General features: G+C 33.5%; 1 protein-coding gene across 1 annotated transcript; it reads left to right on the top strand.

Moving 5' to 3' along the window:
• Positions 1–12399: 12399 nt before the first annotated feature.
• LOC21402329 (ferredoxin-dependent glutamate synthase, chloroplastic) lies at positions 12400–49866 on the top strand. The gene is made up of 33 exons (XM_024173576.1): positions 12400–12836; positions 14871–15183; positions 15749–16191; positions 16284–16415; positions 16947–17045; positions 17418–17488; positions 17834–17930; positions 18512–18604; positions 18901–19046; positions 31801–31960; positions 32248–32358; positions 32511–32726; positions 33382–33539; positions 33650–33779; positions 34872–34930; positions 35100–35205; positions 36373–36469; positions 36760–36875; positions 37011–37208; positions 37345–37455; positions 37749–37988; positions 38080–38178; positions 44121–44216; positions 44319–44516; positions 44607–44681; positions 45826–45954; positions 46050–46148; positions 47520–47662; positions 47748–47841; positions 48159–48397; positions 48488–48566; positions 49030–49113; positions 49358–49866. Exons 1-33 carry the CDS (start codon positions 12573–12575, stop codon positions 49523–49525), a joined length of 4863 nt encoding a protein of 1620 aa, XP_024029344.1. The 5' UTR covers positions 12400–12572; the 3' UTR covers positions 49526–49866.
• The last annotated feature ends 22223 nt before the right edge of the window (positions 49867–72089 follow it).

Genomic DNA, 72089 nt, shown 5'->3' with positions numbered 1-72089 from the left:
GGCTTTCTTGAGTTTAGCACCACAAACGAAAAGCCATTATATTAGTCAAAAATGTATTAATCAAAAAATAAGAGTAAAAATCTTAAAACAATCTATTTGAATGGTGAGTTCACTAATTTTGTCTTTCTCAATCCTATCCAAAACTATCAAATTTTGATGATTTGATTCTTAGATTCTATCAGTTTAGGCCTTTAAAGCTAATAAGCGATACGATCATTTTTTTCTTCTTTACTAGAATTTAGAAATTAAAATAAACAATAAAACATGAAATTTAATTTGTTATGACCCAATCAATTATGAAAAACTAGTTTCAATATAACTCTAAAAGGAAAAGGAAAGAAATACCCCTTACAATCAACTATCAAATTTGGATGATTTGATTCATAGATTCTATCAATTTAAGCCTTTAAAGTTAATAAGCAATACGATCATTTTTTTCTTCTTTACTAGAATTTAGAAATTAAAATAAACAATAAAACATGAAATTCAATTTGTTATAACCCAATCAATTATGACAAACTAGTTTCAATAAAACTCTAAAAGGAAAAGGAAAGAAATACCCCTTAGAATCCATAGGTTTAGATTTGTACCTCTTACTTTTGATTAATACATTTTTTAGTCAAATAATTATAGTCGTAAATAGGGTATTAATCAAAAGATTATGGAGTAAAATCTCAGACCCATGCACTTTAAGGGCCAGTTCAACAATTTTCTCAACTCTAAAAATGAGTCCTTCATTATTCATCAATATTACTTTAAAGTTTAAAATAATTCAACATTCACACCTTAAATAAAAATATTATAACATAAAGTGATTTAACAAATTCCAGTTTATTACAACCTTAGCAATCTTGACAAAATAGCTTAAATAACATATAAAAACTTAACAAAGAGAATATATAAATATATATAATTTATACTCAATTCGGATCCACATATAGAAAAATGCTCAATCTATAAACCAATTCAAAAACTCCAGATTGAGATTTTCTCAATCCATTACTAATTTAAAACCCCTTTCAATCTAATTGAATCCGGCAGATTGAATTGGATTGAACGATTTTATCGGATTTATGGATTTTGTGAACACCCGTAGTAAGGTGTTTGATAGGAGGGAAAAAAGAAAAGAAGAGAAATGTAGAGAGAGAAAAAGATTCATAAGTCTCACCATTTTTTTTATCTCTCCACAAATGGGGAGATTTTTAGAGAGAAAATTTATCATATTTGCATTAATATTTTAATTACCTGTTTGTCCTTGGTTTTAAATAAAAACTATACTAAACAATTGCAAATAGTTAAATACCCATTTCTTTCTTCCCATTTTACCAATCGAGATAAAGAAAAACAAACTTCCTTTCCCTCGTTCACATTTTCTTTCCTTGTGTGTTTTCTCCCCCTTCCTTTTCCTTCCTTCTTAGCAAACGGAGCATTAAAGCACAACATAGTAAGCACGTAGATTTAAGTACATTTTTATTTCATTTATTGCTTTCTCTAAGAAATGAATAATTCAAAGGGTTATCTATACTACTAGTCTTTGAGAATATACACTTCTCTCATTTTTGCTGATGACATTTAGTTTTAGATGTCTAAGTATTCTTAGCTTTTTAAAAAATGTAGACTTGGCCATTTATTAATAAATTGTATATTTTCAAATTAAATGTAGCACGAAAATAACTCGTTAAGATGGTAAGAGAGACAAAACAGTAGAAAAGACAAGAAATTTGAAAAAAAAAAATCTAAAATGAAAAATAGATATAGAATAAAAAAAACAAACGAAAAATAGATATAGAATTAAAAAAACAAATTGTCTCACCCAATTGAAATAAGTTTTTTTAGATCTGCTTAAATTTTTTATACCATTTTCTCTCATTTAAAACTCTTACAAGTCATTTTTGTGCTATATTTTATGTGAAAATAGATAACTTAATAACAGAAGTGTCAGAGCTGTATATTTTAGAAATTTTAGGAGTAGTTAAGCGTCTAAAACTATGTCCAGACTTAAAAGTGAGACAAATGCATATATCCTCATAGACTTGCAGTGTAAATATCCCAAATTCAAATGTTCTATAAATTAAAAAGGGTAAATTGGATAGTTGTACTCTAAACTATTCTTTTTGTATCATGCACCTTGAACTTTTAATTTTAGCAAAATTTTAGCAAAACTGCACCCTACACTTTATAATCAGTTGTAATTAAAGTCCAATAAATAACGACGGTTATCAAATTGACAGTCTAACACACGTAATTCACACATGAAAGATAAAAACTGTCACTTTTCAAACTATGTCACATGTAAATCTCGTGTCTCAAATTGTCATTTTGATAACGCTATTAGTTATTAGATTTTAATTGTAACTAATTTTAAAGTTTACGGTGTAACTTATTTCACGGAGCATTATATAAAAAAAAGAATAGTTTAAGATGTAACAGTGCAATTTACTCATTTAAAAATTGTGTTACTAAATATTGCTGGACTTTCTTCTCGTTAGTTACTATAAATAAGACAATATCAAATCTAAAAATCCAAAACCTTGGAATTAATTTTTCACATGAGTAATTGCATTTGATCGTTTTCTTGAAAAATCAAAATAGTAAAAAGTAATAATGAAAATTGTCAATTAATTGACTGGGTAATTGTTAATATAGACTCAAATAAATTAACAAGGTTAAACGAGTTGACACAACCACGACATATAAGAGTTGGTTTATGGACCATTTAAAGCTAGTAAGTAGGGTTTATGAGTTGGCACAACACAACCTATGATAATTTATCAGGCACTACAAACAATATTGTTAGGTCTGTTTTCACGCAGGTGTTACAACACTTTTAACAACACTTGCAATTAATGGTCAAGTTATGTGGTGATCAAATGACAGTAAATGGAAACGTGCAGGAATAAAAAATAATGCAGGAGAAAACTAAAGAACACAAAAAAATGATATCGCAATTCGGTGTTCACACCTACATCTGCGGGGCCACGCCCAGACAGTGAACAATCTACTAAGATCAAAAGATTACAAACACCAATCGGACTTATACACCCAAAGACTCTCTTCTTGACGTTGTCGTCGTCGTGTCGAATCTCCTTAATGGCATTGTCCAGCGAGCACCACTCGTCTTCAAACTGCACGGTGAAATCCCATCAGCTGACAGTGCGCTTTCTCTCGAAAGCTTTTAATCCTTCTCCCAAAGGACGATATTCAATCAATACTTAAAAACTCACTCTCACATAGACTTTTTCTGAATAAAAATCTCTCTAAAACCCATGCCCCAATTTATTGCCTTTTAATTGCTTTTTAAAAACATAAAACTCAAAAGCTCATTTTTCTCTTCCAAGCACACCTCACACATTCACCTTGTCCAAAGAACCACCACCGGCCATTTATCCACAAATCCCACGTTGACCCTCAATCAAGATAATATTCCACCAACAGATTTTTCCATACAAGAAATCCATTAATCCCCAACAGTCAACATTCCATTTATGCTCCAAAAACTTATGCAGTACTTTCCATTTCTCTTAAATTTTCTAGGATACTTCCTTCTTTCCATTAATTCCCAATCTTTTAGGATATTTCCTTCCAAAAATTGATTTCTATTAAGAAAAAAATATTTCATATTTGAAGCAATTAAGCAGCCAAAAACACATTCGATCTTCTCCATAAAGTCAGCAGCCAAAAATACCTGTTTTTGAATTTTTACAACTAATACCAATAAATTGCCAACTAAAGTCCTAACAAATATTATTATGCTAATTAAATAGACTACAGACAACCCATTTGATAACTCTATTATTTTCTAACTAAATTTTGATTAACAAATAATGTGAAGATTTTCTTGTCTTGTTTCCTTTTTTTTCCCTAAGGAATCTAATTTGTCTTTTTAATCAAAAGACATTTTTGTTTGATAGTTTTAATCAAAAGATTTTATGAAATTGATTGGTGATGATCTTTAATTTTACGAATTGAAAATATTTATTTATTGTTATACTGGTTAAAGTTTTGATAAAACAATTCTGACTTATTTATTATATTCATTGATATTTATGAACTACCTAGCTTGAAAGACTTCTCACATGACTAGACATGTGAGTAGCATCAGGTTTATGGCCCTTTTGATTTTGTCTTGTATCTTAATTCTTTAGTTATTGTCTAAAAAAACCTACCTAGCCTGAAATATATATATATATATATATATTTATATTTTGTCTAACTTGTGCATGTAAAATTACTTGCGAAGCCAAACTTTCTTTTTATTTTATTTTATTTTTTAGAATTAGCGGCCCATTTTATTCGCATTTTCAAAAAATGGTGATGGGAGTGTTGGTGTGGAAAAATTGAATTATGGAAACAATTTTTTTATACACATTTCTTTTTTTGTTTTAGAACAAAATCTTTTCTAATTTATAGCAAAAAAATGCACCTAGACATACAACATAAGCACAATATTCTGTTTTTAAAAACAAAATTATTTTCTAAAAACAAAACAACGTGTTAGGGTAATGTAATTTGGAAAAATATTTTTAAAAAGAAAAGTAGAAAAAGTAGAAAATTTTTAAGAGACTATTTTTAGTAGTTCCTACAAAAATAGACTATTGATAGTCCATTACTTTTCAATAATTTTTTACTTTTCAGTCATTAAATATGTACTAAAATTTGTCTGTTTTGCATACATTTTTAATTTAATGTGATTTTAATAAGATTTAACGGCTAAAAATTGAGACTACTAATAAGACGGGTTGTCAGAGAAATTCTCAATTTTTAATATACAGTTTTTATTTATTATAGTGTATTTATTATACACACACAAATACTCAATTATTTCTAATTCTCTCTTCACTTTCTCTCCCCTCACTCTCTCCTATTTATTAGATCTCATCACTTTCTCTCTCCTCAGAATCTCTCATCACTCTCTCTCCTAGTTCTCTCTCACAATTCTCTCTCCACTTTCCAAAATCGAGTTTTGAACCAATATCGAATCTAATAGGGGTATGTATGAGAAAAAAAAAGTTTTTACAAATTGAGTTCAAACTTTAGTTTCTTAAAAAGTGAGGGAAAGTTTCATATTTTCTAAAAAAACTACTTGTGATCTCAAGTTTTACAAAATTGTCTTTTGAGTTTTGATCCCTCCATTTTTTTTTTGAAAAATTATAGTATAACCCCGTCATTTTTTTTTGTTCTCTAAAAATATTGCCAAACACTATTTATTCTCTGAAAATAAGTGAGAAAACACAATTTTGAAAACAGAACATGGCCAAACAGGCCCCAAGACCGCTCTTTTTAAAAAAAAAAAAAAACGCTCTTTTTAAAAAAAAAAAAAAAAAAACATTATTACTAAACAATTAGCACCATAGAATAAAAATGAAATAAACTTTGTTCATTGATTTAAGATAAATTCAAATCCACAATGTGTGATGGAATTAGGAGGGTGAAAAGGTAAAGAAAAAATAAATTATATAAACTAATTATTGCTCTGTTCATTTTATCGATTTGAGTTTAAAATTTAATTTTTATTACTAAAAAAGCTCTCAGAAACAGTCACATCTAACTTTTTTACTACAGTAAAAAACTCTCATATAAAATCACATCTTAACTCATATCAACGAATTAAACAGTCTTATAAATTTTTGTTTTTGGGGTCAGTCCTAAGGTGGACGATGTATCTGCATGGATAAAGTGCTTGTGGTATTAATATGAAGATAGCGTCACGGTCGATGGGAGCATCAGATATGTGCTGGCACCACAGTCCAAACAAATTGCGAGCCCACCAAAATTCAGAAAAGTAAATTTAGAAATTTTTATTTTATTTTTTAATTGAGGACTGCGTTTGGTGTCTCTTAGGATGTTGGAAAAGCCTCTTCCTCAATGGACAATTTTCATGTAATTTTTATTTCGTACGTATAACACGTGTTTTTTTTTAGATAAAAAAAAATATAACATATAAAAGTCAAAGTTAACCACATTCTTGCTTGATGAGTTTATTTGAGAAAGGAAAGGGAAAAAAAAAAGCTTATCTTCTAGTTCTAAAATAAGAGAGATTCTCTATCAGGTTTTTTTAATCATTATATTTACGTATTTTTTAACTTTTACATGATTTAATGTAAATTTGATGAATAAAAAATTTAATTTATCAGTATGTTGACGTAACGGAAAAAGTACCTCTAAAATAAAACTTGAATTTCTTTTAAAAGAAAAAAAAAAACTTGAACGTTTTTTTTAATAAGCAAAACTTGAACCTTAGTTACTACAAAAGTTCCTCTTTTTTGTGCTTTATTTTTTCCCTATCACAATAGTTTCTATCTTTTTTTTTTCTTTTGTTGCTATGATCCTTTGAAATAAGTATGTATAAAAGATATAGTAAAACTATCGGTGGTAAAATTGCTCGTTGTTCTTGATAAAATTTTAAGCTCAAAACTAAAATGAGTCCTACAATAATAGATGAAATATATTGGCATTCTCTAGTCTTATAACCCTTGAACTTAAAAAATAATAAGAACTAATTTTTCTCTTAAATTTCCTTTCGCCACGTAGAAAAACATTGAAAGTGTAAAACAAAAAATAACAAGGAAATGGAGAAAAAAACAAAACAAAAAAAAAACAAAAAACAAAAAATATAAAGGGCCCGTTTAGTTCGCTGATTTAAATTTTTAATTCGAATTGAGATGTGATTTTATGTGAGAACTTTTTACTGTAATAAAAAAGTTAGATGTGATTATTTGTGAGAATTTTTTACTATAATAAAATTCAAATTTTAAACTTGAATCAGTGAAATGAACAGAACCAAAATAGAAGCCCGTGGTGGCAGAATTTTCCTCACCCCCAAAAAGCTTTTTAAGCTCGACGTTGCTGTCGCTTTCTGGCTTTCTGCTCCACATTCCAAAAAGCGGGCAAAAAGTCCCCCACAAAAAAGCACGAATGGTGATGAATGGTGACCCTTTAAGGTTTTCGTCAAAATTGGGACCCTTTTGATCCGTGATGAATGGTGCTTGCCGCTTGTTCAGCTTTCTTATGGTGGGTTGGCATACGCGGGATTGGGAATCTTTGCTGGGGTCCTCTTTTGAGCTGGAATCTGGTATATTCCGGACCAGGACAGTCAAACTAACCACACTCATGTACTCCTGAGTCCTAACCAACCACAACCTTTCCATTCTCTCGTTAAAAGATAAGAATGCTTCTATTTGCATTTATTGATTTACAATATTTTTTCGACACTAATATGCACATAGTCGTTTCGCTGATTCGAGTTGAGATATGATTTTATGTGAGAATTTTTTACTGCAATAAAAAAGTTAAATGTGACTGTTTGTGAGAGTTTTTTACTATAGCAAAACTCGAATCAGCGTAACGAACGAGACTATATTTTACAATAAGAAATGAGTGTTAATTAGCAACAAGATGAATATGTGTTTCCACTTGGTTAGGTTGTTTACTAATGGTATGAGTTTTTTTATCCTGTAAGAATTTTGTCTATGTCATGTTGTTGATTTTTCCTCTATGTGAATGATGATAATATATCTTTTTAGAACTCGAAAAATTATCTTAATAGGAGGGGTTTTTAATTTCAAATCTAGTCTTAAATGTACTCGTTCTTAATGTGCCGAGATTTTCTCATGTTTTAAAATCATTAGCATTATTTTTTTACTTCATAGCCAAAAAAAAAAAAAAAAAATCTTAACTTTACCGACATAACTTTAACGAGCAACACGTAAATACATGTTAAAAGTCTTCTTTTTTCAATGGTATTAAGGTCTACTATGGTCAAATGCTAATTATATAAAAAAAAAAAAAAATGCAACTTTAACACTCACGATACTATTCACAACGGAATACAAAATTTTAGCCCAAAAAAAAAAAAACACCCCCACAACAAGAACAATAATAATAATGCAACAAGTTTGCCTACCAAATGGCAAATGCCATGGCAATGTGCATAACTGCATATCATTTGATAATTCGTTACGTAGATCTTGTGGATGACACTTTTAAATTCACAATTAATTGTAATATCGCTTTCTAAGCAAAAATTTAATAGAGGATTCAGTGTTTGTATCATTTCAATATTATTTAAGCAAAAATTATTATTCAATATTAAAATGTTGGTCCCAAAGAGTGATGCGATTAACCTAACACACACGTAATATACGTATGTACAAATGTGTAAATATACATAATTTATTTCCATGGAATCATATACATCATGGTAGGTAGTTGATATATATTTTATTCTTATTTATACTGTTTATCGCTGACCATTATTCTTTTTTGGATAAAAGTTACCAATTTATCCTAAATATTTACTTGTATGAACATCTCTTCCAAACTTTAAGACGTACATGTTTCGCCTTATATCTATATTCTTTTTTAGATTTACCTCCTAACTTTGAAGAGTGTTATTTTTTGAATGGAATTGTGAAGTTGTCATTTGGTTTAACTTAAGTGCAACATTTAGGAATTAATAAATACTTTTCATTCTAAATAAAATAATTTGTTTGATAGACCAAATAAATTAATTGTGTTAAATCTTAAATATAATTTCTTCTTAGAGCAGTTGCTCAAAAACAAAAAACAAAAAAAAAAGGAAATTCAATTTGGTCTGTTAAACATTTAAAGGAAATGAGAAAATTGACTTCCTCAAGTGTATCAAAATATGCTTGTCTAAAAACAACACATTTCAAAGTTTAGGGGTTGAATTTGGTGACACATTCTACATTGTAAGCACAACAAGTACTTTTCAAGATTCGTGAGTATGTTGACATAAATGACATAGTTTAAGGAATTCGTCAAATTTATCCCCTTTTTTTTATGTTAGATTTAAACTCTAGATCAGGAGTGTTAATCGGAACCGACGTGACTGGTCGAATGGATAATGACTGGTCCACATCATGTCGGATCCTATATTTCTTACTTCCTAACTAAAACCAAATTGCCCCTAACGTCGACTGTTTTCTAGTGTGTTTGGTTTAAGGATTGAACATAATTTTTTGGTTCAATGTATCTTTTTTTTAGATTAATTACAAAATTTCTCCTTGAATTATACATGTTGTAATACTTTGCCCCCTAATCTTTGAAATGTAACATATGTTATGCTTGAACAATAAAATGTTAACAAGAAACCCCATCTGTTGTGTTTTTTCAATGAAAATTGACATTTAATTTGTTATTTTGTGATATTTCGGTAGCTCTATAGTTTAAAATTTAGTTTGAATTTAAAACTAATTGAAATTTAAACTTTTAATTATCATACATCCATTATTGATTGAACGTAAGTTAAAAGTTTTATGAATTTTTTGTTTTTTTTTTATAGAATAAAAAATTTTATGAATTTTTTTAATTTAAATTCAAATTAAATTTTAATCCATAGAGTTACTAAAATACTTTTAAAATAGTAAATTAAATGTCAATTTCAGTAAAAACCTAAAGGAGGAGGCTTTTTTTGTTGAAATTTCATTGTTCAGAAAGAACGGGTGTTGTGTTTTAAAAATCAGAGAGCAAAGTGTTATAAAGGGTATAATTCAGAAAGAATTTTTGTAATTAATCCTTTTTTTTTTGTTGAAATTTTATGAGATATATAAAACATTGTAGCCAAAAAAAATTTGAGCCGGAAGATTATGAGTTTGAACCTTTCAGCCAAACACACCCTTCAGTTTCCAATACCTGTGGGAGATTCTAATCGTTATAAACGTCCTCCCAAATTTTAAGTCAAATTTAACCTCTATGTCAAAACATATGTGTAATGTCTTAAACCAGAAGCCGCACATGGACATGAAAATAACTGAAAAACTAGTTAAGTGCCTAATAAAAAAAATGTTTAGGGCACCATCACTAATAAAAAAGTGAATCTTATTTTAAGTCTCACACTGCGAGACTCATTTTTTATTAATAAATGATGCTTATCACCGGTGTCTTATAACAATAATCAATAATTATATTTTCTAAATTATTGGTTGAGTTTCATATGAACCACATCAATTTTTAATATAAAGGTCTTAAATTCGAATATCATATCGGACCCTTATATTTCCTAGTTCCTAATTGGCCGTAGCCCTTACGGGCGACCGTTTTGTAGTGTGTTTGGGTTAAGGATTTAAACATAACTTTTTGGTTTAATGTATTTTTTTTATAAATTTTTTATGAGATATATAAAACATTGTAGCCAAAAAAGATTTGAGCCAGAATATTATGGTTTGAACCTTTTACACAAGCTTCAGTTTCCAACACTTGTGGGCAACGTCCTCCCAAATTTTAAGTCAAAATTAATCTCCATATCAAAACATATCAAGATGATAGATTAGGTATGTCACTATATGTGTAACGTCTTAAACCAAGAGCTGCAAATGGAAGTGAAAATAACTGAAAAACTAGTCAAGTGGCTGATAAAAAAAAATTGAGATTACATTTCTAAATTATTGGTTGAGTTTGATATGAAGCACACAAATTTCTCATATTAAATTCGAATATCTCCACTTATTATCATGAGCAAATAAATACAAAAAAATAATTACAAATTCACATCCTAATTAATGCACAAATGAACACCTTTTTGGCGAGAGAATAAATCACTTTTAGAAAGTTAAAATTTAAGGTCGTGTTTAGAATTAATTCTCTTTTTTTTTATGTTTTTTGAGAAAAAAATAAAAATATTTCTAAAATAGTGTTTGTTACAATAAAGATAAAAAATAAAAATGAAAACGATTTTTTAATTTAGTGTAAAATGAGAGAAAATAAAATAATGACTTTTAGTCGTTTTTTATTTTTTGTTTTCATTTTTTCCTCTCTCGAGCAGAGAGAGAAAGAGAGACATTATTATATTTTTTACACTCAAAATAATATCTTGATAAAATTACCAAACGCATTTTCAAAAATAATTTCTGCCTGAGATTGAAAATGTTTTCAATTTCATTTTCATACAAAAAAAAAATCATTTTGAAATAAGTTTCAAACGCGCTATAAATCACTTACTATTTATAAAAAAATTAAATATAAATTTTCACATGAAAATGATACCAATGAATGTCTCTCAAGGGCACATTATCAAACCAATAAAACCCTGTTTATTTCACCGATCCAAGTTTAGAATTTGAGTTTTGTTACAGTAAAAAGTTCTCAGAAACAGTCACATTGAACATTTTTGCTACAGTAAAAACGTTTTCAATTTCATTTTCATACAAAAAAATAAAATCATTTTAAAACGAGTTCTAAACGCGCCCTAAATCACTCAGGCCTCGTTCAATTCACCGATTCGAGTTTTTAGTTCTAGGTTTCTATAGTAAAAAGCTATTAGAAAATGCCGCATCTAACTTTTTCTGTTAGAGTACAAAGCTCTCAGAAAATGTCACATCTCAGCTCGAATTGAAAACTCGAATCCGCGAAGTGAACGATGCCTTACTATTTATTAAAAAAATTTAAATCTAAATTTTCACATGAAAATGATACAAATGAATGTTTCTCAAGGGCACATTATCAAACTAATAAGATCCCCGTTCATTTCACCGATATGAGTTTTGTTACAGTAAAAAGCTTACAGTAACAGTCACATCAAACTTTTTTACTATAGTAAAATACTCACATAAAGTCACATCTCAACTCGAATTAAAAACTCGAATTATCATTAGTTCATCATTTCCTAAAAGAATCACTATTCCTCGATAATAGTCCATGTGTTCCTTAGTGGCCCCCTCCAACAATACGGAATAAGAGTGTGAATTCGTGTCATGTCAACTCATTTATTAATCGTATAAGAAAATATCAATCAAAATACGACTTGTTTATTAAAAATATAAAAAATGTAAAATGTCAACCCAAATACGAATTATTTATTAATCGTGTTAATCGTGTCAACCCGTATAACCCGTTTATATTAATATATTGAATAAATAACTAATATAATAATACTTATTTAATACGGTCAAGACACGTTTAACATGTTTATTGGTCAATGAATTTTACTTACAAATATTAAAATTCACATTATTTGTCTCTAATATGTCATATAAACTTTTATGTTACATCACATATCATTAGATTGCAGATGCCAAATATAGTTAATCGTGTCAATTCGTGTTAAAAAATCAACCTTAACCAAACTTATTTATTAATCGTGTTAATCGTGTCAACTTGATTATGATCCAAACTCATTTATAGTAAATCTAAAACCGTTAACTTATTGCGGATTTTAAATCGTGTCGTCGTGTCGCTATCTGAATTGCCAGCCTTAATACGGGAGAATTACAACCGTCAAATTAATGTTAACGGTAAACAGGAACCCAATCTCCGTGCATCGCAAAGCAGGGAAGAAAAACCGTGCTCTGTAGAATCGTCTGCGAGTGTTATATACATACATCGAAACAAAAGAGAAGATGTCGTCATGTTAGTAGTAGTAAAATAAGAGTAAGACGCCCAGAAGAGAAGAGAGAAAAGGAGATTGTGTGATGAGTGAGAGTAGTACTAATTGTGCCTCCGGACAACTCCTTTTATCTTCTCTTCTCTCTCTCTCATTCACACGATCCTCTTCTCTTCTCTCTCTCTAGAATCTCTCTCTTGAATCTCTCTCTCTCTCTCTCTCTGCGGCAGCCATGGCGTCGCAGTCGGTGTCTTCTCCCGTTTCCCAACTTGTCCACTCCAACGCCACTCCGCCGCCTTACTCCCTCCGCAACGGACTCTTCCTCGTCGATTTCGTCGGGCTCCACTGCAAACCGAAGAAGACTCGGAGGAAATTGGGAGCTTCTTCGCCGCTCGCTCGCGGCGTTCCTCAATTCGTCGCCAAGAGAGCGTCTTCCTCGTCGGTCAAAGCGGTTCTTGATCTCCAACGAGCCGACGATTCCGGTTTAGAACCGAAGGTAACCGTTTCGATCATCGCTGTCGGGACCTTTTAGGTTCTTCATTTGCACAGGCTGTGTTTGATTCTATGGTCAAAAGGCTGCTTCAATTGCTTTACTTCGCAACAGAAGCGGCTTTATTTTATAATTCGAACCAAACGTGTTCTTAAGCCCCTATTATTTTGTTAATTCGAATTACAACTTAATTCGAATTACAACTTAATTCAAATTACAACTCGAGTGTTTTGCTACACTATTCTCTCAAAAAATTCAAATTCAGTTTTTTTGTATTTGTCCGAATATGAATTTAACCTAAGTTCTTAACTCAATCGCGCGAAACGAACGGGGCTTGTTCGTTTGTTTTTGTTTAAATTGTAAATTTTTTTTAATTTTTTTTTTTATAAATTTTTTTGGTTGTTATGTTTGGTGGGTTGATGTATGTACTACTTGTTTGGCATTTTGGAAGTTTGCTTCTCTGCTTTGACTTTGCTATCAAACGAGAACAATGCTCGGTTTTTCAAATCAAACAGTATGTTAAATTCTTTAAAGCACAGGTCTTTCCTTTGAAAAGCTAATAAGAAATGAAATTCCTTTGAAAATTGTAGTCCAATTGTATAATTTGGAATTTTAGAAGCGATTTTTTTTTTTAGGTCTGAATCATCTGCAAGCGTGGCCTTGTAAATTAGAGGTGCTTCTGAGGTATTTGGCAAACAAGGCTTTCGAACTCTGATATTATAGTTGTAACATTGGATAGAAACAAAAAATTAATAAGCTAAAAAGTTGATTGCTCAAAGGGCTAAATATTTCTGAGAATTAGAGGATGTTTGGTTTATGTATTCAAAATCATGATTCAAAATTATTCTCGTTTTACGTGTATTTTTTGTGAGAGAAAACACTGTAAAGAATAATGAATCATGATTCAGAATCAGGGACGAATATAGGAAACACACCTAACTTTAGTGTTCAGGGTAACATTATGGAACTCCAACATGATTAAGCTGCTATCTAGGATTATTTCTTTTTCAGTGCCCTCCAAGTAAAGTTCTTTATTTTTATTTTTCTTTTCATTTATTTATTTTTATTTTTTTTGAAAATCCTCCAAGAAAAGTTCTATGTGGTGGGCACGATGGACTTTCTTTTGAAGATTAGCAGCATACTGTTTAGAGAGTAACAAGTGTAGTCATTGAATGTGGGAGTAGAGAGGTTGCTCCAAACAAAACGAAGATAGCATATTTATTTTGAAAATTGTATAGATGATTTTATTGGCTGAATGAAGGACTACAAAGATAAAAAGAAAAAAGGCAAAAAAAAAAAAAAAAAAAAAAAAGAGCAATTTTAACAGTCTTTGCATCTCATTGTCATGATGCACATTTACCCGTTAATAGGTTTTCTTAGTTTAAAGGATGATTTTTTAGTGGCCATTTATATTTATTTATTTATCTTTGAGATAACTAATTACTCTCTGTTTTTTCAATAATTTTTTTTAATTGATTGATTCAACTATTTGTTATTTATTTATTATCTTTGAGATAACTAATTACTCTCTATTTTTTCAATAATTTTTATTTGATTGATTGATTCAATTATTTCCTCCTCCTCCTCCTCCTCTTCTTCTCCTCCTCTTCTCCTCCTCCTCTCTCTCCCCCCCTAAAAATTTGGTTTCTTACAAAACTAAGCACTCTTAACTTTATTTAAGTGTTTTTAGATTTTCTAGTCCTTTATGTTGTTAATCTTGTTGCTCATGTTAGTTACTTGTGTCCTATCGCTTGTGCCCCCTTAGTTATTTATTATATGTATATATGCTTATATACTCTAAGGCAGTTTTTTCGGGAATAAAACTTGATCTTGGTTATTTAGTTTCTCTGACGTTGTTTATGTTGAACAATGTGACAAGTGTCATGGATGGAGCCCTATTTTCAGTGTAGTACTCCTTTTATTGTTAATTGTTCTTCCATCAAACGGAGATGCTATTTGTCATCTTCATTTATTACGCTTGAGGAATAAAATATCACAAGTGGTTCTGTCTTTACACAATCTGAATTTCATGCATGGCAGGTCGCAGACTTGAAAGACATAATATCAGAAAGAGGAGCTTGCGGAGTTGGATTCATTGCCAATTTGGATAACATAGCATCTCACCAAATTGTTGAGGATGCTCTTACAGCTCTTGGCTGCATGGAACATCGTGGAGGCTGTGGAGCAGATAATGACTCTGGTGACGGTTCAGGTGTGATGACATCAATTCCCTGGGATCTATTTAACAATTGGGCTAACAGTCAAGGGATAGCTACCTTTGATAAGTTGCACACTGGTGTTGGAATGGTTTTCCTCCCCCAGGATGATGAGCTTGTGAAAGAAGCCAAAAAAGGTATATGTTTAAACATCTTAGAATTATCTGCGGGGCAATGACTATTTTGTATTTTAATGTATACAAGCATGTGATGTTGTTGTTAGCATTCAGAAATTCAAGCTTCTACATGCTAGCTTGGTATTTTTGATGATCTTTTAGCTTGGGGGCTAGCTAAATTTTGTATTCGACCAGCGTCTCTCTTGTCGTACTAGTTAAAAAATCTTAAAGCATAGAATTGGTGAAAATACGACTTTGGAATATGTCAGGGGAATGCTTTAAAGTTACTGTTGTATACTAATTGATGCAAATATGTTTATCTTTAAATGTGCAAATTGGATTATTCATATATTTTGGTGTGAATATGTGCTACTTGTTTCTCACCCTTTCTGTTTCTCTACATCTTTATATGCAACTCTTCCTTGGCACAATGTGATTTCCTTTTTGCACCTTTCTTTCTTTCTTTGCTTTTGTCTGTCCGTCCATATTTCAGTGGCTTTCCATGCAGTCACTGTGGTATTGCTCTTAAGTTTTTGATTGTACATAAAATCTGCTATTTGACTCATAATTCTGATTGCTCTTGTAGTTATTGTGAATCTTTTTAGACAAGAGGGTCTTGAAGTTCTAGGATGGAGGCCTGTTCCTGTGAATATGTCTGTAGTTGGATACTATGCAAAAGAAACAATACCCAACATGCAGCAGGTATTTGTAAAAGTTGTTAAAGAGGAGAATGTTGATGACATTGAACGAGAATTGTACATATGCAGGAAACTGATTGAAAAAGCAGCACAATCAGAAAGTTGGGGAAATGAGCTTTATTTCTGTTCTTTGTCCAATCAAACAATAGTTTACAAAGGAATGCTTCGCTCTGAAGTTCTTGGGTTGTTTTATACTGACCTTCAAAGTGATCTTTACAAGTCCCCTTTTGCTATTTATCATCGGAGGTATAGCACAAATACTAGTCCCAGATGGCCTCTTGCACAACCAATGAGGTTCCTTGGTCACAATGGAGAGATCAATACCATACAGGTTGCTATAGTTTCAACTTTAGAAGTTAGAAATAACATGATCTACTTTGCTCACATAGTAATAGTTTAAAACCTTTCCAAACTTATATGCAGGGGAACTTGAACTGGATGCAATCACGGGAAACCTCATTGAAGTCACCTGTATGGCGTGGTCGTGAAAATGAAATTCGTCCATTTGGCAACCCAAAAGCGTCAGATTCAGCAAATCTTGACAGTGCAGCAGAAGTACGAGCCTTCTATTTCTTACTAATATTGTCATAACTTTGGTACATAGTGCTGATAAATAATATTCAATGGACCTAGATTTAGAAAAAAATAAGTAATCTAAAGAAATTATTATTATTATTATTATTCATAGGTTAATGAAACTAATATAGATAGCATTTTTATCTTTGATTTCAAAACCTAGTTTAATTTGCCTCATTTTCTTCAGTCTTTAATAAAGAACATAGCATGAATTTGGAGTCATGTTCCACTGTCCATGCATAAAGTACTAGTGTTCTGGAAGACTTTACATTCTCATCTGATATTTCTAGTTTTGTAAACGCACTGTACTTTTCTAGTTTTTGAATGTAAGCATGGAGTGTTATGAGAGATGAAAATGAAGTCAACTTAATCGGTCGAAACTCATCAATTGTGTGAAATCAAAGTTCTACCCTTGTCCATGAAACTCCACAGAAGCTGATTATTGCATATTATTGTTTTGATATTTATTTGTATCATTCTTCATTAGTTACTTGTTTTATATCTTTTCAGTTGCTAATAAGAAGTGGCCGTAGTCCTGATGAGGCTTTAATGATTCTTGTACCAGAGGCATATAAAAACCACCCAACTTTGATGATTAAGTATCCTGAGGTATCTGAACTTGAGATTTTGTTTACTAGGCATGAATTTGCAATCGATAAAATTCTTCTTTCAATGGTGGACCATCAGTTTTACCTCCATTCTATATAAAACTCTTGGGTTATTATTTAAAGTTAATGGATGTATGGTTTACAAAAAGTTATTTTTCATTCTTCAATTACCTAATCTCATGAACTTTACTTTGCATTCCCTAGCTTGCATTTTCCATACTTCTTTTTGTGTTTAATTTTGAACCCTTTTTACTGGACGACTTTAAATTTGTTTTGCTTTTGATTCAGGAACATTGATGTCGTTCAAATTAATATTACAAGCAGAAGATACTGAAGTATTTTATTTATTTATTTATTTTTTTAATGAACCTAGGTGGTTGACTTTTATGATTATTACAAGGGTCAGATGGAGACTTGGGATGGGCCTGCCTTACTTTTATTCAGGTAAAATCCTTTTAAAGGCAGCCTACGATCTAAAAGGACTGGTAGTTATTTTGTTTAAATTCCATTTTGTTAGAAGAGGTTGATAGTCACTAGTGATAAAAGTCTACAACCCGGCTTTGTGTGTCAGTCCTTGGACAAAAAAAATTTTCGATGGATAATTGAAATGGTCTTTGAGGCTCTAGAATTAGGAGTGATATAAAACTTGTTATAACTATTATTGCTAATGCAATTATGAATGTTATTTATTTTGTTTATTTATGCTGGGACCATAGCGCTTAGTATATTCGAGAAAAGGCGCTAATGGGGGTAATCTTATTTATTTATTTATTTTATGGTATGGAACAGTGACGGAAAAACAGTGGGTGCAACCCTTGATCGCAATGGGCTTCGTCCGGCTAGGTATTGGCGGACAGCTGATAATGTTGTTTATGTAGCATCCGAGGTGTGATTTGTTTCTTTATTGCTTGGGATTTCTTTATGGTTGGTGGAATGTTGATGTGTGAAAATTGGTTACAAGACAACTGTGGCAATGCTGTTTTCTGGGGTTTCATATGAGATACAGAAACAGGCTTTATTTTAATTTCAAGCCATGTATTGTTTGCAATGGGTTTGCTTTTTCGTGCTTTTCTTAACATAAAGAAGTGAGCTAAGCTGAGCTGTGTTTAGTAGGACATTTGTCATCTCAATTCTGGGTTACTACTTACTATGTGTTTATGAGAATTTTCATTAAATCAACTACATTGATTTTCTTTATATGCTTGATGCATTGGCGAGTTATTATCTATATTAAAGAGCATCCTAGCATCTTATTTGTCCCACCATTTGATTGTAGTGAGATTTATTTCTTTGTTAAAGTATTCCATCTGGTTTCATATGCATGGAAAAACAGATGTTTTGGTTTGCAGCATTGTTTATTAATACTGCTTGATAAGGTCCTGTTGTTTTGAAGTATGAATCCGTTGCCTGCCTTTTTGTTCATTCAATCTGCTTAAGATTAAAAGTATTTTTTTTTATATTGCTTAGGTTGGTGTTGTACCTATGGACGAGTCCCAAGTTATAATGAAAGGCCGTCTTGGTCCTGGAATGATGATAACTGTTGATTTAACAAGCGGACAGGTTTGTTCAAAAGTTCTTCCTTTTGCTGTTTTGCAACATTCTTTTCTGTTGTTATACGACCAATCAGTTTCAGCAGGCAATGATTTCTTCGGATATTGGGAAGCAATATCTTATTTAACTAAAGTTTCAAATGGTGCATTACTTTAGTATTGAAGTTTGCAATAATCAATTTAAGCCCTAAAATCTAGTATGTACTTGGACACCTTTATTTAACAACTTTGCAAAATTGTTTTCATCCTTTGTTTGAAAAGGTATAGATTATTGTACAATAAACTTAATTAGCTTTCAAATGGCAGGTGTATGAAAATACAGAGGTTAAAAAAAGAGTTGCCTTGTCAAATACATATGGAAAGTGGGTTGCAGAAAACCTTCGATCCTTGAAGCCTGAAAAATTCCTTTCAGCAACAGTTTTGGACAATGAAGCAATATTAAGACGCCAACAGTGAGTGGTCTATTTCATTGGCTCTTATAAAATGCCCCAGTTATTGTAGCACTTCACGAAAGAGATAGTGACCATATCTCAACTTAAATGTTTAAGGCTCACACCAGCCTCAAATGCTATTAACATACTATTTTGCTGATAATTGTTATTGTTGAAATATGCTAAGGAGTTACATTTGTTAATTATACTCTGATGTAGTGCGGAAATATATGAGAAAGACAACAAACAACAACAGTAAAAAGCCTTAATCCCAATTTAATTGGGGTCGGCTATATGGATTTCACTTTTTCACGCAGCTCTGTTCGAAATTAAATTTTCTTGAAAGTCTAGATCTAGAATGTCTTTCCTAACTATTTCGGTCCACGTAATTCTTGGTCCACCCTTTCCTTTCATAGTATTAGGTATAAGAATGTCATTCCAAGCACGAACTGGTGCTTCTAGCGGTCTACGTTAGACATGCCCGTATCACCTCAAGCGGCCTTCGCGCACCTTATTTTCTATTGGTGCTACACCTACTTTACTACGAATAACTTCATTCCTTATGCGATCCATTCTCGTATGGCCACTTATCCATCTTAACATACGCATTTCTGCCACACTCATCTTAGATATATGTTGTCTCTTAATGGCCCAACATTCACTACCATATAACATAGTTGGGCGGATTACAGTCCTATAGAACTTTGCTTTCAACTTAATAGGCATCTTGCCATCACATAAAACTCCCGTAGCATTCTTCCACTTAACCCACCCTGCCTTAATCCTATGTTGAATATCCTCTTCTATATCTTATTCGTACTGCACTATAGACCCAAGGTACCTAAATTTCCTAGAAGTCTCAATCTCCACACCATTTAAAGAAATTCCATCACTCTGATTACTTGACTTACTAAACCTACATTGCATGTATCCAGTTATCATCCTACTTAACTTAAACCCATTTGTCTCGAGAGTCTATCTCTACAGTTCTAACTTACGGTTAACTTTTTCCCTATGTTCATCAACTAAAAATATATCGTCCGCAAAAAGTATACACCAACGAACTCTATTTTGGATTTCTCTTGTACACTCATCCACCACGATGGTGAAAAGATAAGGACTAAGAGCAGATCTTTGATGAAGGCCGATCCGAATGGGGAACTCTGCCGTGTAGCCTCCAGCAGTTCTCACACTCGTGACCACCCCATCGTACACGTCCTTAATTACCTTAATATACCTCACATGCACTCTCTCTTTTCTAGCACCCACCATAAAACTTCCCTCGGCACCCTATCATATGCCTTTTTTAAATCTATAAAGACCATATGTAGGTCCGTATTGGCTTCTCTATACCTTTCCATCAGCATCTTAAGAAAAATGGCTTTTGTGGTTGATCTGCTTGGCGTGAAGCCAAATTGGTTACCTAAGATGGTTGTTGTGGCCCTTAATCTCCTTTCAATAACTCTCTCCAAAAGTTTTATAGTGTGGCTTATTAACTTTATGCCCCTAGAATTGTTATAATTCAGCACATCTCTTTTATTTTTGAAGATGGGGACAAGAATACTTTTCCTCCATGCATCAGGTATATGCTTCTTCTTTAGTATCTCATTAAAAAGCTTAGTGAGCCACACAATTCCAACATCTCCTAACATCATCCAAACCTCTATTGGAATATCATCTGGCCCACATGCCTTCTCCTTTTTCATTTTTCGTAGTGCAGTTTTAACTTTCGAGACTCTGATTCCTCTTGTATACATCACATTAGGTTCTCCTTGTGACCTAAGATCGTCAAACTCTATCGCATGATTATCATTATAAAGCTTCTCAAAGTAACTCCTCCACCTTTCCCTAATGTCTTTATCTTTTGTCAGAACCTGATCCGTATCATCCTTAACACATCTTACTTGATTTAGGTCTCGAAACTTCCTTTCTCTTATCCTAGCTAGTTTAGATATATCCTTCTCTAGTTCCAAGTTTCCTATATACCTCATCTAAGTAAGTAGAATGAGCCTTACCAACTACTCGCTTAGCTTCTTTCGTCGCTTTCTTGTACTTATTAAAAGTTTCAACATCCTTACACTTTGGTAAGTCTCTATATAAATCCCTCTTGGTCCTAATAGCCTTTTGAACTTTTTCACTCCACCACCAGGTTTCTTTCCTTGGGGGGCCTTTACCTCGAGATTCCCCTAGTCCCTCCTTTGTCACTTTTCTAATGCAGCTGGCCATGGCATCCCACATAGTATTTGCATCACTTATATATGACCAAGTAGCCTCATCTAACAACTTCTCTTTAAAGGCCAATTGCTTTATTCCCTTCAAATGCCACCAATGAGTTCTTGGGAGGTAGTTTATCTTTGTCATTCTATAGCAAAGCTTAATACTCACATCTAAGATCACTTACTTTACAATTCTTACATAGAGAACGTTCTCTATACCTTGTGAGAAAATAATCTATCTGGCTCAAGTTCCTCCCATTTTTAAAAGTGATCAAGTGAGAATTTCTTTTCTTGAAAAATGTGTTTGTTATGATAAAATCATGTCCCAACGCAAATTCCAAAATAGATTTTCCTTATTCGTTCGAGCTCCAAAACCAAAACCACCGTGGATCTTTTCGAAATTTTCCCTATCCTTACCAACATGCCCATTGAAATCTCCTCCAATGAAAATGCTCTCCTCATTTCCTATACAACACACTAAGTCATCCATGTCTTCCCAAAACTTGACTTTAGTTTCCGCATCCAATGCTATTTGTGGAGCGTAAGCACTAATTACATAGATGAACTTATTTCTTAGTACCAATTTGAGCATAATAATTATCCCATATTTGCTTAAACACAACTACGTCATCCTTCACACTTTTGTCCACTAGAATACCAATTCTATTGCTCACTCCAAAGGCTTTTTCACAATAAGGTTCCAGTCGGTGGGGGAGAGAGACCGGGTCCTAAACTTGGGCCCTTGGTATGTTGGTGGTAGACCCCTTATCATCGAAACCATTAGGATTCACAATTAGAAGGATCCCCTCCAAGAGATCCTGAAATGGATAAGATTCCTTGGGCTTGGTGGGGAACACTGGTGTGATGATGAGTTAAGCAGCATTGCAAACTTGGTTGGCTCCCCTCTTTACATGGACGAACAGACACTCCTCAAGAAAGGGCAATAGTTCGCAAGGGTATGTATCATGATAAGTGCAGAATCTAGATTAGTGGATTAGGTGAAGATACTGCCTAGGTGAAGATACTGCGGGAGAATGGAAAAGAGTTTTAGCAAGAGGTTTGCTATGAATGGCGTCCTCTTTTGACGCTCCGATAAAGCTTGTGAAATGCAGGGTAATGCGGGATTGAAGCTTACCCAAAAAGGGGCGTAGCAAGAGGCATCCAATATCATTGAGATTCCGGTGGATGTAGACCCCTTATGAAAGAGAGACCGGGTCCTAAACTCGGTGAACCTGTGGGCCCTGCAGTGGTAGAACCTGGTGAACCGGGCGTACTACTTCCCAACCTTCTGTGAACCTTGCTTTTCTTATGATTTTTGCTACTTTTTTTATCAAAGTGATTGATATCAAAGAGAGTCTACTAAGTCTAGTTTTCGGCCTTGCCTTTCTAATCGGCATCTTTTGATCATTTCACTGTCATAATGGGAAAGATCCACTACACTGGCCCGGGAAGGTGTGTAAACGGTTACTCTACAACGAGAAGGTATCAATCTCCACGAGTGGATTAGATTAGTTGAGTGACTAGACTTAGTAGACTCTCTTTGATATCAATCACTTTGATAAAGAAAGTAGCAAAAATCATAAGACAAACAAGGTGCACAGAAGGTTGGGAAGTAGTACGCTCGGTTCACCAGGTTCTACCATTGCAAGGCCCAATCATACTTAAAAGAAGAGTTTGATCCTGATGAACCAGACACAATTTGATTTTATGATAATTTTCATTAAATGTAGAAAATCAAATTTGAGTCTACCGATGGTCATATATAGAATGATCTCAATCCTGAGTTGTTATTAGACTCCTATTTGTGGATTCGTGTTATTTGATTTACTCGGTACGGATTTCGAAATACTAAATCTTATTCCTTGTATCTTGGGAACATGATGAAATTGATAACCGAAAATGCTAATATACATGGAATCCATTCATTCTTCTTTAAAGAAGCAGATAAATAATTCCCTTGATGGTTGATTCGGTACTTGAATAAGTAACGAGCTCGTATTCATGAATGTATTTTATGAATATACTATTCATTAGAGAATCAATGGTACTCAAGAATAAAGATGTAATTAGAGAGGTTAACGGATTTTACCTAACTCTAATTATGAATTATTTATGGAGGATCGATCTATATGTAGTGACTATATCAAATGGACACTTCAAGTTCTTAGAAGTAAATTATGTCTATAATTTCGAGTCTAATTCTAAATTTTTAGTGGAGTAACTTTTGAAATTAATAGAATTAATTAATTAATTAAAGAGTTTCATTAATTATTAATTTTATTGGTGTTCGGAATTATAGGTCCATAAGTTCCTGCGTCATCATTGTAATATTTGTAAGACAACGTGAATTATCGGTTTTTTATATCACTCGCGAATAATTAATTAGGAATTAATTATTTTGTCACACTGTGGTGGGACCACAGGAGCGTGTGATACTGGAAAAATACACACTAGGATTTAGTTGCTTCTTCTCCAAGTAATCCAGTTTACTTGTTTGACAAGTAAAAGGCTAACTTGTTTGGCAAGATTTACTTGTGGGACAAGGTTTACTTGTATGACAAGTAATTTCAAAGGAGAAGTAAAGCTTTACTTGTTTGACTAGTAAAAAGTTTACTTGTTGGATAAGGTTTACTTGTATGACAAGTAATTTCAAAGGAGAAGTAAAGCTTTACTTGTTTGACAATCTTTGGTTTAACTTATTTGACAAGCTTTAATTTAACTTGCTTGACACACTTTGGTTTAACTTGTTTGACAAGTTTTTCCAAAGGAAGAAGAAAAGGCTTCTTCTAAATTGTCTATAAATAGGAGACAATAGTAAATTGGAAAAGAAGAAGTGGTAGAAAAGTTTCTCTCCCTAATTCACAAAAGTTGGCCGAATTTTAAGAGAGAAAAGAGAAGAAAAGTTCTTCAAATTTTCTCAATTCTTTCACATACATGCGTTGATAGTGAAAGAATAAAATTATTGAGTGATTCGATAATTACCTTGAACCCACACTCTACGTCTTGCAAGTTTCAAGGAGTAGACGAGGAAGACATGGGTTTTCTAAGAAAGTTTTGGAGCAAGGATCGTTCATTGGACAAAGACTTCAAGTTATCATTCTAATCGTCGGCAAGGTATCCATTGTTATAAATTAATGAGTTTGAAAAAACTTGTCAAATAAGTTAAACCAAAGTTTGTCAAACAAGTAAAGTTTTACTTATTCTTTAGAATTACTTGTCATACAAGTAAATCTTATCCAACAAGTAAACCTTTTACTTGTCAAAAAAGTAAAGTTTTACTTCTCCTTTGGAGTTACTTGTCATACAAGTAAACCTTGTCAAACAAGTTAACCTTGTCAAACAAGTTAACTTTTTACTTGTCAAACAAGTAAACTGGATAACTTGGAGAAGAAGCAACTAAATCCCAGTGTGTTTTTTTCAGTGTCACACGCCCCCTGTGGTCCTACCACAGTGTGTGGTAAAATAATTAATTCTTAATTAGTTATTCACGAGTGATATAAAATCCTAATTATTCATGTTGTCTTGCAAATAATACAAGAATGGCGCGGAGACTTGTGGACCTATAATTCCGAGCTCTAATAAAATTAATAATTAATTAAGCTCTTTTATTCATTAATTAATTCTATTAATTTCAAAAGTTACGTCACTAAAAACTTGGAATTGCACTCTCAAAATTATTGACATAATTTACTTCTAAGAACTTGAAGTGTCCATTTGATATAGTCACTACAGATAGATCGATCCTCCATAAATAATTCATAATTAGAGTTAGGTAAAATCCACTAACCTCTCTAATTACATCTTTATCCTTGAGTATTATTGATTTTTTAATGAATAGTATATTCATAAAACACATTCATGAATATGAGCTCGCTACTTATTCAAGTACCGAATCAACTCTCAAGGGAATTATTTATCTGCCTCTTCAAAGGAGGAATGGATTCCATCTTGTATATTAGCATTCTCGGCTCATGTTCCCAAGATATAAGGAATATGATTTAGTATCTCGAAATCCGTACCTAGTAAATCAAAGAACACGAATCCACAAATAAGAGTCTACTAACAACTCATAATTGAGATAATTCTATATATGACTATCGACAGACTCAAATTTGATTTTCTACATTTAACGGAAATTATCAGAAAATCAAATTATGTCTGTGTCCCAGTTATGCATAATCTTATTATGCATAATACACTCACTCCAAAGGCTTTTTCACCGAGCCTTCCTTTTTAATAGGTGTTTTATGAGTGTGTAAGGCTTGGCTCATCAAGTGGTGGATGTGATAGATGGGCTTTAGTTCGCTTTGTAAAAGCTCTCCTGTATATAAGTACTCTAATAGTAGTAATTATGAATAGGAACCCGGAACACAAGCTGGACATGTTGATGGGACAATTGCATTGCCTTTCATTTCTTTAAAAAGCTTCCCGCTCCTCCAAAAAAACAAGACCAATAAGTTAGTAAAGAAGTTGAGATTCTAGCCATAGCAATAATTTTCTATATTTTAAAGAGGACCTCCCTCGCTTTGTCCCCGACTCTTGTGAGCTTGGTGCCTTACTATTGTATTGGCGCCGTTCTTTGCCTAAGCCTGTGAAGCGGTATAAATGATCGCTACCATCTTGCACTCAATCAAAAGGACCCGTGCATTAAAGATATAAGGGATGAGGCTTTCGATCAAAAAAGCTGGGACTCCCGAAGTGCTAGCCAACACACTACTTCCTATAGACAACCATAGTTCAAAAAAAAAAGAAGGATAAAATCTTTCTAAAATTCATTGATTTACTTAGAATACAGGAGAATATGGCTTACTATGTTACTTTGCTTACAAATGCTAGAAAAAGAAGGATAGAGACAAAAGTTATTGGATATGGGAATAGCGAGAATTGCACACAAAAATCTAAAGTAAAAACTCGTAATGATGAAAGTTTTTAATCAAACTCTTTTAAAATAAGCTTAAACTAAAAGTGTCCTATTTATATTAACCATAACACTTGGAGAATATCTCATCCTCTTTCCTTTGTATTTGATTCTTTTATCAACGAAAGGAAGTTTTCTTGTTAAAAAAAGTTTGAAAACATGTCTAACTTAAAAATCCCAAATGAGATCATCCTTATATTAAAGATATTCATTACAAGAATGTTAGTTTACCAATCCATCATAAAAGCTTAAGCTATTAGGAGGTGGGCCAACAATAGTTTTATACTTTAACACTCCCCTTCACGTGTGGGCTGGACAATGGGCAATCGTGTGGGTAAATTAATTAGAAAGCCCAACACGTGAATATTTAAGCCCAAAATATATTAAAGACCCAACACATTATGATAGTTTTTAAATGGGGATAAAGAGTGCAATTACGGGGTTTAAATTCAGGACCTCCTGCTCTGATACCATGAAGTTTTTAGGGTTGAATGATAATTTTCTCATTGATCAAAAACATGTATGTGCAGCCCTACTTATACATAAGGTCTCCGTTCACCCTAGGACTAATTACACCAATTACTGATTCCATATAGAATCAGGAAATAAAGAAAAAAGGAAACAAATCAGAAATCAAGAAACTACCAAATAGAGATATTGGGAATGATTCCAAATCTCTTTATTCCTAATTTACTTTTGTCAACTATTCCAGAATCCTTGAATATCCTAATCGAGTATTTCTACACTCCCCCTCAAGCTAGGCGTAAATGTTGATTAGCCGAGCTTGGAGCTCACTTCTTCAAAATTCTTCCTTGGCAGAGCTTTAGTGAGAATATATGCTATTTGTTGACTTGTAGAGATGTGTAGTAAACTCATGACCCCGTTGTATATTTTTTCTTTAGTGACGTGACGATCTATCTCCACGTGTTTTGTTCGATCATGATGAATAGGATTTTTAGCTATATTGATAGCTGATTGATTGTCACAAAATACCTTCATAGGAGATGGGATACCAATCCTTAATTCATTGAGTAACCTGTCTAGCCATAAACCTTCACAAATGCCAAGTGCCAGTGCTCTGAATTCTGTTTCTGCACTACTCCATGACACTACTGGTTGTTTCTTACTTCGCAAAGTAACTAGGTTTTCCCACACATACGTGCAATAAACCAGAGGTAGACCTCCGATCAGTTATAGATCTTGCCCAATCAGCATCTGCAAATACTTCAATGTCTATTCTTGTTGTTTTTCCGAAGTATAATCCCTTGCCTAGTGTCATTTTTAGATATCTCAATATTCGATTGATAGCCTCCATGTGTTCCTCAGTAGGTTCATTTATGAATTGGCTTATCACACTAACTGCGAACCCAATGTCTGGTCTAGTGTGGGAAAGATAAATCAGCTTCCCCACAAGTCTCTGGTATCGCCCTTTTTCCACTGGAGTACTTCCTTCCTTTGCTCCAAGTTTGGTACCTGAGTCCAAAGGAGTCTCAGCTGGCTTACACCGAAGCATGCCTGTCTCCCTAAGAAGATCCAACACATATTTCCGCTGTGACACCGAAATTCCATTTCTTGATCGAGCTACTTCCATTCCAGGGAAATATTTTAGGTTTCCAAGATCCTTGGTTTCGAATTCCTTGGCAAGTAGTACCTTGAGTTTGAACAATTCATCTTCATTGTCTCCCGTGAGAATGATGTCATCCACATATACAATGAGAATTGCTATCTTCCCTTCCGATGAGTGCTTAACAAAGAGTGTGTGATCTACCTGGCATTGTGAGTATCCATACTTCCTTACTATCTTATTGAACCTGTCAAACCATGCTTTGAGAGATTATTTTAATCCATAAAGGGACTTCTTGAGCTTGCATACCTTATTTATAGTAGCGTGAGACTCAAAACCAGGAGGGACATCCATGTAAACTTCTTCTATAAGGTCCCCAATAAGGAAGGCATTCTTAACATCAAGTTGGTAGAGAGGCCAATCAAGATTTGTAGCCAATGAAAGTAATACCCGAATAGTATTCAATTTGGCTATTGGAGCAAAGGTCTCTTGATAATCAATGCCATATGCTTGAGTGAACCCTTTAGCAACCAGCCGTGCTTTAAACCTATTCACATTACCATCTGCCTTGTATTTGACAGTGAATATCCACTTGCACCCCACTGTACGCTTCCCATTTGGTAGCTCCAAAATTTCCCAAGTTCCGTTCTTCTTTAGAGCCTTCATTTCTTCCCATACTGCTGTTTTCCATTTTGGAATAGACAGGGCTTCGTGGATGAAGTTAGGAACCTGCACCTTGTCTAATTTTGCCACAAAAGTATGATAGTTCGGCGACAATTTTTTATAAGATACAAAATTGTGAATTGGATGACTAGTACAAGATCGCACTCCTTTCCTTAATGCAATTGGACAATCAAGATCATCAACAATAGGCTTATCTATAATGTTCACAGAGCTAGTGTTACTTGGTGATAGAGTCTCAAGAACTCTTGGATCCGGTTCAGCCTCTTGACGCTGCTCAGGAGGTGCTTGTTGCTCTACATCCTCTTGGGTTTTTCTTCCTTAGGGAATATACAATGAACTCACCATTGTTGGCAGGCTTCGGACGTTGGATAGGAGTTGAGGTTGGGAGGACATCTGAAATAGTGGTTTCGGATTGGAAGTTTGGGACAGACATGGTGGTGGTGATGGCCGAACCAGTGGTGGTGATGGCCGGACCAGTGACTGGGTTTGAAGGATGACTCGATGATGGAACATCTATGTCCCAAAGCTGGTATTCTTGTACATTCTCCCCTTGAATTAGCTGATTTGGGAAAGTATGGTGTATTTTCAAAGAATGTAACATCCATTGAGGTGTAGAATCGCTTTGTGACCGGGGAATAACATTTGTACCCTCTTTGATTTGGGCTGTAACCGAGAAAAATACATTTGAGGGATTTAGGATCAAGTTTGCTTCTGTGTTGTTGATGGACGTGACCAAACGCAGAGCAACCAAACACTTTGAGTGGAATGGTTGAGAGAAGTCCGGTCTTTGGGTATGAAAGAAGAAGAGATTGACATGGGGTTTGAAAGTTTAGGATTCGTGAGGGCATTCGGTTTATGAGATGGGTTGCTGTGAGTACGGCTTCCCCCCAAAAATGTTTTGGAACGTGGGTGGAGAACATATGTGTATTTTTTCTTTCTGTCACCCCATTTTGTTGAGGGGTATCAACACAAGAATTTTGGTGTATAATACCTTGATTTTGTAGGTATTTCCCGAGAAAATGTTTGAAGTATTCCCTGGCATTATATGTGCGGAATATTTGTATTTTGGTGTGAAATTGGGTTTGAATCATGGTATTAAAATTCTTGAAGATTTGTTCAACTTCTGATTTTTCTTTCATGAGAAATACCCAAGTAATCGTAGTATGATCATCGACAAACAACACAAACCATCTTGTTCCAGTGATGTTTTTAACGCGAGATGGTCCCCATACATCACTGTGAATCATTGAAAATGGATTGGATTTTCGGTATGGTTGAATTGAGTATGAACTACGAGTGTGTTTAGCAAATTGACAAATATCACACTGAAAATCTTTTGGACTTTTATTGATGAATAATGAAGGAACAAGTTTTTGAAGGTAAACAAAGTTTGGATGGCCTAACCTATAGTGCCATAACATGATTGCACTATCATTATTGGATTGAAAAACAGAACAAGAAAATTTTGTAAGTTGCTGATTTGGCATGTCCGAATCTGCCATGTGAGTTTGTTGTTCTCGTGGATGGTCATTCTTGAGGATATAGAGCCCCGAGCACATCTTAGCGTTGCCAATCATCTTCCCCGAATCCAGGTCCTGAAATTTACAAGAGTTTTGGAAAAAATTAGCAACACAATTATGCTCATGAGTGAGTTTACTAATTGATAGGAGATTGCAATCCAAATTTGGGACTAAAAATACGGAGTTTAAGGTAAGGTCCTTTGATACAACTACGGATCCTTTCCCTATGACTCCTGAGCGTGATCCATCTGCAATCCTGACAGTAAAGTTCTCATGACAAGGACTATAAGTGGTGAACAACCTTGCGTTTCCAGACATATGGTCGGAGGCTCCTGAATCCACAATCCACGGTCTATACATCTCTCGAGTTGTATTGAGGGCATTTAGGAGATTACCTTTATGAGCTAGGGACACGGTTCCAACTTCTGAGGTATTGGCATGGTGCGGGTTGATCAGTTTCTGCAGAAATTCCATTTGCTCTTTGTTGAACAGATTCTGCTCGGTTTGTGGAGGGTTTGCTTTGCTGGAGACGAGATTGCTGCGTCCTTCTCTGTTGTTTGGCCTTGCCGGTTTCCAATCTGCTAGTTTTTCATGAATTTTCCAGCAGTTCTCCTTTGTGTGACCGAGTTTACGGCAATGATCACACCAAGATCGTCCTCTCCTTGCTTTTGAGTCTCCAACTTGGTGTTGGGGCCCCTGACAATAAGGGCGGATGCTTTTGGGTTGTGAGCAGTGACTGTAGGTCCCATCATCACCCTCTTTCGACTCTCTTCCATGCGGACTTCCGAAAAAGCTTCTCGAACACTCGGCAGTGGTTTCATCCCCATGATTCTTCCTCGAACTTATAAAGTCTTTTCTTCTCAATGATCTTCTTGTATTTCATTCCATCTTCAGGGCACTTCCAATCGTGTTCTTCAAACATGTCCAATTGCTGCCAATTCCTTGTAAGGGTGTTAAAATATTGAGTCATAGAAAGATCACCTTGACGCAGATCATGGAGAATGCTCTCCACGGCAAACAACTCGGATGAGTTGTCGAAATTGGAGTATGTCTCTTTGGCTGCGTCCCAGATTTCTTTGGCGGTCCCATACAATAGGAAATTCTCCCCAATCTCGTTGGTCATGGAATTGATAAGCCAATACATGACCATGTTGTTTTCGGCCTTCCAAAGTTTATACTTAAGATCTTTTTCTTCCAGTGGTGTTGTTGCTCCAGAAAGATTATCTTCTTTCCCTTTTCCACAGACAAACATCATAACGGATTGTGATCAATGAAGATAGTTTTGGCCATTGAGTTTATGCCCAGTAATGGACTGAATAAGGCCATCGGAGATTCCATTTGCTGGAGATGTTAAATATAGAATAGAGTATACGATACCTGCATTCTTAAACTCACCTCTTGTTGAGTTCTGGCACGGCTTTACATGTTCACTTATTCAAAATCTTGGACCAATCATTTAGCTTCAAATTCAATTACTTTCAGAAAGAATAACACCCTAAGTTTATTTCTTGTCAAATAATTATAACAGTTTATGAAATGGATCACAACATGTAGATGAATTTGACAAAAGATAATATCTTTGAGAAAATTGTTGGGTGAGAAGAACGAAAGTTGTATGTAGTTGGGACTGTGATGCATATGCTTATGTTTATGTATATTTTTTAGATTTGAGTTCTATTCAGAGTAGAGAGTAAATTACTACTAGATCATATTGCATTCACGAAGTTGGATAGATTGACATCCTCCTGAAGTATCAAGTTTCTAGTGAGGTGACGGTGAAACTTGTTTCTAGTTATTTTATTACAGCCAATGATCTAGTTTTTTGCGCACCGCTTATAAAATGCTTCTTTTTACTCTATCTTGGCCGGAGCAGGGCATTTGGTTACTCAAGCGAGGACGTTCAGATGGTTATCGAGTCTATGGCTGCACAAGGGAAGGAGCCAACATTTTGTATGGGAGATGATATTCCATTGGCAGCAATATCACAAAAATCTCACATGCTTTATGATTATTTTAAACAACGGTTTGCACAGGTTGGTTTGGTTATTTATTTATTGTATCTTTTTGGGGCATGTGCCATTGAGCTTATTTGATTACTGGTTAAGTAATGAAATTTATATGCTACTCTTAATGCTTGTATCCTACTTCTATTTCTTTTAAGAAGTAATGTAGTCTAAATCTCATAGCTACATATTTAGAATACGAACTACGGATATTTCAGTACTCTTATAATAAATGTAAATTATTTTCTTTTCTCTTAGTTCCAACCTCTGTCAATCTCAATCCTTTGAGCCTAAAGTAACTCATTAAATGCTTTCAGGTTACAAATCCAGCTATTGATCCTCTCAGAGAAGGATTAGTCATGTCTCTTGAAGTCAACATTGGGAAACGAGGAAATATATTGGAGGTTGGACCTGAAAATGCTTCACAGGTTTGTTAATCCTTCCTTTATTTAATAAAATATCTCAGTTTCTTATAAAAAAAAAAAAAAGGTTTGTTAGTCATTCTTATCTCTTATGTATCGTTTTTGTTGAAAAGAAGGTTATATATGAGACTGAGCATTATTTCTTTTCTTGTCCTCAGGTTATCTTGTCCAGTCCTGTACTTAATGAAGGAGAGCTTGAGTCACTGCTGAAGGATCCTCAGTTAAAACCCCAAGTTTTACCAACATTTTTTGATATTCGTAAAGGGGTAGAAGGTTCCATTGAAAGGACGCTGAACAGACTCTGTGAAGCTGCTGATGAAGCGGTGCGAAATGGTTCCCACTTGCTTGTTCTCTCTGACCGGTCTGATGAGCTGGTAAGAATCATTTTTACTTTGCCCTCTGCTTGTCTTTTATCTCTCTTCAATCTTTTTTTTCTTTTTTTTTTAATTTTTTTCCTGTGTCCTTTTTTGAAGAAACAAAGCCCAAAGCCGAAGAATATATTCCAAAACTGAAATTGGCATTGTTGACCTCCAGTTATATTTTTTCTTGCATTAGGTCCTTCAGTTGTAAACATATTTGATTTATTATCCCTTTCCCAGGAGGGAAAAAAAGTCGAGCTGACAATTTCTCTCATTTTTTTTTATTTTTTTATTGTTCATTCAAGAGATATTACTTGAGAGTACTCATAAAATAGAAATTACCAAAAATTTCTATTTCCTTGGTGCTGTGTTTAGATCAGCATTTTTCTTCTCTTTGTAGTTGGCTACAAAGCTTTGATGGTAAGATATCATCTTGCACGAAATACCAAACCAAATGGTAAACTTTGTGATATGATCTACTTTTTACTATTGATGTTGGAATACCATCTTGCATCAGAAAGATCCAGAATCGTCGTTACCCACAAACAAAATTCATTTATTGTTCTCTATCCTAATTCGTCTCCACTTGCTCTAGTCATTGATTTTACTGCACGACATGAATCTTTTCATTGAGTTCTAATGTGCAGTCATGAATTTAATTTATCTTCAGGAACCAACTCGCCCAGCAATTCCTATTCTTCTTGCTGTTGGAGCTGTTCATCAGCATCTTATTCAGAATGGCTTGAGAATGTCAGCTTCTATTGTAGCTGACACTGCTCAGTGCTTCAGCACTCATCACTTTGCCTGCTTGATTGGATATGGTGCAAGGTCCTCCCCTCCCGCTCCCTTCTTTAGGTTAATTTGTCATGAGACACGGCGACAGTGCTGTGTGTATTCCTTTAACAAAATGCATAACATTCGACTTGATAATGTTACAGTGCTGTCTGCCCATATTTGGCACTGGAGACATGTCGGCAGTGGCGTCTGAGTAATAAAACAGTAAATTTAATGCGCAATGGAAAGATGCCTACTGTGACTATTGAACAGGCTCAAAAGAACTTCGGCAAGGTCAGTACATTGATTTTGAAAGTTAAAATAGTGCGTTGGAAATTTTCAGCGCGACATTTTTGAGAGTTCAAATTATTATTTTTGTACCATATTGAGATATTGGTCTTCATATCAAGTTATATGTTAAAGTATAAAACTATTATTGGCCCACCTCCTAACAGCTTAAGTTTTTGGGATGGATTGGTAAACTAACATGGTATTAGAGCGGGAGGTCCTGGATTCAAACCCCCGTAATTGCACTCTTTATCCCCATTTAAAATTGTTATCATGTGCTGGGTCTTTAATATATCTCGGGCTTAAATATTCACGTGTTGGGCTTTCCAATTAATTTACCCACATGATTGCCCATTGTCCAGCTCACACGTGAGGGGGAGTGTTAAAGTATAAAGCTATTGTTGGCTCGCCTCCTAACAGCTTAAGCTTTTGGGATGGATTGGTAAACTAACATTATATAACACGTTACATGTGTGTAATGAACTTTGCTGGACAAACTGAGGTCTCCCAATGATTGTTGTTAGCGCTGTGGTCTTTCTTGCTCAGTAAGCTTTCATGAGGATCTTTGAGGTTTTGAATAGCTTAGAACAAACTTAAATAGCTTTGAGGTCTGGAGCTTGCAAGGAATGTGCATGAACCTGGGTTTACACGAAGAAGTCACTGAACCAGATTTATTTCTTGGTGTAGGCAGCTTGTTTACATTTAGGTTAGTTATATACCAAGGCATATTGTTGACCAACCTACCATCATGCAATATATTAGAAAATATTTAGAATAAGAGAAGAAAGGTACTCTTATACAAACAGGCACCTGTGCACAAAAAGGACAAGGCTGGAGAAAAAATAGGGATCTGAAAACGCTAAGACATCCGTGAACATTTAGGTTTATGCAACTTAGTTACAAATTAGAATGAAAAATGCAGTTACTAATGTCCTTCTCTAATTTGATCAAAATTCTTGGTTTCTGTACTTTTGTAATTCATTTATTTCAGTCTTTGCTTTTATAAGCTTTGAGCTTTGTTATTTCTACTTTCTACACTGGAAATATAGTCCACCTATATGTTGAGTACATTAAACTGACTGGTCCTTGGCATCTCAGGCTGTCAAATCAGGTCTTCTCAAAATTCTTTCAAAAATGGGCATCTCATTGCTGTCAAGGTACAAGTGCCGATTCTTTTTAACTTTTCTTTGTTTCTTGTCTAACAAGTAAAAGCTTCTACCTTTCTTTTTCTTTAATTAACTAGATTGTGACTGCTTTCATTATTTTTTATGCTGCTTTATTTCTCGCATGCATTAATAAATGCACTGACCGGCTTCCCATTTATAGTTACTGTGGTGCGCAGATTTTTGAAATTTATGGATTAGGGAAGGAGGTTGTTGATTATGCATTCCGTGGGAGTGTGTCGAGTATTGGTGGATTGACTTTTGATGAGGTGAGGCGCACAATAGCAAACTGATGTAACCCTTTTGAGTTAGCCACATGGTTAATACACGTGTATGAACAAGATTTGCATACGTGTTTGTTGCGTGTGTGTGTATATCTTTACATTGCTATCACAAATTTTTTTCCTGCTTAATAATAGATATACTCGAAGAAATATATGCACTGAAGAGTCATCCTTGTTGATGAGAAACTGCTGAAAGTAGAATTCGAGTGCCAGTTTTCTAAAGTATGCTGCTGTATAGTTTATTACTAACACTACGGGACCAGCTTGCATAAACTCCCATATCTGTAGGACAATTGTACTCCTCTCCCAACTAAAATGCAGACCTTTTTTTTATGTTTTTTAATTTTTTTATTATTCTTTTCAATGCACACTTTTTCCTGTTTCTTTTGAAGTCACGTTCTCTCTCTCTCTCTCTCTCTCTCTCTCTCTCTCTCTTAAATATCAATTAGAAAAGAAAGTAAGGACAAGATTCCTCAGAAACAAAAATATTATAAAGCTGATAGAAATTTCAAACTAAAACAAACTAGAAGCTAACATAAGCTCTTACGCTATTTTCCCTTGGAGATCACACAATTACCTTATTTTCTTTCCCTTCCCTTTGAAATCAAAAAATTCACGTCGCCCTACTTTTGTTTCTGTATCCTTCTTGTTTTCTTTATTCTAGTTTCTGTTATCAATAAACACATCGAGTATTCGGGTTGCTATAACTGCCTATAAGTTCCATTTCTCTGTGGGTACATATGCTACTTTTCTAGAAGGTTCTTGATTTGTTCTATGTTATAAATTGAGCGCTAGATATAGCTTCTTAGTTGTACTATTGATTGGAATACTTATTCAGTTGCTATAAAAGATGGACTATCTGTTTCCAACTTTGGGTTGGTCAGGGAGGAAGTTGTCAAAAGACAACTGAGCCGGCCCTTTGTGGTGAATCAGGCAAACACTTCTGGTCTTTAAATTGTGCTCATTTAGAGGAGCATGTAATGCAATTAAAATAGGAAACTAGGGAATTGACTGAGCTGTGTTTCTTTATGGACTATCATGTTTATTGAGTAAACTTGTATCCATACTTTTCTCAAGTTATTACATGAGATCTGCAACTCACTTCCTAGAATTTTTTTTTTTTGCCTTTTTTTTTTCTTTTTACCCCCACAGCTGGCAAGGGAGACTTTGTCCTTCTGGGTAAAGGCTTTCTCTGAGGACACAGCTAAACGACTAGAGAATTTTGGATTTATACAGTTCAGACCAGGAGGTATCAGTCTTATTAGATATGCTTGTTTAGTCAGTAGTAACTCATGCTTCCTAATGTATAAACTTGTAGAGTGTCACTTCTTTGTTGGATAAATTAACCTGGTTCAAGTTTCAATAACCATTTAAATTAAAGGTGAATATATGCTGGCTTTGGTTGTAAAACGAGGATCTGTTTCAAATTTCACAAAATGATGGTGTCACTTAAATGTAGAAAGTCTATCAAATGTTGGTAGTCTTTCTTGAATTTTATATTAAGTGTTTTCTACTTCCTGCATATTTACCTATCCCAAGGGGAGTATCATGGAAACAACCCGGAAATGTCAAAATTGCTCCACAAAGCTGTTCGTCAAAAGAGTGAAAGTGCCTTTTCAGTTTATCAGCAACATTTGGCTAACAGGCCTGTGAATGTGAGTCATTGGGTTTTATATATTTATATATTTATTTATTTGCATACGTGTTTTTTCATTTCAAAATTGTGACATGGAAGTTGGAATACTAATTTACTTGCAAGGTTAACTTATATTATTTAAATTTAACAATAGGTTCTCCGAGATCTTCTCGAGTTCAAAAGTGATCGTGCCCCAATTCCTGTGGGAAAGGTTGAACCAGCTGCCTCCATTGTTCAGCGCTTCTGCACTGGTGGTATGTCACTTGGAGCTATTTCAAGAGAAACTCACGAGGCAATTGCCATTGCAATGAACAGAATAGGAGGGAAATCTAATTCAGGGGAAGGTGGTGAGGTAGTTTGTTCACCTTTTTCTATGGACATTTTGCAGTCTTTTAGGATGTATCAGTTCTGTCTCTCATTTCTGTCTCAACCATTATAATTACTTTGAAAGCATGGAACTTAAATCGATGTCTATGTTTACTGTTTAGGATCCTATTCGCTGGAAACCACTTACAGATGTTGTTGATGGGTACTCTCCCACACTTCCACATCTCAAAGGTCTTCAAAACGGGGACACAGCTACAAGTGCTATCAAGCAGGTCACCAATTTGTACTCTCTATTTGAAAACATGTCTAAATGTTTTCCATAATGTGATTGTGGGCAATCTGTGGAGCTGTATTGCTCACATCTATGGCTATTTTATCGTGTAATTCATAAGGTGTAGAGATATTTGAGATTATGAAGCTGAATGTGGTTATGTTCATTTGGTTGACGTTAAACAATGTTTTTTCTTTTCTTATGAGAGGGGGAGGGGGGTTGGAAATACTGGTTGAGGGTATCTTATACTCTGCAATTTCAATAAGCAGTTTCTCAAAAGAACTTGTTCTTCAGGTTGCTTCAGGACGCTTTGGTGTTACTCCAACATTCTTGGCCAATGCTGACCAGTTAGAAATCAAGATTGCACAAGGTGCAAAACCCGGCGAAGGTGGTCAATTGCCTGGTAAAAAAGTTAGTGCATATATTGCAAGGTTAAGAAACTCCAAACCAGGTGTACCCCTTATATCTCCTCCTCCACATCATGACATTTACTCCATAGAGGATCTTGCGCAGTTGATTTTTGACCTTCATCAGGTGATGATCTACAGAAAACTGGATGGCCTTAATTGTTTAACAGATATTTGCAATTTCTGAGAAATGATCACCAATTATACTACGTGGACAGGTGAACCCTAAGGCTAAGGTGTCTGTAAAACTTGTAGCGCAAGCTGGAATCGGCACAGTTGCTTCTGGTGTTGCGAAGGCTAATGCTGATATCATACAGGTATCTGTCTGTTTTAACACAAATTTCAGTCCTGCTATGGGTTAGGAGAGCAAGCATATAATGATTTTCTTTTTTCTACTTTTGGGTGCTTCTTTCCCCTTTCTCTCTTTGGATATTAAGTTACTGCATCTACCCACAGCTAATGGGATGCTACAGGTAGCTAACTCAAAAAACCTAAGATTAGAGAGGATAGAAAGTTCAACGAGTTTGAGGTGACTATAACTCCTATATTTGTTGAGTTTTTATGCAAAATAATTAGAAGGTACAATAATTGGTGCCTAGAATTCAAGAAGAATGTATTTCTTTTGTCATTCTGCTTCTAGAAATGGAAAGGCTGAGATCCTCAATAGTTAAAAAACTTTTAGTGATTGAGATATAAGTATGTTATATTGTAGTTTTTTAGAAGAAAAAGAACTTACTTTCTTATTATTAATATGCGGAATTTAGAAGCTATTTATAGGCATAAAACTAACTCAAAAAATCTATCCTAATCATGAAATCCTAATTGGATTCCAAGTCATCCTTATCCGGACCTAATCAAACATTCTATCTGGATTTCTAAATTTAAAAAACAGAATCAAGGAAGAGATAACTCCTAACTTTTAGAATGATAATCTCCTTAAGAGATAATTTCCTAACTTTAAAAAACCGTAGGTCTTCGACACTCCCCCTCAAGTTGGTGCATAGATATTTATCATGCCCAACTTGCTGATAAGAAACTCAAAGCTTGGTCTGAATAATCCCTTCGTGAGAATATCAACTATTTGTTGTGTTGTTGGAACAAACGGCATACAGATAGCACCTTCTTCTAGCTTCTCTTTTATGAAATGTCTGTCAATTTCAACGTGTTTAGTTCTGTCATGTTGCACTGGGTTGTGAGCAATACTGATCGCAGCCTTGTTGTCACAGTAGAGTTTCATAGGCATCTCTATTGGTTTCTTCAATTCCTCAAGAATCCTTTTTAACCACAACATTTCACATATTCCATGAGCCATTGCCCAGTACTCAGCTTCTGCACTACTTCGAGCTACTACACTTTGTTTCTTGCTCCTCCAAGTGACTAAGTTTCCCCAAACATAAGTGCAATATCCAGATGTAGATCTTCTGTCTGTGACGAAATCCGCCCAATTTGCATCTGTGTATGCTTCAATTGTTTTCTGCTCGTGTTTGTCGAAGAGGAGTCCTTTCCCTGGAATGCTTTTCAAATACCTTAGGATTCGATATACTGCCTCAAGGTGTTCTTCATGTGGTGAGTGCATGAATTGACTTACCATACTAACTGCGAACGCAATGTCTGGTGTGGTATGAGATAGGTAAATGAGTTTTCCTACCAACTTCTAATATCGTGTTGTATTTACCGGATCTATCTTTGGCATCTCCCAACTTCTGGTTAGGGTCCATTGGGGTATTAACAGGCCTACATCCACTCATTCCTGTTTTTTTAAGGAGGTCAAGGACGTATTTCCTTTGTGAGACAGCATACCCTTTTTTGAACGAGCAACTTCCATTCCCAGAAAATATTTTAAAGATCCCAAGTCTTTGATCTCGAATTCTGAAGCTAGACTTTCCTTCAAACGACTCATTTTAGCAGAATTATCTCCAGTAAGGATGATATCATCCACGTAGACTATCAAAACTGCAATTTTCCCGTCACCGGAGTGCTTGATGAACATAGTGTGGTCACTTTGGGCTTGGACATATCCCTGATTTTTGATAGACTGAGTGAATCGTTCAAACCAGGCTCTTGGGGATTGTTTGAGTCCATAGAGTGATTTTCTTAGCTTACACACCTTAGAACCAAAGTGCTTATCAAATCTAGACGGTGGATCCATATAAACTTCTTCTTCCAATTCTCCGTTTAGAAATGTGTTCTTCACTTCTAACTGTTGAAGCGGCCAATCAAGAGTTGCTGCAATTGAAAGAAGTACTCATACGGTATTCAGCTTTGCCACCGGAGCAAAGGTCTCGAGATAATCAATGCCATAGGTTTGAGTAAACCCTTTAGCCACCAACCGTGCTTTATACCTTTCGAGAGATCCATCAGAATTATACTTGATGGTGAACACCCATTTGCAGCCAACTGTTTTCTTCCTTCTTGGCAGATCCGTTTCTTCCCATGTGTGATTCTTCTCAAGTGCTTTCATCTCTTCAGAATTGCTTTCCTCCACTCAGGAACTTGTAAAGCTTCTTGTACATTCTTTGGAATTTCCACAGAAGTGAGATGTGAGGTAAATGAAAAAAATGAAGGAGAAAGATTCTTATATGACACATAGTTAGACATGGGATGTTTAGTGCATGACCGGACACCCTTGCGGGTGGCAATCGGAATATTGAGATCATCAAATGACTCAGTACTAGCACTAGGGATAGACTGTATGGAATCACCAAGGGGCTCGGGACTGGAATTTAACAAAGAATCAGATTGATTGTTACCTGGTGTTGGTTCTTCCCTCAGTTCGGACTCATGGCCTTGTAGAGGATCGGGACCTTGTTTCTTTGAATGCAGTTCCTCCTTGAATAGACCAAGAGATCTGTATTCTTAGTACCAGTCTTGTTCCCATTTTCTGAGCTGTTAAGATTCTGATTTTGACATGGCAGTAGACTGCTGGAATTTTCAATATGTAAAACATCGTTTGTTGCATACATATTTTCCGGTTTTTTAACATGTGAATCCGAATTTTTAGTCTCAATATTAGGAGTATGTGTTGATTCTATTTCAAAAACATCAAAAACATCATTAATTCCTAATTTGGTTACATCTTCACTTGTACTCTCCCCCTGAAGATGAGTAGCGAAAAAGGGTTTAGATTCAAAAAAGGTTACATCCATGGTAACAAACATTTTCTTAGAAATTGGATCAAAGCATTTATAACCTTTTTGAGTCGGTGCATAACCTACAAAAACACATTTTTTAGCTCTAGGGTCAAGTTTTCCCCAGTTATGATCATGAATGTGTACAAAGGCTGTGCATCCAAAAATTTTTATAGGAAGTGTAGATGATAACCTAGATTTTTTGGATAGCAACTTGAAAATACCTGTAATGGTGTTTTGAGTTTCAACACCCTAGTTGGCATCCTATTGATAAGGTAGGTGGCTGTGAGGATAACTTCCCCCTAAAGATACTTCGGGACCTTATTTGTGAAATGTAGTGCTCTAGCTACTTCTAGGAGGTGTTTATTCTTTCGTTCAGCTATTCTATTTTGTTGGGGGTGTCATTACATGAGCTCTGGTGAACTATGCCTTTTTCTAGGAAGAATTTTCCCAAAATCTTGTTAAAATACTCTTTTCCATTATCACTTCGAAAAACTTGAATTTTTGTTTGAAATTGTGTCATCACCATTATGTAAAAATTTTTGAACACCTCTACATCTGACTTTTCTTTTAGTAAGTAAACCCAACTTACCCTTGTGTGATCATCTATGAAAGTGACAAACCATCTCTTTCCCGATGGTGTTGTGATCCGTGAAGGCCCCCATACATCACTATGTATTAATGAAAAAGGTTTTGAAGCCTTGTATGGTTGTAATGAAAATGTGGTACGATGATGTTTAGCTAATTCACAAAATTCACACTGAAATGAAGATGGATTTTTATTGCTAAATAAGTTTGGAAACAAATGTTTTAAATATTGAAAACTAGGGTGACCTAACCTATAATGCCACATCATTATTTCATCCCTACTAGTAATAGAAATAGATTCAAGACAAGTACTATGTGTTGGTCTTCTTGATTTGGATCCATCTTCAAAGAAATAAAGTCCACCAATCTCTCTAGCACTGCCAATCGTCCTCCCCGAGGTTAGTTCCTGAACTCGCAATAAGATGGATAGAAGTTAGCTTGACACTTATGATCATGAGTTATTTTGCTTATGGATAATAAGTTACAAGACAAATTTGGAACATGGAGGACATTATGAAGTGTGAGAGATGGAGAAACGCTGACTGATCCTATTCCAGCTATGGCTGAAAAGGATCCCTCTGCAATTTTGATCTTTTTATTCCCTGCACACTGTTTGTAGGATGAAAATAGTTTTGAAGAGCCAGTCATGTGATCTGTGGCTCCAGAGTCAATAATCCATGGACAAAACATATTAGATTTTATACTAGAGAGAGTTGTAATGAGATAATTACCCTTTTGAGCTAAAGAACAAGAAGAATTTGAAAATTGTGAAGATTGAAAGAGTTTGTACAGATGGTCTAGTTGTTCCTTTGTGAACTGAGTTATTTCCGAGTTGATTTATTGCCTTTGAGAATCCTCACTCATGGTTTGGAATGCTTTGCCATCACCTCCATTCTTCTTTTTAAATTCTTCGGTTTGCCATGAAGTTTCCAGCATGTTTCCTTTGTATGCCATGGTTTTTTGCAGTGATCACACCATGGTTTCTTTTTCTTTTCTTCCTCTGGATCAAATCCTCTAGAGACTAGAGCCGAACTTTTTGCTTCAGGATTGAGCTTCGGTTCTTGGGTTTTTAGCATCACTCTTCGCCTAGCATCCTCTCTCCTAACTTCTGAAAACACTTCTCTGATAGATGGTAAGGGTTTTTTTCCTAAGACCCTTCCTCTTATTTCATCTAATTCTTAATTGAGTCCTACTAGAAACATGTAAACTAGATCATTCTCCTCTCTTTTCTTATGCCGCACACTATCAGTAGGACAATCCCATTAATCTTCATAACACAAATCCAATTCTTGCCATAAAGTCACCATCTCATTGTAGTATGTTGTGACATCTCGATCTCCCTGCCTGGATTGCCACAGCTTCGTTTGTAGTTCAAAGATTTGTGATGAGTTTTCTAGGTCTGAGTACATCTCACATACAGCTTCCCACATATCTCTGGCAGTTGGTAAGAATAGATGAGGTTTCCCAATAGCTGGCTCCATTGAGTTGATGAGCCACGTCATTATCAAAGAGTTCTCGGAACGCCATTATCAAAGAGTTCTCGGATCGCCATAACTTCAGATTCGGATCACCCACTGCTAGTTTTTTTACCTCTCCGGTTAAATGGCCAAGTTTCCCTCTTCCATCAATTGCGAGCTTCATGGACTGAGCCCACTCTAGGTAATTCTTGCCATTTAATTTGTGAACAGTGATCTGAAGAGAAGGATTTGCATATGCTGCTAATGGATTTGTGCCGCTGGTCATGGCAGTGGTTCCGGACTGCTCATTCTCTGCAGAATCCCTTGAAGAAGCAAAGGTTCTACTTGCTCTGGTCATGGCAGTCTTTGCCATTAAAATTTAAGAGCTAGCTCTGATACCATGTAGTTTTTTAGAAGAAAAAGAACTTACTTTCTTATTATTAATATGCCGAATTTAGAAGCTATTTATAGGCATAAAACTAACTTAGAAAATCTATCCAGATGATGAAATCCTAATTGGATTCCAAGTCATCCTTATCTAGACCTAATCAAACATTCTATCCGGATTTCTAAATTTAAAAAACAGAATCAAGGAAGAGATAACTCCTAACTTTTAGAATGATAATCTCCTTAAGAGATAATTTCCTAACTTTAAAAAACCCTAGGTCTTCGACATAAATTTAATTCGTTTGTTTGTTTATTAATTATTATAATATCGCTGACAAGTTGGTTAAAACTAGAATAATCGTTGAGAGAAAGGACAAGTTTTATCAGCCAACTTGGCAACTTATATTTGAAATTTGCATTGTCACATAAAAGACTCACCATGTACTGAGGATACTGAAAATTTGTCAAAATATTTATGTTTCGTTGCACCTCTTTTTTTGTATTTCTTATTATTGAAGGGCTCAATTTATGCATGTTTGTGATGATCTTTTACTATGTCCTCAACAAAGCCTCTTTTTTTTTTATACATCAATTTAACTTTGAAATTAGCTTTTATCTTTGCGTGTACTTGTATTACGAGGAAATCCTTGAACAACACCTAAGACAAAAATATTGATTAATATTAATTTGCTTGGACAGATATCCGGGCATGATGGCGGTACTGGAGCGAGCCCTATAAGTTCTATTAAGCATGCCGGTGGTCCCTGGGAGCTTGGAATTACAGAAACACACCAGGTTATTATATTAAAGTTGGAAATTTTATACTGTTGATTTCTATTCTGATTGATTACTTTTGAGGCCCTTCTGTTACTAATAATATTTGAAATGATTTTACAGATACTTATTGAAAATGGTCTTAGAGAAAGAGTTATTCTCAGAGTGGATGGTGGCTTGAAAAGCGGAGTAGATGTTATGATGGCTGCAGCTATGGGTGCTGACGAGTATGGCTTTGGTTCTGTTGCAATGATAGCTACTGGATGTGTCATGGCCCGTATTTGCCACACAAATAATTGTCCAGTTGGTGTCGCCAGTCAGGTATATGGAAGATTGTTACTCAATAAGTTAGTCGCTTTCTGTTAGATTTGGCTGTCACTATATTATTACCTTCGTGAACTTTGTTTTCAGAGAGAAGAGCTGCGTGCGCGGTTTCCTGGAGTGCCAGGCGATCTTGTTAACTTCTTCTTCTATGTTGCTGAGGAGGTAATCTACCGTCCTCCAGTTTTAATATTTATCTTGATCTTTATTTTTTGTTTTTATGTTGTTATGCTTTCACTCAGTCAGTCAGTTATTTTTTAAATGCCTTAATTTCAAAGTAAATGGCCGTTCTTTAGCATTTCATAGGAAAATGACTCTTTGTACTTTTCTTTCGTTCAGTGAAGTTTTGTTTTTTTACCCCCCCCCCCCCCCCCAAAAAAAAAGAGGTGGTTAATCAGTGATATCTTGATTTATGGTTTATTACTAATTAACTAGGTGGTTTATCGTTGATAAACCAAATATCAGTCAGCGCTTAACCAATTTCGACAGATCTGGTCCTTATTGCTGAAGGAGTTTTTTTTTTTATGGTCATCCCTAGGAGTTGTGCTGAGTTGCTTGAATTCTCCCCCTCATAGAGCCTTCGTCGCAGGGGCTCAATCTTGTGGAGGGCCGCTACATTAGCTATTTGTTGGGCATTTGGTTAGAAAGGAATAGCAAAATTTTTAAGGATCGCAGGGAAGATTCTTTGGTGTTGTGGGACAAAATTAAACACTGGGTTTTGTTATGGGTTTATTGGGACAGAGTTTGGTCGACCGATATTTTTGGATTTCGTTAGGAATTGGGCTCCGTTCTTATAGTTTTCCCTCTGTTTTTTGGTTGAGTTTGGTTTCTATTTTTATCCCCCTTTGTATTTTTGGAGCTGGTTTTGGTGTAGAAAACTCTTCCTTCCTTTTTACTGCACCCCTTTTCTAATAAAGGTTTCTGTTTCTCTTCCAAAAAAAAAAAAAGTAATTTACTTGTTTATATCTAATAAACCATTGGTAAATCAATAATAAACCGGTTTATCGGTGATAAATCATTGTAAAAATGGTCGCTTATCTTTAAAAAAAAAAGAGTTTGGCCATTAATTAGAAAAGGGTGGACAAAACCGGTCATCCACCTTATTTTCTCATATGTGAAGCCAGTTCTTTATTATTGAAGTAATTATACATAAAGACTAAAGCCATTTTATCATAGTCATTGTCATTATCGTTGTTGTTGCTGCTGCTGCTGTTGTTGTTGTTGTTTGCACATTCTTTTGGTGCAACCCTGTAACCTGTCTTTTTCTCAATATTTCTAATGTTTTTCTGCTTCTGAAATATTTTCCCAGGTAAGAGGCATTTTGGCACAATTAGGATATGAAAAGTTGGACGATTTAATTGGACGGACGGATTTATTAAGACCACGTGATATATCTCTGGTGAAAACCCAGCATCTGGATCTCAGTTACATTACCTCGGTAGGCTTTTTGAACCTGCGTTAATTTCTTTTCTCTGCATGCATGTTAATTTCTTATTTAATATTATACGGCTTAACTTCTCATTTTAATTACAGAGTGTCGGGTTACCAAAATGGAGCAGCACTGAAATTAGGAATCAGGATGTCCACAGTAATGGTCCCGTTCTAGATGATGTTTTACTGGCAGATCCAGAGGTACAAGATACTTTTTAACTGATGTAGGTTCTTTGAGTTAATAATAATGCATTTACCTACTTACTACCTCTAGATTCAGCTGTATTGACCTGATTTGTCGACGGCCTTCAAATGGATAGAAATTATTAGCTATCCGTTCAATGGGGTTTCCGAGTAAACTCGCATACTGTTTGTGTACTTATATTGGTATTTCTCAGCATATGATATCATTCTATGTTGAAATCTGAATTTCTTTTCTTTTTATCAATGATAATTATAAAAAAGCAGAGAAAAGGATGCTTGCTTGGGCATATGTAGAAGACAGATTTCATAGAGCACATGAGTTACATAAATTGACACCAGATGCGAACATAGTGAAGAAAGAATTATAGAAAGAAGAATGAGAGGGAGATATAATCAAGGGAGACAATTTCAATTATATGTTCTATTCATCTTAGTCTTCAATGATTAACATAATAACTATATATAGACAAGCTATTCTCATTTGACTAGGAAGTTAGAAGCCTAATTCAAAAAAAGAGTATTTGGTACGGCTGCCTCTTGAACTGTTCAATATTGGTAAGTTATCCCTAAACTTTTAATTGTGGAAAAATACACCTTGAATTTAACGAAATAAATATTGTAAAGTGCCCTAAATCGATGACAGCTGTTAAACTTTGGACGAAGGCATCCTTGTACACATTACATGAGCTCATTTGAAGGAAGAGACTAAAATTTAAGATGACGATCGGAGTACATCATGTCATGTGTATGAAGGAGTTTTTCTTTCAAATTTCAATGTTATTCATCAATTGGGGGTACTCTCTAGCATTTTACTAAATTCAGGGGTAATTTGCCACGATCAAAAGTTTAGGGGGGCAACTTGCCAATTCAGTCAAAGGACTAAAACCAAATAAATATAATTAATCCAAATTGATGTGAATTTATTTATTTATTAAGTTTCTTTGCTTTCAAAGATAAATCAAATATCCCATTGTCTAATATCATGTTCCATATCATACTGTCTATGCAATTTTGTGGAATGTGGATATCTTCCTTTATATTATTCTCTCTTTAGTACGTAATCCAAAGTTTGGCAGAAAGCTTTAGGGGAGCACACTCTAGTGCATTTATGTACAAATCATGAAGTTGAAGATATGCTGCTAAAAAAATTGAAGAGAAGAGAGGGCAAATAAGTTTGATTGTAAACACCTGAAATGAAGAGTCAATCTGAGACAGTTGATTTGAAGAGGACCCTTGAAGCTCTGAATTTTATTTTGTTTTTTAGTGCAAGTATTTTGTGCAAAAAAGATGTATTATTCTGCTATTTCCGCTGCTAGTAGTTGTTACCTCTAGCCCTTTGCTGAAATGTTGTTGTTTGTATTTGTGTAGATATCGGATGCCATTGAGAATGAAAAGGTGGTCAATAAGAGCATAAGTATATACAATGTAGATCGTGCTGTTTGTGGACGCATAGCTGGTGCAGTTGCAAAGAAATATGGGGATACTGGTTTTGCTGGGCAGTTGAACGTAACGTAAGATGTTATAATTTTCCGTAAGAGTGGCCGTGATATTGACTGCTTTAGATGCAAGCTGAATGAGTATTCCTCATATCTTCAGGTTTAACGGAAGCGCAGGGCAGTCATTTGGATGCTTCTTGACACCTGGAATGAACATTCGGCTAGTTGGAGAGGCTAATGATTATGTAGGAAAGGTATGATGATCAAATCTTCTCTCATATAAGCTAACATGACAAAGGCTTGAATCATTTGATTCGTTCAATTGAGCTACCTTTTAAGTTGATTATATGGTAGATTGCATTGTTGTAAATTCCTTCAAGATTTAACCTTTTTTAGGGTAACTAACATGACTCCAAGAGTGATATTCAGTTGAATTATCCCAAGATAAGCTACTTGATGTTCGAACCTTATTAGATAACATTTACATTTGCTCTAGTCTAAGGTTAGAATTTAGTTCCTCGTATTCATTTTTGCTGATATAAATTTGGTGCTGGCAAATAAACGTGTCAAGGGTATGGCTGGAGGTGAGTTGGTTGTTACACCAGTGGAGAATACTGGGTTTTGCCCGGAGGATGCAACTATTGTAGGAAATACCTGCTTGTATGGTGCAACTGGTGGTCAAGTATTCATTAGAGGGAAAGCTGGGGAGCGATTTGCTGTCAGAAACTCACTTGCACAAGCTGTGGTTGAAGGAACTGGAGACCACTGTTGCGAGTACATGACTGGAGGATGCGTAGTTGTACTTGGAAAGTGAGTAACTTTTCTCTTCATCTGCCATACTCTTACAAGAACATTAACAGGAACGGGTTAGAATTTAACTGCTATATTGACTTATGACAGAGTGGGAAGAAATGTAGCTGCTGGAATGACTGGTGGTTTGGGATACATTCTTGATGATGATGACACTCTTATCCCCAAGGTACATTTACCCTTATTCTCTCTTTTTTCTTTTTCTTTTTTTTTTGGTGTTTCTATTATGTATCTTGTCCTTTCCAGTTCCGTTACAACTATCATTACAACAGTTTATTCTTCCTTTGTTTGCTTCATATTTTATTCTTTCTTCGTTCTAGTACTCCTTTTCGTTAATTTTCTTTTTCTGTAGTTTTCTTCGAGTAGTTTCAATTCTTATAGCAGTAGTGTCATGATTTTATGAGATCAAAATTTTCCCAGCATGCATTTCATATAATTTCCTGTTTTTGATCTTCGTAGTTCATGTTGGGGAAGCAATATTATTTATGCACATTTCTTATTTCCTCCCTTTATGATAAAGTATATATTACACATTTCCTAATTGAATGCAGTCTATAAGTATTACTTGCTCTTGTCTAATATACTTTTTCTTTCAATCACCATATCAATATTATGATCTGATACGTGAACAGGTAAATAAAGAGATTGTAAAGATCCAAAGAGTGACTGCCCCCGTTGGGCAGATGCAGTTGAAGAACCTTATTGAAGCCCACGTTGTAAGTTCACCAAATCAACTGCATGATCAAGCATGCATGTGCTTATGCATCTTTAACTAAAAGTTTTTAAGTCTGAACTAGTATTACGGATTCCCCGACTTTTGGGCTCCACATCATTTTCTTTTTCCCCTAATGAAACCAAAATATGACTGTATGTTACGACTTTCTATGTTATTACATCCTCTCTTTCTAAAGGTTTCATTTCCAAAAACACTATTTTGATTTGCTATTTTATTTGGTGAAGGAAAAAACTGGAAGCAGCAAAGGCGCCACTATTTTGAAGGAATGGGACAAATACCTACCGCTCTTTTGGCAGCTCGTTCCGCCCAGTGAGGAAGACACCCCGGAGGCCAGCATCGACTATGACAAGACAGCTGCTGGGGAGGTGACTTTTGCAGTCCGCTTAGAGTAAAACAATCAAACAATGGCAAAGACCATAATTTAAACAAAAAAAAAAAAAAAAAAGAGCTCCAATTCCACAATGTACAGGTGGGAGATAGAAGGTGATTGACGAGATTGAATTTTCCATTGAACACCTGCACTAGCTGGTATTAATGGAGCATATCAACATCATGAGGTGACACGAAGTTATACTACTGGAGAATGAAAACCATACTTTGGGAGTTGCATATTGATTGTGGCATAAAATGTAAATACAAGCTTGTTCATATTTTTCCAGTCTTGAAAGCTCTTGCTGCTTTTTGAATCCAAGCTAGTTCAGATTGTTCAACTGTTGCCAAAGCTTCGGGGAATTTTTTTTTTTTTTTTTTTTTTTTTTTTTTTTTTTTTGTCACTGCTTTATGCTACTTCAAATAAATTAATTCATGATGAGCTTTTACTGGAATTAGATAAATCAATCTTGCATAAGAAAAGATGTCTTCTATATTTTTCATTCCAATTCGACATTTTTTTTTCCGTAGCTCGTCATGCAATATTTATTTTTAGTGATGCTCTATCCATTCGCTGATTATTCTGATTAGTTTAAGTTTTATACCAAAAAAGAATGAAAACAACAAATTTCTTGACGATGGAACATGTACATCCGAGAGTTTAAACATGATTTGTGGAAACAGAGAAGATTTTATACTCAGTTGTCTCCTTGGATCTGGTAACAAATGAGTTTCTGTGGAAGTCCTTGGGAATATGTTTTCTCAAGGTCGAAATTGACTTCTTTTTTTTTTTTTTTTTTTTTTTTTTTTTTTTTTTTTTTTTTTTTCGCTACTTAAGATGGATAATGAAGATAGGAGTTCAATTGCCAAAATTGAATAGGTTATCATTGTTGTGTTTATTTTATTTATCACACTTGTTTGCTCTGTTTTTTTCACTGTCCTTTCTGTCCCACAAAAGTAGAATAGTGGCTGAGGATTGCATTTCGCACTGTGGCTAAAACTTTTATCTTCGTTCAGTTCGTTGATTTGAGTTTTTAATTTGAGTTAATATGTGATTTTTTATGAGAATTTTTTACTGTACTAGAAAAAGTTATATTTGACTTTTTGTGAGAATTTTTAACTGTAGTAAAATTGAAATTAAAAACTCGAATCGGTAAAATGAAGAATTTTTAACTGTAGTATGTTCTTGATTCTCTCATTTCTACTTCTCAATGTAACTCTTGCTTTTGTTGAAGGAATATTGTAACGCTATTAGTAAAAGATACTCTGCGTTGCCAAATAACTGGATGTATTTAATATTTGGATATACTAAAATAGTATGCTCACGAACGCATTGCAGTTCATAGTCTGGTACAGGTTATTCACTATTGTATACAGTTCATAATAATAATCCAAAAAAATGTATTTTGGATGAGATTGTTATACTTGTGAGTTCCAAATCCTTATCAAATTTATGCATTTCATATAATAGATCATTGAATTGTTTAAAAACACATGTATGGCAATTTCTGAAGGTGTTTTTGTTTTCATCTCCTCCGTTGAATGCTATTGGATGAATGAATAACGCCATTTATAATTTGAAGTGCCTAGTCGTCAAACTCAAGCCCCACTTCAAGGACACGTATTTTGGTATATTTCCTTCTTGAGTGGACTAAAGTTTTTCCTACTTCCAAATATATATATATATTTTAAGAATTATTTTGCTTTACCCTTGGGAAACTTCTTAATTTGTTTTTGAGCAATGATTACTCATAGGGATTCAGGGAATTTAATTGGTTATGATTAGAAGGGTTGGTGGAATCTAATTTGGTTAGAGTACGACTCCACTCACGTTGCGGACGCTCCAAACAAGAATTCTTTGGCGGGTCCTTCCTTGGGAGTTGAAGGATAAATGGATGATGACTATTTTGAGTCTCAACACTAAATTTTTGTCTCTTGTATAGGGTCGTTTAATTGGAATGTTTACGGGATTTAAACTCAGTTTCAGATTCAAACTCTTATTTATTTATAAAAAGTAAATAAAGTTTGAATCATTTGATATGACATTTAATAAAACTCGTTCGTTTTGTTAATTCGAGTTTAGAATTCGAGTTAAGATGTGATTTTATGTAAGAGTTTTTTATTGTAGCAAAAAAATTAAATGTGACTGTTTGTGAGTAAAACTCGAATTCTAAACTTGAATCAGCGAAACGAACGAGACTATTTTTAAACTCAAATTCCTCTTGAATTCTCAAATTTTAACTTGAGTTTAAAACCCATAAGGTTCAAACCAGAGAAACCCAGTCTAGTTTGAACCCCTTTACCGAACCCTAAGGCATTAATGTCATGTAATTCTAGATTTATGTGCTAAACACTATTTAGTTATTTAAATTATTAATAAGATGATCGTGTATATATACAATATATATATATATATTTGAAATTAATATTCACGATTTGATGTATTTTGAAAATAGAAATGATCCGAGACTGTAAACTCATCACCTTGATTATGTTGGATCACATTGCTCATATACAAATGATATAACCAATAATCCGTAATTGCTAAGTAAAGTTGGACGCGACGTTTCATTAGAGATTATAGTGTTAGACACTGTTTAGCGTCTAACTTCTAGCATGGCGGCGTTCGTATTTGACAAAAAGTTTTAATTCTTGTTTGATGTGATTGAAACAATAAGAAGCAATCAAGTATTGGAATTGATCAAGAATCCCAAATATTGAAAACTTTGACTATCCAAAATGACAAATTAGATTGTTAGGCTGAAAGCTTTGACTATCCAAAATGTTGATTATCAAGGCCGTTTGGGATAGTTTGTGTTTGTGCTTTTAAATAGTAAAAGAAGATAAACACAAGTTAGAGATTTTTTTATTAGTGTTTGGATAGTACTTGAAAAAAATACTTTTATAAGAGCTTTTGAATTTATTTAGATAAAAAAGTCAAAAACACTTATTATTATAAAAAATAATGTAATAAAAAGATATAGATGAGATATTTAATTTGTTGTTCACAAATAAAATGTAAATGAAAAAGCTTTTCATAAGCACTTTTTTATAATCACTAAATAGATAATTTATTCTAAAAATGCTTAAAAAAAAAAACACTTTAAGATTGTCTATCTAAACAGATTCAAAAGCAATTTTTAGACTAAATAAGTCAAAAATTGCGTTTTTAAGCCAATCCAAACAAACCTTCAATCATTTTGTTGGTCAACAGGTGTTTTTGCTAAGATCACAATTATTTTAAAGCTTAATTTAGTAATGTTTTTGAAAAATTCAATCATTTTTTCTTTATTGCTTATTCTTTTGGATTGTTGTTGTTAACAAATTGCTTGTGATATTCATATATCTTGTGTCCATGATTATAGAATTTTAAGAATGGCTTTTCGTAAAGAAGGGTACTTGTGGCTTTGGAAGATTTTGGTCTCGTATGTCTTGGAAACTGGAAACTGCTCTTAGGTTCTCAGTATCATGCACTCCTTTTCTTTTCTTCGATTTTTTCTCCATCGAATTTTTGTAATTATGATTATTGCACATTCCAAGTTTGTTATTAGAAGATTTTAGGAATTTCTAATTCCTTTTTTTTCTCTTCTAAAAAAAAGAAAATTTCGTTTGTTGTTGTTGTTGTTGTTCTTTCCTCTGTTACTGCCGGGTTTTCTATCTCACTGCATTTCAACATTTTATTTGTATCTTTATTGACTTTTTTTTTAAATAAAATAATTGAGTGGATAACCGAGAAAATAATAGATGATGGTTTTCCCTAGCGGGTGCCTTAGTTGAGATGCTTAAAAATTTCTTGATGTTAATTGTACTTTCTCATTATTTATAAGAGATAAAAAAAATAAAAATAAAAATAATGTAAAATGATGAAAAGTTGCATATAATGGCTGATAATTTGATTTTGTTTGTTTTTCTTATTTCTCTTTAAGATACTTATCAATTAAATCAATCTCTATTAAGCTTTCCTATTCTTAAATAACACCAAGGCTTAGCAGAGATATACAGTGACGAAGCCAAAAATTTTGTTCAGGAGAGCTCGAGTTAAATGAAGGTTTTAAACTTCTTTTTATTTTTTATTTTTTTTTGTTCTAGAGTTCTAAACTAAAGTAATAATATAATAAATACTCATCAAAATCTCATAATTTTTCTTTTATTATTTGTTTCTTTAATTTCTATTAATCAATGGGGTTTTTTAGGTTTTTATATTTGAAATTATAATGAATACAAACAAAAAATTTAAATAATAAAATATAACTGAAAGGAAAAACAAATAGTGTGAATGAAATTTTTAAAAACATATGCAAAAAATGCTAATTATATAAAAATTAGGGGTAAAATAAGAAAAAGTGGGGGACACTTTGAAATTTCAAAAAGTTTAGGGGGACTAAATAGGGACATAACTACAAATTTAGAAAAAAGTAATAATGTGGACACTTGGGTTGGGGGGCCTAATAAAGTAACCAAGAAGGATTCTAAGGTCCTGTTTATTTCACCGATTTGAGTTTAAATTTTAAGTTTTGTTACAGTAAAAAATTCTAAGAAACAGTCACATTTAACTTTTTTATTACAATAAAAAGTTTACATATAACATCACATCCTAACTCGAATTAAAAACTCAAATAGTTAATTAAATGGGCCTTAATTCCCGTTCAATTCGTTGATTCGAGTTTTTAATTCGAGTTGAGATGTGATTTTATGTGAGAGCTTTTTACTGTAATAAAAAAGTTAGATGTGATTATTTTTTAGAGTTTTTTACTGTAACAAAACTCAAATTCTAAACTCGAATCACTCTTTCTCATATTCTCTTTCAGACACTAGGCTCTTTATTTGCCATTTGTCAGTCTGATTTTATGGAGAAAACTAATCTAATAATAAGTCGTCTTTAAGTAATTTAATTACTGAAAGGCCATCACTCCCCTTCCTCTCTTCCCCAACTGGACAGATCGTTTATTAATTTATTTTTTTGGCTGCAGAGAGAAATTACTTCATAGAACCAAGATCATCATTACAAAATCAAGGGTGACCATTTCAGGCTACCTTAAGTAATTTAATTACTGAAAGGCCATCACTCCCTTTCCTCTCTTCCTCAACTTCAACTTCATATAATCAGATTTTATACTCATTATTCTTACATATTATTTTCTCTCAGCAATCAATTGATACTAATACTACTTAAGAATCTTATAAAAAAAAAGATCTTGTGTTTAAGTTTTAAGAGACGTGAAGAAATCTTTAAAAGCGGTTAAGTATCTAAAAAAGACAATACGTAAGAGTAATAAGTATAAAATCTGATTATATTAGAGATCCCACAAGGTGGACTTTCCGGGGAGTTTGGCAAAATCCATTGCCCAGGAAGCAACAAAACGAAGCACAAAGTTGCAGCACCCTTGGGATCCAACAAAAGGAAATACAAGAAAAATCAAAAGAAGCACCTCTGTACCACCTTAACGATAATATAACTTCTTTTAACTTTAAAAAAAAAAAAAAATAGTTTGTAAGGTTTTTATTTTAAAAATGTTTACCAACCGATTGAAGAAAGATAAACCGGCTTCATCACTAATCTACGATAATTTCCTTGGTGAGCTTAAGCTTCAACACCTCCATGGTTAGAACCACCTACGATTTCAATCCCACAACAAAACCCATCAGAATCCCAATTCGTTTCTCTTCCGAAACCTAGTCGCAACTTCGCCATTATATCCAAATTCATCTCAAAATGCTCAGTTCTAACCCAGAAAAACGTAATAGAACTCGAAAAAAAGTAGTAGTCAAAGAGACAGATTGACATTTTATTTTATTTTATTTTCTTAAAAAAGACACCCAGTGAGCAAGGAAGTGGCATATTCTTTCAGGAAAAAGAAGAAGTAGAAGAAGTGGCGTATCTGTAAGTAAAGTACTGAAATGTGACTTATTATTAGAATCGTTTTTTGATTAAAAATAGATTGACACGTGAAAGCATAGAGCCTAGAGTCTGAAAAAGAATCTGAGAATTTAGCATAACTCAAGTAATGAATAATGGAAACCTAGGCAAGTGAAAAATTCTTGGGTAAATGTGAATTACTCGTTTTTTCGTAAATAGGAATTAATGTAAATGTAAATTACTCTGTTTGCAATCTTTCCCTTTTCCTTTCCCGGATTTGTTTACATAATCTGCTGCACTTCAAGTACTTAAAATTCACATGATTCACACTTTCAAAAAAAAAAAAAAAAAAAAAAAAAATTTCACATGTTTGAAAAGTTGAAAATTTAAGTTGACGCTAAAATTCTGGCAATATTAATCACGTGTTTGTAGTTTTTTACTTTTTAAATGGATCACGTGTTTCCAGAAAAAAAAAGAAAAAAGAAAGGTATCACGTGTTTTGTCTGGGCACTTAAATTCGTAGCATTATTAGTATTGCTCATTGTCATCAGATCGCATGTTGTTATGACTGCCATAAGTGCAAAACTACTCCTTATAACAGTCACCTTTTCAACATTGATCTCTAAACAATGATTGTTTCATTATCGTCTCTTTTAGAGGAGCTGATCAAAGGCCATAATATGTGTCATTGAAATTACCGCACCACTTAAATGGGTCATTCATCGGATGACCACCGGTAATCTACTACATGTCGTAAAAAGCCGGTCTCTGAATCTCAGACCGGCTGCCGGAGAAGAATTTAGTAGATTATTTTTTATTTTTGACAAAAAAATTACCAATTTAACAAAAACAAAAGTACCGGATAGGAATTTATTATATTAATTTATTTTCAACCAAACAAAAATCCCAGTATAACACCCCTTTAAGCAAATAAGTGTAATTATGAAAGTTATCAAGAAAATAAAATATAATTGAAATAGAATTATTAGCCTTTTGATGTTTTGTTATGTTATGTTAAGTATCCTCTCACAGTGATCGTGGCGAGACTTGAGTAAGATTAAAATTAGGATTATCATGATAGCATTATCATTATCATCATCATCATTATTATTATTATTATTATTATTATTATTATTATTGTTATTATTGTTGTTATTCTTATTCTTATTCTTATTATTATTATTATTCTTATTATTATTACTACTACCATTATTATTATTACTATTATTACTATTATTATTATTATTACTATTATTACTATTATTACTACTATTATTACTATTATTACTACTATTATTACTACTATTACTACTATTACTACCATTACTACTATTACTACTATTATTACTATTACTACTATTACTACTATTATTACTATTATTACTATTATTACTATTATTACTATTACTACTATTACTATTACTACTATTATTACTATTATTACTACTATTACTACTATTATTACTACTATTATTACTATTACTATTATTATTATTACTACTACTACTACTACTATTATTATTATTATTATTATTATATAGGTATGGTTTTTATAGCTACTCCATAATTTATCCAATGATGGTAATCTTTATTTTAACTGTAAGATATTAATCTAACGATTGTAATAAATTAGAAAATTGACTAAAAAAATGATGGCAATTAATGACTTTGGATTCTTATTATGCCATGTCATCACATATCTATATTTGATGGTAACTGTTGATACCAGAATTTCTCACACACCGATGGCCCACCGGCGAAGTATTGTCCCCACTTGGGCCCGCCGTGACGGGTGGGATTTTGTCCCTTCGTAAAAGGTACCTCGCTGGTAGGAGGGGTTGGCACTCTGGTACATATACTTCTCCAGACCCCCGTCTCCAACCGATGTGGGACTCTTGGCATACAACAGTGCCCCCCGAGACGGGGGGACTGGGGAGGCAGGCCGTGGCCAAACGTCCCCAGCGGAGTCGCCAACTGTTGATACCAGAATTTCTCACTTTCATAAAACCCACAAGCCGGTAATCCAAAGGGGAACCCCAAGGTAATCCGGCGGGTTTATTGTTGACGAAATCCAACCGTCAACAGTAACCACTTATGGAAACCTAACCATTAAAAACTCACTCATACACATATTATTAGTTTATTGGTCAATCACTGATTGCTTTAGCCGTCTATCTCTAATTGACTTTAGTTTATCAATGATTAACTCAATGATTCTTTATTATTAATCGATATAAACTAGTAATTAACTAAAATTAGTTAATAATTAATCAGTTTAAATCAACAAATTACGGGTTAAATTTAATTAATAATAAATCATCAATAAATTAATAATGAATCGATCAATCATTAATTGACCGTGTGTCAATCACTGATTGTCTACTTTAAAAAAAATGGCAATTTTTCTAAAGTAAAAAAGTTCATCCATTTATTTAAAAAATAAAAAATTCGGTCATTTATTAAAAAACGCTAAAAAAAAGTCATTTAACTAATTTTCTCTTTTACCTTGAAACTAAGAATGACAACAAGATGGAGTAGTAGCAGATAATGCTTTCCCCACGCCGCCCATAACCTACCCTCTTTTTGTTCTCCATTGTCGCTTAATTTAGAATGGAGTGGGGGCATTCCTACCTGAGGACTTTCTCTATACTTTACCCATTGACTCATTAAAAGTTAATAAAATTCTTGCAATATTATCAACACTAAAAAAAAAACGTTAGTAAATTAATTAGAAATTTAAACAAATAAATATAAGTAATTTCTCGAAAATAAATTGAAGTTATAAAGTCAAATCCAAACTCTAATAATAACAAATTAAAGTCTTAAAACTAACTCCGAACTCAAATAATATAAAAGGGCCCGTTTAGTTCATTGATTTGAGTTTTTAATTCGAGTTGAGATGTGACTTTATGTGAGAGCTTTTTACTGTAGTAAAAAAGTTAGATGTGACTGTTTCTGAGAGCTTTTTACTTAGCAAAACTCAATTTTTAAACTCGAATCGGTCAAATGAACGGGGCATAAATTCTTAAAATTCAACCCAAAACCTAAAAATCAAAACACTAGCGAACATCACTATTCTGCTTTATTTATTTCCTCCCTAGAAACTAGAGATGACAATGGGCGGGGCGGGACGTGGAATGATTTCTCATTCCCATTCATGTCGTCTTAAACTATTTTCATCCCCGCTTAAGGAGAGGTGGGGCCAGAGATGGAAATTATCCATTAGGGGACATTCCCATACCCGTCTCATTTCTTATCAAATAGAACTATGGATTTAAAAATTATTGCAACTTAAAATAAAATATAGAATAAGAATTCATTATAAATTTAAATCAAAATTAAATGTTCTATAATACAGATCAACTAAATAGTAGAGCCATAGAAGAAAAAAAAATTACGTTTTTTTTTCCTTTTACTTAGAGACCTATTCAAGAGAAATAGTAGAGCCATAGAAGAATTCATTATAAATTTAAATCAAAATTAAATGTCTCAACGCAGTGGCCCTCAGAAGTCGAGTTATTGTGCTCGATGCCTCTCGTCACGTATGATCTCTCGACGTAAAGGGCACCTTAGCTACAGCTGTTCCCTCGACGCCAGCGACCGATTCCCAACGGAGAGTCCTCGGCGCCTGTCGTTCGAGAGAGTAGTCGATGTCTCGACCATGGTGTAACATTCTATAATACAGGTCAACTAAATAGTAGAGCCACAGAAAAAAAAAAATGTAATTACGTTTTTTTTTTTCCCTTTTTACTTAATATATGTATATCGGGATGGAAGTGGGCGGAGAGTGCTTCCCTATCTTTATTCCTACAAAGACTCGAGAATCAGATTTTGTCTCCGTCCCATCTCTGATAATTGTCTCCCCTCCTCGCCTTGTTCAAAAAGGAGTCCTGTTCCTATCGAGTATATTGTCATTCCTACGACAAAATTCACTATTATGTATACATATACATATATATATATATATATATATATATATTATCGGGGCAAGGTGTGGGAGCTCTAATCACGCGCCCCAACACCGAATCGGGTTAATTTGTACCCCATATGTACCCGGGTACCAACGAGTATCCCCTAAAGTAGCAAACAAAATATCAATTAGGATTCTAGACAGGTCAGTACTGGTACATGCAACCTGAAAGAAAAAGATGATCAAAAGAAAAGGAGAAACTCCCTGAAGAAAACCTAGAACTCACCAAAAAGGTGAACCTCTTGATTACTCGACAATATATAAGATTCATCTGTATCTGTCGACGCCCCTAGGAAAACAAAAGTGGTCCCACTATTTATTTGTCTTTAAGCTTCCAAAACAAGGAATATAACCAATACAATATTCCACGTGTTTACTTGCATGTCGGCTTGAAATTGAACTAAAACCTAAAAACAAGGAAGCCTCCTCTTTCTTTCCTCTCTTTTCCTTTAATATTTCTATGGCGTAATTCCTTGGTGTTTTTTAACTTTTTACTCGTGCTCAACGACAGCGTCGTACCTTGAGAATATCTTTCCTCTCCTTTCACATTTATATTTTTTTTTCCGGCTCTAATTAAGTTTAATTAATTAATTAATATCTACATAAGATGGCCCCTTTAATTTTGCGAGGACTTTTTGAGAGGAGAGATTATGGCTTCATTTACTTTATAAATTTAAATTTTTAATTTAAGTTGAGATATAATATTTTTTGAGAGTTTTTTATTGTAACAAACAAAATTAAATATGATATTTTTTAAAAATTTTTATTATAAAATTTAAAATTTAAAATTTAAATGGGTAAAATGAATAAGATATATATATATATATATGTATATATATTAAGGGAGAGCTTGATTTCCGCTGTGTTGTACAGATAAACCACTGCACAGCAGGCTTTATAGAATATTTTATATTTTTGTTTCTTTGTTTTCTCCTCCGGCTGCTCAAGGGTCAGGATGTCTGATCTACAGTGCGAAAACATTGAATTTCGTTACAATTACGAATGAGAAAAAAGGAAAAGAAGTGGAGACTTGAGGATGTTTGATAGAGGAATTTATTTTTTGATTTAAATTATGATTTATGATTTAATATAGTATTTTTTTTTATAAAAAATTTACGTAAATAAAAAATGATTCAAATTATATAATTTGAATCCTCCAACTAAACGTCATTAATTTGTTGTACTATTGACGAATGATGATCACAAGAGTTGCATAACCTTATACTAATCAATTTGTAATTACGTACGTTTTATGTTATATTTACAAATTTTTACGCAGTTTAATTGTTGACCGTTTCTTTGTGTATACAAACAATTACACATTCCGTGTCACAGGAAAAAAAAAAATCAAATAATGCATAAACTTGATGAAATTAAATACACTAGTCCATGCCAAAATAATCCTCCTTATAGAATATTGCAAGTGGTTCCATTTATCATCTCTTCTTTAGAAAACTGAGATAGACATTTTTCTTCTTCTTCTTCTTCTTCTTCTGTTCTTTTTTTTTTTTTTTTTTTTTTTTTTTTTTTTTTTTTTTTTTCGTATTTGGTTTTCGGCGTAAAGAAACATAAAAGAATTGAAAAGGCAAAAACATGGTAATAATAACCATTACCAACCTAGAAATATATAACTAAAACACACGTTGCATTGAAGAAAAAGACATCCGTGAGAAACTAACAAAAAGGAATAATCTGATATTTAAAAAAAAAAAAAGTTCATCAGAAAGTTGTCACTTTGGTGTGTATATACATTTATTAATTGTCAAACAGGAGCATCGATTACAACGGTAGGAAACTTGGCCGCCGGTGAGAAAGCCAAGAAGACGAGAAGCGAGAAAATGAGAACCGGCACGAGCAACAGCATCATCGGCGGCGGCGGCAACGGGGGCAATACCAGCGGAAGGACCAGAAGAGCGATTGTGAAAACCACCATTATCATTGCTGATCTCAGGCTGAAGAACTCAACCATTCCTCCATATATATATAGATATTATACATGTGTATATATGATCTATATATGCAATTAAAAGGCAAGGTTTTGTGCCTCCATTGCCATTCTCCAGAGATGAAGGTGAAGATATTCGAAGATGGCAGATATATATATATATATATATATATATTTATGTATTCGAGGTGATGAAGAGGAGGGTTTTAGGTTGGGGAAGAGCTAGAGGATTGGAGGGAATAGCTTGAGAGAGAGAGAGAGAGAGAGAGAGGAATTAATTAATGAAAGGGGTATTTATGAGTTTGGAAATGAATGTTTGAGTAGAGAGTTGTGTTGTGTGGGTGAAAAAGGTAGAGAAGGAATTAATTGGAGAACTTTAAAACCATGTCTCCGTTCATCCCACCGTAGCGTACGTCCACGTTTCCTACTGTGTTTCGCAGACTTGTCTTGGGTCCTTCTGGAATTAGATAAAGTTGACGGGTGCTTACGTAATTATGATTTGGCGATCTTTAATTCCTAATTATAACACGAGTGACTGTTAGGTGGTGGTTAATTAATATTTACAAGCAAACAAGTTTAAGAAGAAAGCAAAAACATTGGTGGGTTGGTAACTTGGTAAGCGAAATCTTTCTATCTCTCTCTCTCTCTATCCCTCGTCGAATGCAGTGGCCCTCGCGCGCCTCTCTCCCGTCGCCGGCCCTTTTTCTCTCTTCCGTTGTCGGCCATCTCTCTCTCTCTCTCTTCCATTTGCAAACGACACCGATCGCGCTTCTCTCTCACCCGTTGTCCGCTACAAGAAATTGTTACTTTAACGACTCAATTTCAACGACGGTCTCACAGGAAGCCGTCGTATACAGTCCCTCAGACACGTGGCATGAACTTTTGATAATTGTGCCGCACAATAGACGATGTATTTATACAAAACCGTAGTCTAATATCATAATTCAAACGATAGTTTTCTAACGTCGTCTAACCTAAGCGCGGAGTCTAAAATTTGTTTTCTAACACTACTCCCCCAGTTTTGATGTCCCATCTGTTAGCGTTTGCCGCCGTCGCGCCGTCAGTCGAGGCTGTCCCACCCATTCAGAAATCTCGTCCCAGCTATCCTGCCGTCAGTCGAGGCCGTCCCAACTTCTGTTGACATTCTGACTATTGGGAACTTCAGTCCGCCCTCTCCCGTTCATTTCACCGTCGTCAGCTTCCACTGCCACTTGGCGCTATCTTAGTCCACATTCAGCCGCCCACCGTCGTCGTGTGCTCTCTGTGCACATTCTGGCCATGTTTTCTTGAATTGTTTGATTTTGAAATTGATTATTAACTGGCTTTTTAATGTGATTATGTTATGTAAAATTATGCTTGGTCAGTTTAAAAGTTGATTTTTAGCTTAGTGCACATTAATGTCCACTATTAGATGACGGTTAAGTTTAGTTCAATAAAATTAAAATATTAGATGATGTTTTTTTTTTTTTTTTTATTAACAAATTATGTTAGTATTAGTTAAGTTTAGTTCAATTAAGTTAGAATATTAGACAACAGTTTTTTTATTTTTTATTTTTTTATGTGAAATGAGCATTAGAAGAAATTATAGCTCCGTTCATTTTGCTAGTTTAAATTAAAATTAAAATTTTTATTACAGTATTTGTTTTTATAAAAAATTAAAATAAAATTTTTTTGTTACAGTAATTCTTTTTTAACGTAAATTTACATTTTTATTTAAATTATTAACTTAAATAAATAAAATGATATTAGTTTCAATTGGAGAACTTTAAAATCATGTCTTCGTGCAGCCGACCATAACGTGCGTATACGTTTCCTCGTGTTTTGCAGGCTTGTCTTGGGCCCTTTTGGAATTAGATAGAGTTCAGGGGTACTTATGTAATTATGATTGGCGATCTTAATTCCTAATTATTAACATGTGTGACTGTTAGGTAAAGGATAATTAATTGTTACAAGCAAAAAATTTAAGAAGAAAAAAAGAAAAGCATAGGTAGGTTGGTAAGCGAAATCTTTCTATTTATTTTTTATTTTTTGGTTATTTGTAACGTTAGAGTTGAAAATGGTCCTTTAAAAAAAATAAAAAATAAAAAGTCCAATGGTCAAGGTGTGTTTGAATCTATACATACATACTTAAAAAGCTAAAGAGTTGGCTTTTAAAGAGGTCATGTGTTGGCCTCTATGAAAGCCACATATTAGCCTCTACGGAGGTCACATATTGACCTCTTCTTTTTTTTTTTTTTAAATTTATTATTTTTTCTATTTTCTTTTTATTTTTTCATTTTTAGACTTTTTTTTAACATTTTTCTTCTCTCTTTTTTTCTCTACCTATTGTCTTTTTTTTTTCCCCAACACTATTGCCTACCTATTGCCTTTAGCAGTAAATTTTTTATTTTATTTTATTTTACTCATTAAGTGTGAATAAGTTTTGAAGAGAGACAGACGAAACATATGATAAAACATATAGAATATTTTGTTTGTCTTTTTTTAAAAAAGATCTTATGTTTTGTAATTATGACTTATTAAAACACTTTTGCTTAATTTGAAACGTGCATTTTGATTCTTTTGCTTTTTCTTTCAATTTAAATCTTGTGTTTTCTAATTGTGTCTTATTAAACTGAATCCCCTAATATGCTCTTATTTAAATAATTTCAAATATGTGCTTGTCTAAATATTTTCTTCTTAATATTTCTTTTTTTTCTAAATGTATGTGTCTAAAAAAATATAACATACTGAATACTCACACACACAACACGTGTTTCAACTAGTTAGTTCAAAAGCCATTAGAACGCTAGTTATGATTGGCCAAACGTTTTCTTGAAGGACCATTTTGACCCTATTTTAAAATCTTTACTAAAAAGGCGGACAAATAAATTTTCTTAACAACGAACAATTAATTAGGTCTTTTTTTTTTTTTGGGTGGAAAAGAGCAATTAATTAGGTCGTTAACTGTAATATAATACCCCTAATTTCATCCTTCCAGAGTAGGAGTCAATTCATCAGCAGTCCTTCAATTTATCTTACCCCACCGTCAAATTTGTAGTACAAAAATAGTCCTTGAATTGTGAGTTTGTCTTATGGATAGTCCTTTTGTTAGATTTCTGGATGGAAACCATTAACGCTAGTTATTGTGTTGATGCTCAAGTGGTTTTTTTTTTTTTTTTTTTTTTTCCTTTCGGGATAAGTTCTGCAATGCACAATTTTGTGTATAAATTCATGTCCCTTATGCATTTTCTTTTTCACGTGCTATCTTGCCGGTGTAAAAGTTATATGATAACTAGTAAAGAGGTAAATCCCAAATAATGAGGCACAACAAGATGAAATATACCTTCGGTTGAAGTTAAAAAAAGTAGAAGAGGAGATATTACCCCATACATAACTTATAGATTATAGGAATATGGGGTTGGTAGAAATAAAAGTAGATATTATATCGGTTCAATTATAGATCACCATTTTTAATAGTGTGCAATAGCAAACCCTATTTCAAGTTTTTCAGTGGTCCTATCAATATGTATATTAGTTGGAAAGTACGTGCTATGCACGTGTGAATTGTGTTGGTTGAATCTAATTATAGCGTTGGGTAGATTTAAAGAAAAAGTTAGTGAAATAAACTAGACAATAAAATATTTAGAAAATACACTTGAGAAAAGACATCTTTAAATAGGGACACATTTTAGAAAAATTAAATAAGAAAGATGCATGAGAAAGATGTGGGATTAGAGACCTATTCAAGAGAATTTATTTTAGTTGAGAAATTATAAAAAAAAAAAAAATTTACAAGTTCACTTCTGATGTATATTATTTTAGAGGAGTATATGGAAAAATATTTAGTTAGAGATACCATCAATATACAATGAGATAGATTTAAAAAAAAGTTCTAATGAAGCTTATATAAAAATAAATAAGATGTTAGGCTGAAAAAAAATAGAAGAAAGTAGGAAGGGAGGATTAGAGGAAGGACTAAAAGAAAAAATAGGAAAGTAAGGTGGGGCCAAAAAAAAATAAAAGATGGAGGAGGGATTAAAGAAAAAGAAAACCACTTTCGACCAAAACCAATTGTTTTGGTCGAAAGTGCCATAGAAGTGTCCGTTTTTAATACTTCTATTCGTTAGAGAAAAAAAATTGTTTTAGGTGGAGTTATGTATTTGAAAAATTCTACTTTAATGAGCAACACAAAAAAGTATTTTGAGAATCACTTTTGATGTAGTAATATTTTGAAAGGACAAATTAGAGAAAAATAATGCAACATGAGCAAATTAAAAAAATATATTTTTTATGTGAAAATAGTGGTTGAGAAGGCCATGAAAAAGACAAATTTAAGTAGGGGCCTATTTATAGAAATTTATTTAGTTGGACAGTTAGGAAAAAAATTCTGTTAGAATAACTTTTTGTGTAATAATATTTTATATATTATAGTTCTACTGGAAAGAAATATCTTAGTAGGACTACATTTGAAAAAAAAAAATATTTCAATTGGGGTAAATGAGAAAAAAAAAAAAAAAAAAAAAAAAAAAAAAAAGGGGGGAAAGAACAAAGAATATAAAATTTTAGAGGGCATATTTGTAAAAATTTATTTAATGTGACAACTAGTAAAAAAATTTGAGAATAACTTTTGGTATAACAATAATTTAGAACACCATTAGAAAGAAATATATAAGCAGCATCACATCTAAATATATATATATATATATGTTAATCGGAATAAATGAGAGGCAAAAAGTTTAAAGAAGGGTAAGAACGGAAAATAATAAAAAAAAATTTTGAGAAGAAAAGTAAAAAGGAAAAAGAAAAGATGAAAAGCAAAAAAAAAAAAATGAAGCGCGAATTGAAAAATTTAACATTTTAGGGTGCAAAGAGAAGAAAAGTAAAAAGGAAAAAGAAAAGATGAAAAGCAAAAAAAAAAAAAATGAAGCGCGAATTGAAAAATTTAACATTTTAGGGTGCAAAGAAAAAAAAAAGAAGAAAAAAAGAGAGGATGGGGGACTTGTCAATGTTTATGCCCTGTAAAAATAAATGTAATAATGTTATTTTGACATTCTGATATCAATAAAAGATTTATTTATTTCATATTTCAAGTATTATTCTCTTTATGTTCAGATTTATTGAATATATGTAAAGCAAACTGAAAGTTTGAGACTGTAACTCTTATATCGTGTATATAATGTGAAGAATATGCGGAAGATATAAATGATCTAAAGATGATAGTTTGGGCACTTTATTCAAGTTAAGATTGTTATATTATCTACTTCCTAACGCAGACGACTTGTCTTAGTAGTCGGAGTGGGATTCCAAGGGTGGAGACATGATATAGTTTTATTAATGGAATATATATTGAATTAGACCAAAGTTGAATTATTTCAATTAATAATTCCGTTGGAATAAAATAATTCACTTTCAACAAATTATATGTGATCTATCTTAATCTTTAGATGAATAATAAACTAGTATCTGTGACTTTATCTTTTGATGTATCAAAGAGTGACATCCCAACATTGTTAAAGGTACGCATACCATTACGTTTGAGATATGACTCATGTGTGCATAGATAGGGAATCCATAGCTCTTATAAAAGAGTCAATGATAGCCTCTTATGGCATTATCGGGGATTGAAAAACGTGAGTACTCATCCATTGGACTACTTTGTGTCATCTAATGGTTTATTATTTATATTGATACGAATAGTGGTTATTCTAGTGGAGAAGAAATGGAACATAAGATAAATATATTGGGAAGATAAAATAGAACTTGACCTGAATTTGATTATAGATATCCAATGGGGATGCTATGCAATATAATAAAGTTATGGACAATAGCTATTCTAAACTTTGTAAATATACTATATAGATCGATAGTATGCAGTTCTAGACTTTTAGAAGATTAGAACTAAAGTTTATAATCATTAGTGGACTTGTCAATGAACAAGTATTGTTGTGATTAAAAAAGCTTCATCTACATATGTCTATCAAGTCCCCTTGCTAGCTCGTAAATTTTCCTGATACGATACGGCGTATTTCCTATATAATTGTAATTTATGTTATTTCTACAATAGAATCAAAATCAGTTGATAAGATCGGTAATTTATTCAGGAGTAATTTATTAGTTGAATTAATTGTTTAATTAATTCAAAATAAATTAGTTAAATTGATAATTCATGAGTGATTTATTGATTGAATTAATTATTTAATTCATTCAAGATAAGTGAGTTGAATTAATGTTTATGATTTTATTTGATATGGGAATACAATTTAAATTATTGTTTTAATCAGATAATTTCTAAATTAGCTTATTTAAATTAAAACTAAGGTTTTGTACAAGTTTGCAGTATTGAATAAATGAGATAAACATGAAAATCAACGAAATACTAGTCGATCAAAACGTAACTTTTGATAGAGTTTTTACGCGCTGACGAGTCGACTGTGAATTTCTGTGAATTTATAACGTCACTAGTACTGGTCGACCGGTTACACTGCTAATGTGGTAAAACTGACTTAGTATGCTTTGTGACGCGAATATGATTTTGAGAAACTTAATTGGTGCGGGAATATGACCTCCTAAATAGCATGTTAAGCCTCATAAATCATTAGGTCACTTGATATACTTTTTGGAGGCTATTGGTAAGAGTTTTGAAGAGGAAAAATTGATTAAATCTCAAGATCAATTTTTCTTTTGACTCCCTTGTGATAGGAAAGAATTGAAGATACTAAGAGGAGATTGAACGACATGTGCCCACTTATACTCCAAACGAGAAAAAGAGAAAAACAGTGAAGTCTAATTAGTTGAGGCATTTCTAGTTGTTATTCCTAAGCGTTGCAGTTTCTTCCAGATTGCAACTGCTTGTCTCTAAAGGAATAATTTAGATCTTTATTGTTTAGGTTTTATAGTATCACAATTAGTCCGGCTTTTAATTATAGTTTATTAAAAAAATTTAAAATTTTGTTGTGCAAACTTTTGCCGTTTTTTCAACAGGACGAAATACACATATCAACCAAAACATGCGTTTTGGTCAAAGGTACTGTAACAGCGTTACAGTAACTCGTGTTACATTCTTGCTAGTTTAGAAACTAACGTGATTCGCACGTAAGAATTCCATATAAACGTTATACATGTTCTTTCTATTCTAAATAATTTTAAGTTTAAAATTTGATATTTTTAAATTCATTTTAATAATAATTTTTTTATTGAAAAATAAATTGTAAGAAATTTTAATTTTGTAGTATGAATTATACCTTAATATTTTTGTTTATAAAGTAAGAAAAATTGTACTGAAATAACAACTGATGTTTTTTTTTTTTTTTTTTTAAGGAATAAACAGATGATAGTTAGACTTTTAGGAAAAATACATATAAATAAGTTAGACTTTTAGGAAAAATAGATATAAATAAGTTAGATGGAGACGCTTTTAACTGAAGCACATTCCACTAAGAAAAATGTTTTATGGGAGAAAGGAAGAAAAGGAAAAAAAGAAAAGGAAAGACTTGAGCATAAAAAAAAAAAAAGAAACAAGAGAAAACCACAAGACAACAAAATGGAAACGGAAAATGAATGAACAATACAAAGCTAAAACTCTCTTTTATTTAACTCTGAAAAAAAATTAATAGAGACAAATGAAAGAAAGAAGTAAAAGGAAAAAATTACTTTTGAAGTACGTGTAGTATTTAAGAGTGTTATAAGAAAAAGACGTTTATGTGAAGATAGATACTCATAGAAAATAAAATAGAAAATTAATTAGGGTGTACATATAAGAAGGAACAATATATTTTAAATAAGGGCAAATTTGAAAAAAAATCACTAAAGTGGAGCAATTAAAAAAAAGTATTTATGAAGGTCAGATTTAGAAAATAAATATTTTAGAGGATTATTAGAAAAAAAAAAAAAGCAGAAAAAATTTTGGGATAAGGAAAGTAAAAATAAAATGCTAGCAATAGTAAAGAAAAAAAGTTCACAAACATCGGGATATATATAAGAAATAATGTTTTAACTATTACAGGAAAAAGAAGGTTAAATAAGACAAATATTTATAAAGGCCACATTTGATATATATATATATGTATATATTATATAAATGAGTATAATTTTAATGATTATTCTTATATTTATGAATTAATGAGTACTATTGCTTTAACCGTAAAATATTAATCTGACGATTATAATAAATTAAATAGTAAAAAAAATTATGATAATTAATAGAATTGAATTCAAATAAGGTCATATTTGAAAAGAAAAAAATTACTTCAAGGGAGTAATTAAGAACAAATATTACATGGGTCACAATTTAAAAATAATATTGTAGCGCGTTTTAAGTGAGAAAAATGTAAAATTTTAGGGGTAGAAAAGTTAATAAAAGCAAAAGGTCAAAAAAAAAAAAAAAGAATCACATACGACAAAATAGAAAAGTTAATAAAAGTAACGGGTGAAAAAAAAAACACAAGAATCACATACGACAAAATAATTTGACGATTTTTTGAATAGTTCCACTAATGGAACTCCGCTTTCTATTGTAGTAGTAGAATAGATTACGTGTGTATATCTGTCACTATATTATAAATGGGAGTTTTCTTTTTATTATTTAAAATTTTGGTCTAAGTTATTTTCTTAGAGTTATTTTTATTCACACCGAATCTTCTTCATGATGAGACTTTTGTACCTCAGCTTGCAAGGCTATCTCTTTCTCTTTCCTGTCTTCATTCAAGTTCATCTCAAACGTGCGTAGAGAATCCATTAATTCATCAAGTTTCATGGTTGGAATATCTTTGGCTTCCTCGATTGCAGTCACTTTGTAAGCAAATCTCCATGGAAGAGATCTCAAAGCCTTCCTCACAAGTTTCTCCTCCGATATTTTCTCACCAAGAGCAAATACCTCATTGGCTATATCACACAATTTTGAGTTAAACACAGAAATTGTTTCATATTCTTGCATCCAGAGATTCTCAAACCTTGTAGTAAGGATTTGAAGTTTCGAGAGCCTCACGGCAGCCGTGCCTTCATGAGTCGTTTGCAGTATCTCCCATGCATCTTTGGTTGTTTCACACGTTGAGATGAGCTTGAATTGACTCGCATCTACCCCGTTGAAAATGACATTCAGCGCTCTAGAATTGTTGTTTGCCAACTTGTCCTCTTCGGTTGACCAAGTGATTTCGGGTTTCAAAATCTCCTTCCCTTTAGAATCCTTTGTAACTGGATGCTCCCAACCAGTCAAGACAGCCCGCCAAGCCTTTTCATCGATAGCTTTGATGAACGCCTTCATACGTGCTTTCCAATAGGAGTAGTTTGAACCGTCTAGGAGTGGAGGACGTGAAACTGAGTTGCCTTCTTTCAAGAAATCCATACCTGCTGTAACAGACCAATTCTCAAAATCTCACCAAAAAAACGGCTAGTGAACCGCTTTGATACCAATTGTTAGGTCTGTTTTAGTCGCTGGTGTCACAGAGAGTGTTATAACACTTTACTGTAACACTGTTATAACAGAAAATTAGAAATTAAATCAGCAAACCAGAAATGCAAGAAACTAATGCACAGACGTAAATAACACCAGAAAATGGTATCGCAGTTCGGTGGGCACGCCTACTCTGCGGGGCCACGCCCAAACAGTAATCAATCCACTAAGTTCAAAAGATTACAAGGAACCGAACGGTCTTACACACTCAATGACTCCCTCCTTGACGATGTTGCCGTTGCCTAGAATCTCCTTAGAAGACTTGATCAGCGAGCACCACTCGACTTGACGGTTTTCTCCCGAAACCAAAGAAATCTTCTCTTGAAGAACCAATTCAAAAGTGTTCTCACAATCCGTCGCAACACATCAAGCGACTCTTAACATTACAATCTCATCCTCACATGAACATCAGCAACATTTTGTTTTCAACACTTTTTCTGCTCAAACACGTTCATCACTCTTTAGTTTTTGCCGTTGTTGCCTTATTCAAAAACCTCACCAAGCTTGAAGATTTTCCAGCCATTCATCCCCGAAGTCAACTCTTCAATCTCTGTAATCAACTCAAATCCTTTGCTGTGCCACCAAACTTTCCTTAAGAGGCTCACCTATTTGCTGTGCCAGCCAAGATTACACTAAATTGTAACTAATCTGTCAAAAATAGTTTTCAACTAATTTAGCCAATCACAAAATACACTAAAATATTATATATTCATTAATCTACCATGATCTATCCTCTATTTCTATTACACATCTAAAAGAGAGAGTTTCCTTTTTCAATGTTCAAAACTTTTGTCTCTCTATTTTATCTTTTGTGTCTTTACTCTTTTGTTGGAATTGTTTAGTGGCCAGTTAAATGGTTTCATGTTTTGTAGCTGTTGTTGTTACTATTATTTATTATTATTGCTTTATTCCCTCCTTGTTTAGTCTTTTGTGGCCTTTATTTTCTAATTTGTTAAAACCGTTTTGAGGCTTGTTAAGTCATTTTCCCTATTTTTTTTCTTGAAATTTATGTTTTAAATTTGCTCTTTTTTTTTCTGAATGTTTAAAAATCTACTTTATCAAAAATATGATTTTCTTATATTTGTCCCAGTACTTTCAATAATACTTTTATAGTACATTCTTATAGAAAAACATTATAGTTATAAATACCTTATTCCAAATGATTGAATGGGTAGTACTAATGGAAAATAATTGTGTTATACCTATGTGTTCTTTGCGACATGTTTTCTCTGTTTTGTTTCTGTTTAGAAGTTGAAGATTTTAAGAAATGATTAAATGAATTTTTAATTGTTTTTCCCTTAATTTTCTTTATATTAAACAAGATAATATTTTATTTACTTTAAAATCCCTCCAACTTTTTTTCCCTAATGTTTCTGTTTATTTATTAA

This window comes from Morus notabilis, unplaced genomic scaffold (genome assembly GCF_000414095.1).
Source record: "Morus notabilis unplaced genomic scaffold, ASM41409v2 Scaffold583, whole genome shotgun sequence".
Taxonomy (NCBI): Eukaryota; Viridiplantae; Streptophyta; class Magnoliopsida; order Rosales; family Moraceae; genus Morus; species Morus notabilis.
The sequence above is the reverse complement of the archived record's forward strand: the minus strand, read 5'-3'. Positions and strand labels throughout refer to the sequence as shown.

Excerpts from the sequence above, each read along its gene's own strand:
- LOC21402329 (XM_024173576.1), top strand. The coding sequence starts at position 12,573 with ATGGCGTCGCAGTCGGTGTCTTCTCCCGTTTCCCAACTTGTCCACTCC. Across the intron at positions 16,192-16,283 it reads GAGAGATCAATACCATACAG|GGGAACTTGAACTGGATGCA; the intron begins GTTGCTATAGTT and ends ACTTATATGCAG. Across the intron at positions 46,149-47,519 it reads TTTTACTGGCAGATCCAGAG|ATATCGGATGCCATTGAGAA; the intron begins GTACAAGATACT and ends GTATTTGTGTAG.